Source organism: Quercus suber, unplaced genomic scaffold (genome assembly GCF_002906115.3).
Source record: "Quercus suber isolate HL8 unplaced genomic scaffold, Cork oak 2.0 scaffold_298, whole genome shotgun sequence".
NCBI lineage: Eukaryota > Viridiplantae > Streptophyta > Magnoliopsida > Fagales > Fagaceae > Quercus > Quercus suber.
The window spans coordinates 746,497-818,585 of record NW_027069754.1 but is presented as its reverse complement, the minus strand read 5'-3'; the positions used below and the strand labels follow the sequence as shown (position 1 = coordinate 818,585).

The following is a 72,089-nucleotide window of genomic DNA, read 5'->3' as shown; positions in this document are numbered from 1 at the left end:
CCTCATGCTTCTTAGTCATTGAATTAATGGTCCTCCATTTGGCTAACAAAAGTAAACTGTTAATCATTTTCCATGGTACATAGTAAAACTTTAAATGTTGGAAAATAATTAATCATTTTTCATATGTTACATGATAACAATTGAAATGTTGGATCAAGATTGGTTAGTATCAGACACGAAATCATGGAAATCATTTACCAATGAAAAAGCTGAGGAAAAGTTGGAAATCAAGATGAGTGGAAGATATTGATATGCACTTATGCAGAAGAGTAGTTGGACAGTTGTCACAATTCAAATAGACGAAATTTGCGGGCCTAATCTTTGCTATGTACGTTGTTTACGTATAAATTAAGTTTAAACATTTGCAGTTACTTCCTTGATTTCGAGTTAATAGGTTAACATGACATGAGCATGAGATTTGTCAAACTAGGAATACTTTGTTTAAACTTTAAACCTGAGAATAGTGAGTTAGTGTTAAATTATCGATTGTCTTAAAAGTTAAAGTTATTAAGATATAGTACATTTAATCATTTAACTAATACTTCTAACACTTTTCCTCACGTGTGGGTCGAAACTACCTTTTAATACATAAGGCTCAATATATAGGAATTTAAATGGAATGTAGAGTGAATGAGATAATGATTGAATTTAGGATTTCATGCTCTGATATCATATTAAATTATTGATTGTCCCAAAAATTTAAACTATTGAAATATAATAAATTTAATTATTTAACCAATACTTCTAATAATTAGAGCCGAGATTAGCTAATGTTAGTGCATTTCTATATGGACACCATTCGAGAAATGCAAACATTCAACACTTGAAGATTTTTACATTGTGTTTATATAAATAAGATGTTAGCTAGGAAGTACAGACACGGATGTGGGCACGATACAAACAATTTTTGAAAAATTATAATATGAAACGACCAGTATGACACAGGTACAACACAAGTACAGTACTCTAAATGAAAGATCCGAGCTTCCTAAGATGTCAAATAAGGGGGGTGAATAAACTCCTTGCATCTGATGGCAGCCAAAATTTTACATGGCTATTTGATTTAAGATTGAATTTCAAGCTTGACACAAGCAACACTTGAAGTTCAATTGACATAGTTACACTCTCAAATCTCAATGTAGACATGAAGTGCGTATATAAACTACAATTATTATTTGTTTAAACGTTCTAAAACAATAATCTGTTCATAAAATTGACTATGAGATAGATTACACTCACTTGTCATGAAAAACATCAAGGCAGAGTGGTCAATTTTATCTTAACAATTTACTTTTCTCTTTTTATATTTATTTTATAATTGGGAACAAATTTTATACGATAGGTCTATTTATTGCTTCTTCCCGACCCCACTTCCAAAACTAACGAAAGAGAAAAAATATATATCATTTCATTTCATTCACACAACAAAAGGGGGGAAAAAACAATCATTCGGGGATAAAATTTAGGAGTTCCCAAATTTGGGAAATGTATCCATTATTCCATTTTCAATAAATCCTTGTCTCTTTCATTTGTATCTATATGACTATGCCCTTCCATGTTATAAATCCATTTGCAGAGAACCTCCCAGTCATATATGATTTGGCTATTGTACCTATTGAGAAAAGTTATCATGACGTACATACGAAGGGTACAAATGGATACGCCCAAAAAACAAAAGGTCGAATAAACAGCTAGCAGATTATTATTTTTTTTTTTATTAAAAAAAAAAATGTTTGTGGTTGAAATTTTAAGAGAAAATTTAGGAACACAAAGAACCTAGATGTTTAAAGTTAATTCCCTTTGGTGAGCAGAACATAACCCTGGTGTAATATTCATCTGTTTGCATTGATCTGATGTATCATATTGCTTAAAACACAGGGAAAGTTTAGTGCACATAACAGAGACTCTTCCTCTCTTTTCCAAAACACACTTTTTTCGAATTACAGAACGAACTGATCAAATTAGATAAATCCCCAAATAATTGAATTGCATTTTGAGTTAGATGATACTAGATATATAGCCATCATTGAAAGATTGATTAAAGCATTACAAACCTGTCTTAGGTGGGAACATGCATTGCAGTCATATTAAGATGTGATTTTAGATTGGTGGCCGACCAATGGTACATTGTTTCATCTAAATCAGCCTTAGCCACTTAGTGGACTCTCATAGGACTAAGCATTTTTTTCCGTGACTGTCAAACCTTTTGGGTTCTTGTCTTCTTAGCATTGGGCCCATTTCGAATGTAGGAAGGTTTTTGTTTGACATTAATTTATTTAAAAAAAATCACCATGCCCCACTTAATATTATTATTGTTATCAATTTATCATGGAAAATTTAGGTACATTTCCATAATTATTACGGTAGGTTTTATATTTCTTAATTAAGTTTAATAATATTGTTGTATTACCTATGTAGCTCAAAGTGTCATCTTCCTCCTCGTTGGCCAATATGGTCACATATATGGTTGATTTAAATTAGAAAAGTTAAGATACAATGCATAAGGAATTGTATTTAGCTAGTGGAGTCGAGTTAACTGATAAATTAGTAAAGTCTTATCATCGAATAAGATATTTGAAATTCAAACCCTACTTAGTTACACCAAAAACCATTTAGTATTTTGGTCTAATGATGAAAAACAATCATCCTATATAGATTGGCTAAAAAGTTAAAATTCTATCTTATTTATAAAAAATTAAAAAAAAAAAATTTGAATTGTATCTAAAAAAACTTCATTATTATCTTATGCAACACAGTCTTAGAGAGGTAGATAGATGAAGGAAATATTAATTCAAGCAACCAATTAAGGACAAGTCTGTGAAATTATCGTACAGGTACAGCTAGAGAAGAAATTGTTTTTCCTTTAAGAGTTAGTTCATGATCAATTACAATAATGATGAAGAATAATCATCATGTATAGAGTGAACATCAAAAAGTTAAAATTTTATCTAATCTATGAAAAAAAAAAATTGAATTGTATCTAAAAATTTTCATTAATTATTATCTTATACAACTCGGTCTTATAGAACGGTATATAGATGAAGGAAATATTAATTCAAGCAACCAATTAAGGACAAGTCCATGAAATTGTCGTACAGGTACAGCTAGCAAAGAAATTGTTTTTCCTTTAAGACTTAGTTCATGATCAATTACAATAATTTTCAATGATGCTGAGACACTGTGCAAGACATCATCATCAGTTTTAGAAACTCTAAATGCCATTAGATTGAATCTGGCCTCCTTCAACAAGATTCTACTTCGAACTTCAACTCAATTAATCTTCAAAATACCATCTATGTGTTTAAAAAGTCATCATTTTTGGGTGTTACTGATATTGGCAGTCATGATCAATGAGATGGCAGTGGCAACCTGCTTGGCCAATTGTAAAGCAAGTTTTCGAAAGCTTCCCACCATATATATAATTTTCCATGTGGGAATTGTTTGATAGAATTGACAAATTACCGTACAGGAGAAAAAAAAACACCAAAATATTCCTTTGATCCCACACAATATTTGCTATATTTTTCCTTTTTCAGAGTTTGTTGTTTTTATTGTTTGTTTTGTTCCTTTTCTAAAGCATGTATGAAGAAGTGAGAGCTAGGTAGGGAGTAATCCAGGTGTTTTATTCAAAAGATAAAATGAAAAAAACAAAGCAACCAAGACTATCATTCAAATTTCAAGTCCATGACATAGCCAAGAAACAAAGGAATCTCATCATAGTCATTTCACTTTGCAGCTTGTTGCATTGCCTTTTATTCTTTTCTCTTCCATTTCCAAACACCAAATAAACATTAGTGGCATGCATTCTTATGTTGCATTTTTACTCACAAGTCACAATTCACAATCTCACCCAAAATAAAAAAATTAAAAACCCCCAAAAAAAAAATAAAACAAAACAAAACAAACTGTTTCGAAAGCCTGGATCATTTGAAAGCTCTTCCTAGAGAGAGAGACATTAGGGGTACGGTCGAGAAGGCAAATATGCAAAGTGGGGTTCAGTGATCACAATTATTGTTATCTCATAGAGATGAAGGAAAAGCAGTCAGTGTATTAGCTCCCACATTTGATGAAGCTGGTGCAATTTCTTCCCCACCGAGTGGTCCTTGATCATCAACATTGTCCCAGAAAAGAAAATTTGAACATTGTTGCTGGGATTCAACCCATTCATTCAACTCTTGCCTCTGCAAGCACTCCAACCCTATCTCTCCCTCGTCATCCATGCTACAAGATTGCACTTCAAGGGGTACCATGTTTTCCATGTTCTCTATCAATGGTGGCAAATAATTTGTATCCATACCCGATGTAAAAGCCGTTGGATGAGCAAGAATTTGAGCTTGAGCTTGAACTTGAATTTGAGCTTGATGATGATGATGATGTTGGTTCACATTCCATGTCTCCGTGTTCAAATTCATCGCGTCATGAAAATAATCTGAGCGTAAATTGTTTTCTTGAGCCCCATCAAGTGAACTAGTGTCGAACATAAATAAAGGGCATGGAGAAGAAAATAGGGTTTCATGAACTTGAGGCTTTGGCGTCAATTCATGATTCACAAAATCTAGTTGGTTCGCATTGTACACCATTTGGGAATGCTCCGTAGTACTTGTTGTGGTAGTGGTTGGAGATGTTGAAGGCTTTCGAATCTTTTTTTTGATCCATGAATTCCAATAGTTCTTTATCTCATTGTCAGTTCTACCAGGCAAATGACTTGCTATATGAGCCCATCTACAATTCCATGGTGCAATACATATATGTTAGAAAACAAAACTACTAATAAAAAAAGATGTAATAAATAACAATTAAGGGAGATACAAAACAACTAGTGCACGCAAGATTAACCTTAATGAGTGTTTCTGGAAGCCATTTATTCAGATATAGATGTTTTGAATATTTAAATATTCAATTAGTAATATTAAAACCTTTAGAGAAAGATGAAAGGAAACTATTGAATGAAGAAAAAGGTCCAAGTGTGTCAGGATATACAGTGCATAGACACGGAATTGTGGACTGAAAACTTCAGTTTCAACCACTGAAATTGGCTTCTTAACGACTCGCAATTTGTAGCTGATAGTTACTTTGGGAACTACTAATTTATACAGTGAGATTGCTTATGGCTGCTATTTAAGGCACATATATATAATCTGATTAAAACTTATTCAGAGACTTTTTGTTGAAGTTTGTTTAAAATATGAAGTTGAAGGACCATTTTTCAGTCAAGTTGTATTCATTAAAAAAATCCAAGCCCACAATAAACACACACACATTCATGTTTCACGCACTCGCAGCATGTTTCACCAAAAAAACACCAGGCAGAGGCGTAGTTTCAGTGCAACAAGTACTATACAAGAAAAAGTAATAAAAAAAATGAAAACAAAATTATTTAATTTTTTTTTTTAGGAGGAAAAAGAAAAGTGAAATGTATATGATATATAGATTATAGAGTGAGTTTAAAAATGAACCTGTTTCCTACAACTCCATGAAGGCTTATGATTAATTTCTCTTCCTCTGGAGTAAACCTTCCTCTTCTGATATCAGGCCTCAAATAATTTATCCATCTCAAACGACAGCTTTTTCCACACCTTTGAAGCCCTGATCAAAATGTTAATATATTTCATCAGCGACTATATAGTCTATATAAATTGGTGCATGTCTTTGTGAGATTGTTGTGTGTATATATGTGTGAGTGAGAGATAGAGAGAAAAAAATGACCAGCTTTTTCTGGGACTTCACTCCAACAGCCATAGCCATGAGTGTTAATGTATCTGATGAGCTTTTCATCTTCTTCTGGAGACCAAAGGCCACGCTTAACCTTTTGTTGATTACAGCAAGAATGGTGACCCATATTCCTCAAACACACACACAAAATCTCTAGCAAATATATATATATATATACTATAATTTATGATCTTAAAAAAAAAGTTCTTCTTGTGCTTTTGGCTTGGTTTGGTTTTTGTTCTTGCTGTAGTGAGTTTTGTTTTGGGGGAAAATGGGTGGCTATGTGTGCTAAGAGTTTGGCCTCTCTCTCTTCCTCTTTTAGGAGTATATGAAGAAGTACAACTCAGCCGACATTTACAACCGGATGTGGTCCCCATATTGATGGGACCCACATTTCCATCTAACCCTAAAACGACATTCCATCAACTTTATTCCAACGTCACCGTTTTCTACGTACATTTGTAGTATTACGTAACCAACTTGCACGTAGCTCAAAAAAACTGTGCCGGTGGTTTCAGTTTCACACTCTTTGTCTCTGTTTCTGCAACCAATTAACAATTAATTTATGTCTAAATCCCCAGTGAACTTGTGACACGTTATACCATACAGAAAATGATTTGGAGAAATGGACCGCTTTTCCCTTTTTTTTCTCTTCAATTATTATAACTCCCTCTTTGGCTTTCTTTTTTTTTTGGGTGCAGTTAAAGTTCAACTGTTTTTTTTTTTTTTTTTTGAAAGAAAAGTAAAATTCAACTTTTTAAATAAAGGAACTCGAACATATCATTTAATATATTAGCTGTTAAATAAGAAATATTCAAGTTTCTAAAAATACTATTTCTAATTTAAACTTAAATAAATTAACTAAAAGTTTATTGAATTTTCAAATAAAATAAAAAATTTATTTAAAACTATGATATGTTCGTTCAATTTTCATAAAGAACAATACTCCCTAAGCCAACTAAACTGAATGAAAAAAAAAAAAAAAAGGGGTGGAGGTAGTTTGGCATTAGCTTTTTTCATGAACATATTAATTTATAAATTATTTGTTCAAATATTTTTTTAGAGCCCTATTTTTCTTAAATACAACCATATTTTAATAAACTTTTAATCAGCAAAATATCAAACAAGTTGATGCCAAATGACCATTTAATGAATTTTATTTTTTAAATGGGTAATTTGATAACATCTCAATAATAATATCCACCATTTTAGGGAATATTTGAACCAGTAAGAGACAACTTTTTCTCTAGTTTGGAGAATTCATAAGCATTTTCAATCCAATAACCAAATATTCATCTTTTCTTTTTCTTTTTTTTTTTCTTTTTTGAGAAGAGTTCATCTTATTTGTTTAAATCACTTAATGAGTAACAGTGGCTAAATACAGTTATATAAACATTTAGGGCATGTGTGATACTCAATTTTAGATCTTATAATTTTTTTTAATGAGTTTCAACTTTCAACATATAGCATCCACTCTTGATAATAGGTCTTTATCATCAGACCAAGACACTAATAAGTTTTTGGTATAGATATTGATTGAACATCAGATCTCTTATACAACTATCAGAGATTTTACTAGTTAAGTTAACTAGAACCCACGTTTGTAATCCTATAATGGATTGTCTATTTTTATGTAATTACCATTCGGCTATTTGCTTATTTAGTTACTTTTCTTCTTCTTTTTATTTAATATGGCTTAGTTACATTTTCATTATAAAGAATAATTATTTCTTCCTTAGAATAAGAAATAGTTGTTTTTTTCTTTCTAAAAGGGCTATAATAATTAATTTTTTAATGTGCATAATTACTTTTAGAATTTATTACACTTCTAAAAATAAAATAAAAAATTCACAAAAAAATCACTTCCTTTCTCTCACTCTCACTCTCACTCTCTATGTGTGCATGTGCATGCTAGAGGGATGCAAAATTTCTTCATAATTTTTTAATTTAAATTTTGATATGTGTATTGATTTGAAAAAAAAAATGCAATATTAACTTTAATATATTCAATTTTTAGGATAATTTAATTTCACAAGTGTAAATATAATTGTATAAGTAAAGCCAAGACAAGAGTATAGTATATTTCAATTAATATTTTCTACTTTTATTTGTTTTTCAAATATTCAAGGTGTAAATCTTCCCTCACCTATTAATTGTAATACTGTATTATTAAAAATATATATAAATATAAATATATATATATATATAAGGTATTTTAGTGTACCAAACCTATCTTGTATCCTTAATTATCATATAAATATAAATGATTTGGACTTCAATCCACTTTGAAGAAAAATTAATTCTATCCCCAAAGTGGTGATTCCGTCAAACAATAAACTAACCAAGTTTCACACTCTTCTCAAAATTTATTAAAAATATATATAAATATAAATATATATATATATATAAGGTATTTTAGTGTACCAAACCTATCTTGTATCCTTAATTATCATATAAATATAAATGATTTGGACTTCAATCCACTTTGAAGAAAAATTAATTCTATCCCCAAAGTGGTGATTCCGTCAAACAATAAACTAACCAAGTTTCACACTCTTCTCAAAAAAAAAAAAAAAAAAAGTCACACATAAAACAAGCATCTTCAGATGCCTCTGGAACAAAAGTGTTCGATCACGTCATGAAATGATGGGTTCATGATAATTAATGGTATTTAGAAGTTAGAACAAGTGGCATCATCCTACTTATGATTAAAAAGTTTACGTTGTGATCATAAATCCAATTGCACAGGTTTATGGACAATTTAAAAAGAAATATATTTCCTCCGTCTCAAACTTTTTGTTCTGTTTAAAAAGTCAAACTTTTTAAAGGACTATTATTTATTGTCTTGTCTATCTTTTAAAAATGTATAAGTTTTCAAAATTACCCTTAAAAAAATTTATTAAAAAATTAAATTAGTAAATTAATAAGGGTATAATAAGAATATTAGTAAATTAATGACTTTTATTTTTAGAAACATGACAATATTTTGAGACATCTCAAAATAGAATAGATGACAAAAAAAATGGGACGGAGGGAGTAATTATCTTGATCTAATCAAGCAAATAGTAGTATTCAAATCCCGTACTCCTTCCGTTCCACTTTTTTCTTTTTCTTTTTTGTCCTCTATTTCATTTTGAGATGTCTCAAAATATTATCATGTTTCTAAAAATAAAAATCATTAATTTACTAATATTTCTATTATACCCCTATTAATTTACTAATTCAATTTTTTGATAAATTTTTTTAATAGTAGTTTTAGAAAATTATACATTTTTAAAAAGTAGACAAGACAATAAATGATGTTCCCTTAAAAAATTTGACTTTTCAAACAGGACAAAAAAACTATTAATGTAGTTGAGTATTAATGTAGTTGATTATCTTGTCAAAATATTTTTCATATCATTAATATTGTGTGTTCTTCTCCTATCATAGTTTGTTTTGAATAATTTAATAGTTAGAAATAAAGGATTTAAACCGTAAATATCTCTTCTAAAAAAACACTAAAAATTACTTATTGAGTTACAAGTCTCTCATCTCACATCATCCTAATTTACTAAGATCCACAATGATATGACCAGGAAAAAAAAGAGTAGAGTTTTATGTTTCTATATTTTCCCCAATGACTATTAATATTAAGAAAGTTACACGTTTCTTGTATCAGAATTACAACCAAAATCATTCAAGTTTTGACAATATACTATAAATATAGGAGAAAAGTCATATGGCTATGGTCTACATAGCATGTGGTGAATGAAAATTTATATGTAAAATAAATCAAGCTTAGGTTTAATAGTCCCATCATAACTTACTCTTTATAGAACACAATACGGAGTTTTTAGCAGGATTTTTTAATGTAACCACAAGGTATTCACATCTTATTAGGGGACATTTGGAGATCTCGATCAGTTGATCATTTTTCTTAATAATTCTTAAATGTCTTCATTCATACTATTCAAGACACCATACCATATTAAAATATTGATTACTATGAATTTGATATAGCAGTGGTGACGATTGCATAACGTAAATCATAAAATTAGCTTCATGTTTAGATCAATATTATGCCATTTCAGTTTTCTCATGGCTTTCAAAAGAATACTTGTTCGCGAGAAGGACCCCAAAAAATATCAGTTTGTTTGTTGCTGTATATGATTTAAGTAATACAGTGAGCCCAGTAGCCTTAATTAGTTTGACTAAAATAGGTTTTCGCTTAATTCACAAGGTATAGTTTGGGTTTATTGTGTAGGAATAACGTCTAAATACGTTGTAGCAGCATGTTTGATGTCATATCCAACGAATTGGTTGTTTAATCTACAAGGACTAATCCTCAATGAGACCACATACAAAACGTATATACCTTAGAAATCAATCAAAGATATGGTCTCGTTTTCCATATGAATATGAATCTTTTTTTTTCTTTTTTGGCAAAAAAAAGTTTAGCTTCAATTATTAGTGTACCATTTAAGTTTAACAACCTGGGCCGATTTTGAAGGACTTAGATAAGTTCATTGAACCTGGAATTGAATTTGAATTCGACATGATGAATTGGACTTCTTCTAGTAGCCACAATCTTTAATTCTAGATGAACTCAACCATGGAGATTGTTAAATGTTTTCTCATTAATACATCTCTCTTTTTTGTTTTGCTTTAAATTTATATATATATATATATATATATATCTTTCTTTCTTTTTTTAATATGATATATATTTTTTTCACCTCTAAATGGGCCACCCACTTATCCAAGAGGAAATTAAAATATAAAATTGTAAAACACACGTTTTTAATTTGGATATTTATTTTGGTACTTTTTTTGTTTGTTTGTTATTTCAGTCTTTAAACTTTAACATTTTGTGATTCTATCAAGTTGATTCCTATGTTCACTATTAGTTATAAAACTGTAATTAAATCCAATAATATAATATCGCATCACATGTTTGAAGAGTTGCAGTTTTATAGATAGCAATAGAAGGAAGAACCAATTTAACGACAATTAATGTTAAAGTTATAGAATTGAAATAATATATAAAATAAACGTTTTGAACAAAAAATGACAAAGCAACCAAAGTTAAAAGGTGAAATTTGGATATTCATATACCCAAATCTGTATCAGAAAGTGTTTATATTATTTAATTCATATATTGATTCACCACAGAATATATTTACCAGGCTTAAATTATACTCAGCTTTGGAGGGTCCCTCTTGTTGATTTTGTACAGGATATGTCGGCCTACAGATTAAAGTGTCAAATTATCATCTTTTTCTATTTGGCCCTCAGTTTGCATCACCACGTTAGCCAAGCACATTGAACAAAACAGTCGGCTGTATTAAGCCAATTTTAAAAAAAATGCCAAATTGCTCTTAAATCTCACTTATTGTTTGCTTGATTTTATATCATCAACTTTTAAAGGTTCTCTTATCATCTCTGACCTGCAAAAGCGGTTCCTTTTTTTAATTTCTTCTTGGCCCTTTGATTGTGCCAAGATTAGTGTTGTCTCTAGCTAGCACCCATGTCCAGTATTAATCATCCCAATAAGTACTTCATAAATGAATTTACACACAGAAAGTTGCAAGAAAACAAGGTCTTTGTCTTGCTTATAATTAATGAAGGATTAGTTAACCGAACATGGAACATTGTAACTAGCTATAGCCAGAGATATTACTATGTATCGTTTAAACTTGGGCATTTAACACGTTTGTATACGTAGAGAGCTAGGTTTATAAAAATGGAAAGAGATGTAGTGATCAAGTGAAAGCAACGGGGTCTGTTGATTGATGTGAATCATTTACCACATTCGATGTGAAGATTGGAAGTGATTTTTGCTTGGATGGATCGCAAGCTGAAACTTTGAAAGTAATATAGAAATCATTTTTAAAAAAGACCTTTGGGATGAACCGATGAAAAGGAGAAATGATTATACTTAGCTTTAAGGAGGAGCAATGGAGTACCATTTGGGCCTACCATTTGGGATTTTAAGTACTGATTAGCGAGAAATACTTGGCCTTAAAAAGAATTGGTTGGTTAAGTTATTAAGTCATGGATGAAATGTCCCTACCATAAGCTCTTTACTTAATTGTGGTCCCCTTTAGCAAAATATTTAATACTTAATTATGGTCCTCAAATCCTCACAAGTCATCTTTATAAATAAATAAATGAATTTGTGGCATGCAAGCACAATAATTTTCACAAATATTTTTACAACTATGAACTCAGTATATTATAATTAGCGCATGTTTGAGGTGGTACGGATACAGTATTAATTATACGATGTAAAAATTATGTTTTTAAATTACAATTTATCATCTAAACAATTTGTGAAAAATATTGCAAAAAGAACTATATCTTTTTGGATTACTTAAAAAAAGAAAAAGAAAAAAAACCCTATCCATCCCACTTTCCTCGAATCTTTATATGGATCCATTTTCCTTCTTTGGAGATCACTCACTCACTCTTACCCTATAAGGAATCCTCATATGGTCCATCCTTTCGTCCAATGAAAGCCTCGCTTATGGATCCCCGCACAAGCATTATTAGTGAGACAAAGTAGTTTTGATATGATAGAAAACAAGGTTTCAATTCTATTAAAGGCTTTAAGTTCATTTAGTTGAGCTAATTAATATTTGCTTAGGATTCCAACAAATCCAGATTGGAGTTGATGCCTACATCAAATTGTCGTAGGTTAGATACAAAAAATATGTAAACTTTTGTAAAAAATTGAGGAACTTTTTTATAAATAAATTAAAAAAATTATGAAGATTAGACAAGAGGGGAATATATAATCAAATCAAGGATCCCCCACTACTCACTACAAAGGTTTTATTCTAATTTGATGAATGTAAACTGATATCCAATGCTTGATTTAATAAACCCACTTGCGAGATGATAAATAAACATCTTAGCTAGGCCATATTATATATATATATATTTCCGCTAGTTCACAAGTATTTTGGTTTAGTCACTTAGTGTAAGTTATTAGGAAATAAATAAATAAATCTAAAGACACAATTTTTTTTTTTATCAAAACTATTATTATATGTGTCATATTATAATTAGCACATAATAAAATAGTGTCATAATAAGCTCATATGAACAATTTTGTATCTTTTAACATACCAAGTATTGCTTTGTTTTCCTATCAAAAAAAAAAAGTATTGCTTTGTTTTGCTCTGGTTATTCATTTTTGTGGAAATGGCATTGATGAAACTTTAGGGTAGGGGCCAGGGATAGGGTTTCAATTCTATATTGGGTTGGCCGGCCAACCCACTTACATTACAACTCACACTCGCATTAATGTTCTCCTCATAAAACCACCGTACCACAAGGCAGTGTAGCTTTTCTGAAGTGTCATTGTCCTTTGAGGCCCAAATCACTGTTTGAGAAAGCCAAGCCCATCCCCATTAAAGCTTTTATCAGTATCCCATGATTCCATGCAAATACAAATATATGAATTATTAAATAAATAAAAACCTAATAAACATACAAGAGCATTTGATGCATGCGGAAAGCCACAAAAATGTAAAATACGTTTGTCTCAAAGAAAATAACCATTGAATTCACGAGGAGATTGTTGAATCATAAAAAGAGTTCCTAAAATTCACTATAAAAGAAAATGAGAAAATCTGTGTAATTTTTTTTTTCAGCAAAATCTGAATGCCTAGTAGCTTTCAACCACTAATGTAAAGAAAGATGTCTTTTAGTAGCAAAGCCATAATTTTTTTTTCAAGGGCAATAAGAAAAATTACGCACCCACACTTTTTTTTTAGAAAGTTTTAACTTATGGCATCCACTCCTAGTGTTTTTATTTATCATCAGACCAAGACATCAATCGATTTATTGTGTAGGCGGTGACTAAATCCCAAATCTCTTATTCAACTATCAAAAATTTTACCAGTTAAGTTAACTAAAACTCACCACCCACACACATAAATACAGTTGTCTAAAACAACAGAAATGAACAACCAATGGATAAATGCCTTAAATTGAAATAATTTCACAATTTTATGATTTCAATGGACAAAATTAAAAATATGTGGCCTAATCCAAAATATTATCTAGATTTTGGCCATTCGTATATAATTTTTCAAGTAAAAAAACAATTTAAAACTTCTAGTTTCAAATCTAAGATGGTATTATAAGCTATAAGTCTGTACCCTTTTTTTTTTTTTATGAACTATGTTTTTATTTTATACTTTACCATAAGCTATATGTTTATAGTTTATAGGACATGCGAAGCAACTCAAGCAAATGACCAATTAAGCTCACGTCTTAGATGGAATCAATACACAGTTTGACGTTTGACTCAAAACATTTGGACCTTTCTGCACCATCAAGTCAATATTTTGTCAGTTAATCATGACAAAATACAAATTGACAATTCCTTAAACCTACCCTGCTAAGCTCCAAAGAAAAAGCCACACTTCTCTATTCTAATTGGTGGATGACCAATTCGTTGCAAACTTCTCGATGTATATATGCCTTATTTAATTGTTACGCATATAACATATATAGTGCATGTCTCAGTGAAATTGACCCCCAGCAAGAACAAGAATGGATTTAAGCAATTTAGTCGCTCTTCATTATTGTTTGGTATGACTTTGATCTGATCATCAACAACCCTGATTGTAAATCCAAGTGAAAATCGTGATACAGGGTTATCACTTATGTGATATGTCATTTGCTGAAAATGAAAACGCATTGTTGCACCTTTTTTTTGGTAGAATAATAACATTTAACTGCATCTTCATTTGGTGCTAATTGGTCGAGATTGGAAGTAGTTAAAACTTAGAAAGTGAGTACTTCACAAGCATAGAATAGTGTTTGGGGTTTCAAATTTTTTCAGCCCAATACAATAAGCCCAGATAAATGAGCTTCACACAGTTTGGACCTAAAGATCAATGAAGGCTCAATCGTCAGAGTTCGGTGAAACAGATACAAAGTCTCGAAATCTAAACTCATGCTTTTCAATCCACAAGGCCATTATCAAGGCCCAAACTCAAGCAATTTCTTTTACGCTTTTCCAAACTGTGGTCCAATTCCACAAAGAAATCCCAAGAAAAAAAAGTATGGGAATTGTGATTTGGAGGGTAAGTAAGAGAAAAAATGGGTTTGGGGTATTACAAAGCCCATAATCCTATGAATGGTGGAGGCCCAATACATAGGAAACACTTTGCACTTGCTAGAAGTATGTTCACACTTCCCTCTTGGTAACCTTAAATGCTAGCATAATCATAATTTTTTTTGCTAGCATAATCATAATTAATACTTGATGTCATGAACACACAAATTTAAACAGTTTCAAAAGAAATTAATCCCCCTTATATTAACAAACCAAACTGAACTAGGCTGATCAGATTACTCTACTCAGCACACTATTCACTACATTTAGCAAGAGCGAGACTAGTTTTCCTTTCAATTTGGCAGCACCAAGCAAGATGTTCTCTTCTCCCCAAGCTCTCACCCAACCTTTGCTTTTTTCTTATTCTTTTCTTTTTTTCAAATTAATAATGTAGATTAATATTCATGATTGGTTTTTTTTTATCCTCTCTTTGCTAACATTTTTAAAGTATTTGTATCAGCTCATGCAAAAAAATTTATATATTTTAGCATAAAAACCTATTTTTCTACTTACATAACTATTTCTAAAAACAACAATATCATAATTATTTATGTTACACTATATTTCACTAAAATATTATTTATAAATTAATTATTTATTATTATTATTCAATCATCTTTTTCTCTGAGTGAAGAAAATATTTAAAAAATAGACTTGCTTATGAATAGTAACTATATATTTATACAATTGCTATAATTTTACACAATTTATGTTAAATTGACGTAGATAATCTTTTAAGGTTGGTGGGCAAATTGTAGGACACAATACTATTTTAAATGGACTATAAGCTCACAAGGTTGAGTTAAGTAACACATTAATATCCGTCAATTCACGTCAGTAGTGAACTCGACCTCCCTGATTTGAAACCAATCCAAAGACAAGCCCATCAAATTCAAAAGACACATGGCAGAATAACAAAAAGAACCTCTACCAAAAAAGAGATAGAGAGAGAAGGTATTCATGGATTACACTAGCATTAATGAATTCAAACAAAAAAGGTGTCCCATTATCACTTCTTGTTAAAGCAAAAACAAAAAACCCAAAGAGCTAACTGCATATTATCGCCTTTGATTCAAAATTTGCTACTACGACGGAACTGGTGGTAATAAAAAAGTGAGCGCTTCACAAGCATATAATAGGCCTCCTATGTGGAGTAACACATGGATTAACAAATAGACTAAACACTTGTCCAAATTTTAATGTGTCCAGTGCATTAATACATTGAGCATAAGCTTAGCTCTTAACAAATTCATACAAAAAGTGTGATTCAATGTCTCATTATCACTTGTTAAAGCCAAATAGAGTAATGATCAAGGTGGTCAATACCGTACCGGTATATATCGTATTGGTACATGTACTGAGATCAAAATGCCAACGTTTAGTACCAGTTCAAATACCAGACATACCAACTTTGTACCGGGCGTATCGGCCAATTTTGGGTGTACCGGCCGATATAGAAAAAAGCTTCTTTTTTTTTTTTTGTAATTTTTGAATTTTTGTAAAGACAGAATAGTAACTTATTTGCATTAACTTGTTTGTATTATTTGTTTTCTTAATATGCAGTGAACAATTAAACTTTCTGTCTTTTATATTGTGTTTTTTCTTTTCTTTTTTGTTGATGTTAAAGTCTAAAATCATGAATAATTTATTATGAATTGAGGTAATGTTTTATGGTGAACTTTTATATTTATTATAATATATATATATAGCAGTAAACCTGAAACGGTACACCAATATTGATCGGTACAGAAATATATCATTCTACTGATCAACCGGTACGCTTCCGATACGAGATTGACTCCTTTAATAATGATAGACAACGTTTGAGTTGAAAATATATGGATATATACGCACAGATATAAAATACTATAAAAATACCCATCCTTATAAAAATGCCATCCCTATTGTTTTATTTGTTAATTTTTTGTTAAATCATTCCTATTGTTCTATTGCAAGACCTGTAATAGTCACCATTTAAATGACCATGCATGTTGCATTGGCTGGATGATTTATTCACATGGATTAATGGTCAGTATCAGTTGAATCAGACTTTTGCTTCCACATCTTACATCTTACACATTATAGACATTACTATGACATGCGTTTTCATGTGACATTTTTTTTTCTTTCTAATTTTTATAGTTGCCCATGTGACGCAATGAAAGTCAGACACACAACATCATAACATTAGTCCAATGCAATATTAGAAGTGTTGTAGTTTTCACGCTGCATATATATATATATATGATACTTATTCAACTCCTAGTTAGGGATCTTCATAGATCCGTAATTAGAAGCCACACCCTTCTTTTTTTTGGGGGGGGCTAAAAGGTATCTCTGTAATTAGAAAATTATTATAGCTAGCTTAAAAACAGACATAGATTCTTAATTGGAAAATTACAGTACTAATAGAACGAACCACTTTAGGTACTCAAGCAACTAAACTAATACTTTAATATTCTAGGATACAAGGAGATAGGGAAAGTCCATTGCTTTTGTTACTTTGTCTCTCTTTTTTTATTCCTCATTTTTCTTTATTTTTTACCCTTTCCTGTTAAGATGACTGTGATGGAAAGAGAAATGTTGCCAATATTAATTATCCTCGAATATTCTGGCTATGACGAAAATGGCATAAGAGTGAGACAACAGTTACTGGTCCCAGTTAGAACTTAGAACCAATCGATATGACAAGAAATTGGAAAAAAAAAATATATATATATATATATATTATTAAACACTGAAGGAAGACTTTACTTAAAGTTTAATTAAAGCTTTGCCCATCCACATCCAAAATTTATTATGCTTGACCTCACCAAAGCAAGTAAAGCTTGGATCAGCATCAACAAACAAGGTTTGGACCGAGCCTATTGTCAGTATATGCATCGTCATCATTTCATGTGGATAATACATGTTCCTTGTGTCTCAAGTCGTAACTACCTATTTTTTGATTCGTTTACAGTTTACTCTCATTTTATGCTACTTTTACGGCTCTAATGCACTGAATTATGGGTGACACTGTCACATGATGTAGATTAGACAGACACTATTTTAATCTACTTTTTTGGATTTTTTTTTCCGTAGACCATTTCAAGTTAGGCCGGCACAATCTCTTGTAATCAAAATTCTTTTCCAGATGGGTTTAGCTTTGACAACACTAGAACTTGCTTCTATATATATCTGTGTGTGTTGTTGACATTCTTAATTCAAAAACTTTAACACAAAAATATTTTACAATTAACAAGTTGTTAATAATAAATGGCTAAAGTGATTTCGGTAGTAGACCTAGAAGAGAATCAACAGAAGCCCACTAACTCAATTTTTGTGAAAAATATCATGAAATTTGTTGTGAATGGATTATCTAACACTACTTTTCTTAATATGTGTCTTATTTTTCTTTCATTATTGTATCATTTGATTATATATTTCCTTAATAAATTAAACTCAATACTCTTTTGTAACTTATCATTTATATTGTTAGATATACATATGTGAGTGAAGTTCTACATTGAATAATAATAAGAAAAATGAATCGTTAATATAACGTAATTAGGCTCAAACTCATTGGCTTAAACTTTTAAATTAAATTGTGTCTATGTATTTTATATTAACTATTCAATTGGAAATCTATTATTTATGTGAGAGAATGAAATACTACATCACCATTTTCTAACAAAACTTAAGTATAAACACTGAAAATAAGATAGTTTTATTTGATTCATACTATCAAACATATAACTAAAATATTTTACTAAAAATCAGAATATTCAACCGTTTTTTTTTTTTTAATTTTTAAGTAAGAAAACACTACTGCTCGCCAACAACGCTATTTGTTTTCTTGATCTCATTAAGATGGTTAAAACTCAAAATACCAAATAAAATCACATGGCCAAACAGACCATTATAGCTTGTTTTAAGGGGAGAGGAATACCGAGGAATAGAAATGGGGGGGGGGGGGGGGGGGAATCATCTTGTTTGGGAGTTTAATTGAGAAATTTTATTCCTTTCCCTCTTAAACTCTTTTTTATTTTATTTTATCACTATGAAATTAGGAGGAATTAGGATTTAGGGGAAGTTCTAGCTAACTTAACTAATTCACTAGTCTGAATTCGGCTAACACCAAGAATTGATTGGTGTCATTGTTTGATAGCAAAAACAGTTATCATGGAGTGAATGTTGTAGTTTACAAGTTCAAAACCTATCGTATCTAAAAATAATAATGAAATTAGTAAAGTATATTATCATCAAATAAATAAATTCTACCTAAAAAAATCATTGGTATTTTAGTCAAATGATAAAGAACAATTATCATAGCTATCAATATATATGTGAATTTTTATCTAAAACCTCCAATATTATTTATTAATTCCTATGCCTTATTTTTACTAATATAGTGACATAAAGAGATAATTGTACACTTTGATAGTATTTCTTAACTTCCCATATCAAATTATCAATCACTTTCAACTCATTTAATTCATTTATAAACTCTCTACTATAGTGTATTAAGTTTTTTTTTTTTTTTTTAAGAGAGAGTTTCAATCTATAGCGTCCGCTATTGATGATAGTTCTTTATTATTAAAGCAATAAACCAGTCGATTTTTGGTATAGACATGAATAAAATCTTAGATCTTTTATTCAACCATTAAAGAATTTATTAATTGAGTTAACTATAACCTATTAGGGTACTAAGATATAAGTATACCTATGCATGTGCTAATATAGCAATATTCTATGAATATAAAGAACTACTATCTTTCTTCTAAAAAAAAGAAAAAAGAAAAAGAAAGAGGTATAATACTATGAATTGTAACTCTGAACTCAAATTGTTAGTCTTGTGACTATTGTTTGCTCTTGTTCATCAGAAGAACCAAATCGAATGTGTAATAATTTATAGAAAACAAACAAACAAACAAAAAAAATCCAAGCCGTATTATTCTCCATATAAATAGTGGGGCCGACCATGATATCATAGGTAGACGGGCGTTGTCGCCGGCCTGAATGGCTAAACGAGCTTCTTGGGAGCTGTGGGACCATTGAAAGATCAGAAAATCGAGCGGTGGATCAGTGTGGATAATGCGGACGCGTCGCAGGGAATCAAGACAAGTACGAGGACCCCGGATAACTCTGAACTCAAATTGTTAGTCTTGTGACTATTGTTTGCTCTTGTTCATCAGAAGAACCAAATCGAATGTGTAATAATTTATAGAAAACAAACAAACAAACAAAAAAAATCCAAGCCGTATTATTCTCCATATAAATAGTGGGGCCGACCATGATATCATAGGTAGACGGGCGTTGTCGCCGGCCTGAATGGCTAAACGAGCTTCTTGGGAGCTGTGGGACCATTGAAAGATCAGAAAATCGAGCGGTGGATCAGTGTGGATAATGCGGACGCGTCGCAGGGAATCAAGACAAGTACGAGGACCCCGGAACCGGTCAAAGCGAGGCCTTAGTTTTTCTTTAGCTCTGACGATGGACCCCACTCGCGGGAGAGTGGGGTCTCTCTCTCTCTCTCTCTCTCTCTCTCTCTAGAGAAAAAGAGAACAGAACAACACAACTCAACAACAACGCGTGCAAAACCGCGATGAATTTCGTGTCTAGAGCTGACTCGGCAACACACCATTTTACTTTTACCAGCTCTACCCTTGTTCTTCTTTTAAACCACCTAATTGCCATTCTTTTTTCTTTTCTATTTTTAATCCCAATGTATCGTTTCTTTCTGTATTCACTAGTCAGAAAATAGAATTTAGTGCTCTATATTTTCACATAAATTTGCTGTCATATTATTATTCTTAATTTATTTTAGCATTTTTTATTTCGGGCTTGTTCTTAAATAAATTTGACAGGCTGTTGAATAGAGACGATAGAGAGAGAAAGCTTTCCATAAAGTTTTAAGTCAGTTAATTAGGGGGAATGCAAAATTTTATCAACGGTTTTTCTTTTTCTTTGCTTTGTTGATATCTAAATAATGAAAAAGAAAAGCAAAGATGGACAAAGAATTTTAAATTGAAATAGTTTGAGATTTTAATTGGAAAAATTATAAGCTCGATACCTAATATGAAAAAAAAAAAAATTTATCTGAGCTATTTTATGTAATTTATTGCGTAAAATATCATTTTCGTCCCTAAACTATCAAAAAAATTCGTTTTTCGTCCTTAAACTTTCAAAAGTTCGTTTTTCGTCCCTGAACTATCACAAAAGTTCGTTTTTCGTCCCTAAACTTTCAAAAGTTCTATTTTCGTCCCTAAACTTTTCCAAATGTATTGATTTTCGTCCCTCTGTCTGACGGAGTGCTGACGTGGCTTTGACAGTGTGCTGATGTGAGAGGGACAAAAATCAATACATTTGGAAAAGTTTAGGGACAAAAATAGAACTTTTGAAAGTTTAGGGACGAAAAACGAACTTTTGTGATAGTTCAGGGACGAAAAACGAACTTTTGAAAGTTTAGGGACGAAAAACGAACTTTTGTGATAGTTTAGGGACGAAAATGATATTTTACCCTAATTTATTCATTTTAGTACAAATTACATGAAAGGCTCAAGTTTATCTTTGCTATTACATAGAAAACAACTCCTTTGTGTTTGGATGAGTTTATTTTGTTTTAAAAAATAAGCAGTGTATAAATAAGATGTATTAAAAAATGTGAGTTTTAAAAATTTTTACATAAGTTATATAAGTTAGTTCAAACATTAATGTAGTAGAACAAAATAGGTTTAGGGACATAACTTATTTCACAATCTACTAAATTGGTTAGTTGAAAGTGGTGGATAATAAAAGTAGTATTAGTAATTGATTTTTTTTTTTTTTTTTATGAGAAGTGTTAGTAATTGATTTATGTAGAAATGATTGTATACCATTGACAACTTACCAACTTAATAAGTTATAAAATAAATAAATAAATAAAAGCTATAAAATAAGTTTTGTTCTTAACAAAATTGAGGGGAACAATATTGTGCGTGTGTGTGTGTGTGTGTTTTTTTTTTTTTTGGATATTGTATTTGTGAGGTCAAAGAATTTGACAACCCCGACCCATTTTATACTAACCCCAAGGTCCACGCTGAGAAGAAAGGAATGTCCATGGACGAACAAAGAAAGCCTAAATTGCCGAGGAATATCGCCGAGGACAATCCTGTCCTCTGTCAACCAAGATCACAGAAGGGAAGAGCGACATGCCATCAAAGGCAACCTCTCAGAGCATTCCAAAAAGAAGGACGAGTACAATGAACCAGTCATGGGAGCATGATGGAGGAGCAATTCAAGGAGAAACTATCACCTTCGCATTAAATGCCTACAACTAACATTCTGACTGCATTAATGAGGAAATGACCCCTGAACAATGCTACCTTGGTTGCTACAACTCACAGAAGGTTTGGGAAGACGTCTAATGGGACAAACACTTGAGTAGTGACCTTCATTGTTAACAAATGGAGGGACAAGATCAACTGAAATAGGATATATAATGTAAGAGATCTTCTAGGAAGGGGGGGAAATGAGAAACAGAAAACAAAGTAGTCATTTGTATGGTCTTTGAAGCCCTTGTAACCAAGGACCGAATAACTAATAAGAACTACAAGCTCCTTAAATGAGGGCCAAGGACAAAATTTCATACTTTAGCCCATGTTCTTGTTATTCATATCAACGCGTAACCATGCCTAGTTGTTGTATCCCTTACTAAGGCCTAGTTTTTAAACTCACTTTCTACAAATTTATTGTATTGGGCTAGTTAGGCTTTAATTCGCTCATCCAGTAGCAGAAGTGTTCAAACCCAGTCCTTACAGTATTTATTCCTAAAAAAACCTAATTTGTTTAATTCATGTAAAGCTGAGGTTTTATCTCCAATTAAAATTTCCCTCTCTTCTTCGGGAGGAAAGATGGCCTTATTTCAGTTGTTTGTTCTTATTTTTCCAACATTTTGTGAATAAATTCCAGCTTACCAAAAAAACATAAAAAAGGAACTAGGAATTAAGAATTCCAAATATAAATTTGTAAGTTTCTTTTACAAGGATTAAACATTAGTATCCTTCCTTAAAAAAAGAAAAAAAAATATATATATATATATATATATTCCTCTTGACTTCATAAGTTTTTGTGTAGATTATTTGGACACGGAATAGAGTAATTTAAATGCCGAATGCATATAATAATCAGCCATATATAAATACAATAATGCAAATTATTGTGGCATTAAGAGTATATGCAATAACATCTAAAAAAACCCCCCCAAAAAGAAAAACATAAACAGAGAAGAGGACATCCACTCTTTGTGAGATTAAAAACTAAACAAATTAAACAAATGCATGCATTCTTCGTTTTAGTGAGGGATGCAAGCCATTTTTAGAAGTCAAAATTTATTATAACAGATCAAAATCACCAAAAAAAAAAAAAAAAGTAAGAATTTTTTTTTGTAACAAAATTAAGAATCTGTAAGGTGTAGAGAGAAGACAAACCAAAATATGAAAATTTTCAGGGAAAATTATACTTTACCACCCTAAACTATATCTTAAATTACTCTTGTGTAATCAAGAGTATAATTTAGGGTGGTAAAGTGTAATTTCTTCTTTGTTTTTAATGGATTGAGAAGAGGGCAATTGAGTCATTTCACATGATATCATACTTTTCCATCCAAGTTAACAGCAAACTTAACATCAAGATGCAAAATGTAATAAGGTTATAGTTTAGGGTGCAAAATGTGCATTCGAAAAATTTAGGGTGCAAAGTGTAATATGAGGTATAGTTTAGGGTGGTAAAGTGTAATTCTTTCAAATTTTCTACCATTGATAATTTATTCCATGAAGGATTGTCACTGTAATTACTAAACAGGTTGGGTCGATTGTAATTCTCCCAAATTTTCAACCATTGATAATTTATTCCGTAAAAGATTGTCACTGTAATTACTAAACAGGTTGGGTCGCTTGTAATTGGTAAGACTCCACAAAAACATAAAACATTTGAAAATACAGTACATGATTGAGATCAAACGAATAAGGAATGTCTTATCCCTTTTTTTTTCTTTTTTTTTTTTGGTGGTAAGAATGCAGGACTATCTTATCCTAAAAAGCACAAAGAATATAGCATTTCGGGATAAAGATTCCCTTCAATTTTTTATTATTTTAAAAAAGAAGACCCCATTCCATTAATTCTCTCCAATTTATAGTTTATATATATATATATATATAAATAGCAATTTTTAGCTAGATATAAAACATACGTCATTTATTTGATTTGTTATAAAACATGTCATTTATTTGACATATGTCATTATTTTTTGTGTGGTTTAAACTTTAAATTGAAATGAATATTTTTAAGATTGTTAAAATTTTAAATAACACGTGTCTTACACCTTGATTAAAATTAAAAAAAAAAGGGTTAAAATGAAATGGGAACCTTTTCCTAAAATTTTTCCTCACTCAATTGCTCACTTTGAAAGTTATTTAGTAATAATATTGTACGTTCTTTAATGCATAAATAATAAATCTCACCAATAATCTAACTAGTAAATACTCCAATCATCATCATTACACTTGTGTGTAGATTGTATTTTAGTTTTGTGGTGGAGGGTAATATGGGAAGCAGGAGCCGAGCAGAAGCCGCGTCAGCGTCCACGAAATGAAGGAGAGAAGCGGTCTCGACACTGAGAAAGCCCTGACCATCTATCACGTGTCTTACACCTTGATTAAAATTTAAAAAAAAAAAGGGTTAAAATGAAATGGGAACCTTTTCCTAAAATTTTTCCTCACTCAATTGCTCACTTTGAAAGTTATTTAGTAATAATATTGTACGTTCTTTAATGCATAAATAATAAATCTCACCAATAATCTAACTAGTAAATACTCCAATCATCATCATTACACTTGTGTGTAGATTGTATTTTAGTTTTGTGGTGGAGGGTAATATGGGAAGCAGGAGCCGAGCAGAAGCGGAGTCAGCGTCCACGAAATGAAGGAGAGAAGCGGTCTCGACTCTGAGAAAGCCCTGACCATCTGTTTCGCTCGTATATATACCATATAAAACATTCATTCCAAGCCAACCCTTTATCCTTACACTGTTGTCTTCTACACCTCTCTTTCTGACTTGTTCTTCCTCAATCTCCGTTTCAGATTTTTTGCCTTCTTTCAGTTCCTCTTTTTTTTTCTCTTTCTCTCTCGCTTGTATGCCAAAGAAAACAATTCTATTATTCCACTCTGTCACTTTCTTCATCCAAAATTTGATTTTTCATCAGCAATGCCTGCAACAGACAATCAAGGTTCATTTCTGAATCGAATCAGTATCCGTCGAAACCAAGTGGTTTCGATGGATGGTAATCATGAGCAAGAGCTGGAGGACCTCGAGCTTTTTCAGAAACATGTGGCGGATAGGTTCGCCGATCTATTGTCTCAATCCGAGGACACTTTAGGCGATGGGCTCCTATCCATCTCGTGGCTACGCAAACTCCTCGACGTGTTTCTGTGCTGCGAGGCTGAGTACAAGGCCATTTTGTTATTGGGTCGGGACCCTTCTCAGATTTCGAAGCCCCCACTTGACAAACTCGTCCCTGAGTTCCACGATCGAGTGGTGAAAGCTCTCGATGTTTGTAATGCTGTGTCTCACGCCGTCGAGACCGTGAGGAATTACCAGAAACTGGCTGAGATTGCTGTGACCGCGTTGGAGCAGAGGCCAATTGGAGATGGACAGGTTCGTCGAGCGAAGAAGGCTTTGAATTCTCTGATGATATTGCTCGAGGAAAAAGAGGGCAGCAACCATAAATCGACGGAGCGAGCTTGGTCTTTTGGTCGAAGAAGTACAAACGCGACGACATCGAGTAGCAAAGACCGTGCGACCTCGGCGAGTCAATTCAGGTCCTTGTCGTGGAGCATGTCGAGGGGTTGGTCTGCCGCGAAGCAAATCCAAGCCATGTCCTCCAATCTCGTCGCGCCACGCGGCGGCGAGTCGTCGAGCCCGGCTCTGCCGGTTTACATAATGAGCACCATCACGGTGTTTGTGATGTGGGCTTTGGTGGCAGCGATACCTTGCCAAGAGAGAAACGGTTTGCTTACTCATTTCCCTGTGCCTAAGCAATTGGGTTGGGCCCAATCGATAATTGCTTTGCAAGAGAAGATCGGGGAGGAGTGGAAGAAAAAGAAAGAGAAGAATCGATTGGCTGGGCTATTAGAAGAGACACAAAGGATAGAGAAGTTGGGAGTGTCTTTGATCGTATTTGCTGATTCGTTTCAGTTTCCTCCGGAGGCTGATCGATTGGAGGAAGTGGCGGTTCAGGTGGCTGAATTGGGCGAGACTTGTAAGAAAATGGAAGAGGGATTGGTGCCTTTGCAGCAACAAATCAGAGAGGTGTTCCATAGGATTGTGAGGAGCAGGACAGAGGTGCTTGATTTACTCGATCAAGGTGGGAAAGTGACTGCACCCGTTATGTAAATTCGACACACACTCCTAATGTCCAAAAAAAAAAAAATTTAATCTTTTTTCTTTTTTGAGGTAATTTTGTTGATCCCAGGTTCAATTTGTTCATGGGTGTGTTTTAAATTTATGGTCTTGGCCTGTGAACAGAGAGGAAGATTTGAACCTAATAGTGTGGATCGGTATAGGAGTCCTTTTTCAAGGAGTATATAGCATTATAGCTTCAGCCCAGCTGAGGTTGTGTAGAGGTATTATTATGCATTGCTTAATGCGAAATGTACTCTTTTTAGTTTTTGTTTTAATTGGTAACTTTGTTGTTCTTTTTTGGGTACAGAAGCTTTTTGATTGGAAAGAAATGTATATACCCAATAATTTTTTTTTTTCTTTTTTGAGGTAATTTTGTTGATCCCAGGTTCAATTTGTTCATGGGTGTGTTTTAAATTTATGGTCTTGGCCTGTGAACAGAGAGGAAGATTTGAACCTAATAGTGTGGATCGGTATAGGAGTCCTTTTTCAAGGAGTATATAGCATTATAGCTTCAGCCCAGCTGAGGTTGTGTAGAGGTATTATTATGCATTGCTTAATGCGAAATGTACTCTTTTTAGTTTTTGTTTTAATTGGTAACTTTGTTGTTCTTTTTTGGGTACAGAAGCTTTTTGATTGGAAAGAAATGTATATACCCAATAATTTTTTCTTTTTTTTGGTATTAAAGGGGCTGTTCAGAATGGTTGGCTTATTTGCATGTTAACTGCTGAGAATTTGTTGAAGCATTCAAATTTTGATTTGTTTCTGTAGGTGTTTAATATTGTAACCCTCTGTAGGTGTTTGATATTGTTTCACATAAATGGAGTCAATTGACAATGCGAATGCAAATTTGGAAGTCTTTTTGGTGTTGCATAATTACATTTCCATGTAAATTGAGTGTCATAGTCTGCTGGAAATTATAGGGAGGTTTTAGTTTGTTCCATACTTGCAAATCCATGGAAATCGAGTGTCATAGTCTGCTGAAAATGTAGGAAAGTGGTTAGCATCGCTAGGTTCCACCAGGACTTCGTCCTTTTAAAGTTTTAATGACCAAAACGTGTTCATGTGAATCGAATTGATAACCCATGAATGTCTGAAGTTGGTGAATCGTGATGTCAGATTCATGATTGTTACTGACATAGTACACAACTTTAATCAGCAAGTGGCTGAAGAACCCAAATTACATTAACTTTTTTTTTTTCCCTTTCAAAACGGCAGAGAATTAGGGAACTTTTTGACTCTCTGATTAACACTTTGATGTTCTCTGAATTATTTTATCAATTTGTTCCATCTTGCTACTAGTAAGAAAAGATAGTTTAGGCGTGGTCTTTTAGAATTGACGGGTTGAATCGAAAAGCGAACGGTCCAAAAGAGAGCCAATGTGAACAACTCCCAACCATATTCTATTTATAGGCGTGCTAACCAAATTACGATCCACTGGTAAATAAACTTTTGGGTGATTTATAAATTACATTTTTAAAATTTTGGAGCGATTAGATTTTACATTTTCAAGTTTTAAAATTTAAATTTTACTCTTGATGTTTATAGGCGTTTGGATTTTATACATTGATGTTTCAGAATTTAGATTTTAGCTCCTATATTTTAAAAGTGTTTGAATTTTACTCTCTAAAATTTAAGGGTATTTGGGCTTTAACTTCTAAAGTTTGGATGTGTAAAATTCAAATACACACAAACTTTAAGAGTGAAATTCAAATTCTAAAACGTTAGGATGTAAAATTTAAATTTTGAAATTTTAAGTTATAAAATACATTCACCCCAAGTGTTAAGAGTGCAATTTAAGATTTTCCTTAAAATTTTATATCAAATTTTACCCTTTTTAAGTTAAAAGTAGTTTTGGGCGTTTATTTGACCAGTATTATGTGAGGCGTTACAAATAGATTTCTCAAAGTCGGTTGGGCCATTTGGCATTTGCTTGAGCCACAAATGCTGGTTTTAGATGACGCCGCCCCTAGTACGTACAAATGGGGCAACTTGCTGAGATCATGTAAAAAAATTGATAACTTTTTTCATTATTATAAGTTTTCACTGATTCCACAACTAAAATCTTTTTGTTTTAACCGCTAACAATATGCCACATCGACCTCTTCAAAAAAAAAAAAAAACAATATGCCACATCGACGCTAAGAAGGTTACAATTTTTTTTTTTTTTTTCCTTTCTGTTTATAGACTTTTTCCATCGTCAAATTCTAATGTGAATGATCATTGGGCCATGTTGCAGACGTGAGTCCCATCTTACCAACCATAAATATGCTCCAATGGTTTAGTGGGACCCTCGGAAGACATGTGTCAAGCAGTTACATACTTTAGTCTTTTCTCCTTTTCTGACTGAAAACACTACCATCCCACAAAGAAACAGGCCCAGTTGGGGGTACTTATTAAAGTAGTTTAATTGTGATATCTGGTGAAAAAGTGATCATCCAACCGAATTGTTAGCTTAAGGGGGCCGATTGAACGGGCCTGATTGAATGAACGAACTCATCATCTTGAAGTAAGGGGTGTTAGTGTAACTCGATTGAGAGAATAACTCAATAACCCTAATGACTGAACAAAATTGTTGGGAGAAGAAGGGATCTCATGACATTGTATCAAGGGAATATTATCTCACAATATGTGTGGATTCCACATGAGTTTTATATACCATAAGAGAGTGGTTTAATGAACTATCTCCTAAAATATTTTTCCTTTGAAAATATAGAACCCCCATAAAAGAGAGAATACGATATTTAGAATACATGAGCTATATTCACAAGAATTAACAATTAGAGGCTAAGATTCACGCCATAATTAAGGAAATTCCTCTAATCTTGCTGTGTGACAAAATCTACATCCATTCCAATCACGATCCAGATAATGACTGAAATTAAAGAGCAACATGTGTAACCATTAAACATATAAACCACCCTATAAAAAAAAAAATATATATATATATATATAAAAATCACATGTACTATCCACTAGGGAGAGGTATGAAAAAATTGCTATTATTGCATACTCCTTTCTATGAAAGAAGTTACTAACTTAATCATTAGAATACTTAGACTGGCACCACCTAAGTCATTAATTTTTTGTTTTAGGCATTTATAAATCTTCCTTTTGAGCTTACCAACACCAGGTTAGATGTGTAGTTACTGATTCAACACCATCATTGATTAGGGATAGCAATTTTTGCCCGACCCGCGGGTACCTGGCCCGGCCCAACCCTAATGGGCTGGGTTTTACCCGGTTCGATTAGGAATAGGGTCGGGTATGGGTTTTAAAAAAAAAAACCCGAGACTATATATATATATATATATATATATATATATATATATATATAAATCACATGTACTATCCACTAGGGAGAGGTATGAAAAAATTGCTATTATTGCATGCTCCTTTCTATGAAAGAAGTTACTAACTTAATCATTAGAATACTTAGACTGGCACCACCTAAGTCATTAATTTTTTGTTTTAGGCATTTATAAATCTTCCTTTTGAGCTTACCAACACCAAGTTAGATGTGTAGTTACTGATTCAACACCATCATTGATTAGGGATAGCAATTTTTGCCTGACCCGCGGGTACTCGGTCCGGCCCGACCCTAATGGGCTGGGTTTTACCCGGTTCGATTAGGAATAGGGTCGGGTATGGGTTTAAAAAAAAAAAAACCCGAAGCGGGTCCGGGTTTTATAAAAAAAAAACCCGAGACCTGGCCCGTTTAAAAACCCGGTTTCCCTAAATTACAAAAATACCCTTTCTCTCTATATATAAACCTATCTAACCCTAATCCGTAATCCCTCATTTCATTTTCTTCAGCCTCCCTCCCTCTCCCTTGCCTCCCTCCCTCATCATTTTAGCCTCCCTTTCCCTCGCATCCCTCCCTTATCATTTCAGCCTCCCTCCCACATCTCATCCTCACCCTCACTCTCATTCACTTACCGACCCACCTTCACCCTCGTGGAGGAGCACGGATCTCGTGGTGGTCGTCGTTTGTCGTGGAGGTGCATGGATCTCGTGGTGGTCGCCGTTTGTCACGGAGGAGCACGGATCTTGTGAGGTCAGGCGAAGATTGCTGAAGCTACTGTATGAGTTCTTCATTTTTTTTGGGTTCATTTCCTCTTAATAGTTTTTGTTTTTGGGTATTTGATGTTTGAGGATTCATGTAAGGATCGGTCCATAATGGAGTTTTGTTTCCTCTATTTTTTATGTTTATTTATTATTTATTGTCTAAAAATCTCATTTCAATAAGACTGATGCTTCAATGTTGATTGATTTGTATTTGTGTTGATGTTGCTGTATTTGTGTTGCCGTGTATTTATGTTGCTGTTGATGTTTGTGTTTGTGCTTGTATTTTTTTATTTATTATTTAAATTAGTAAGATTAGTCGAATTGGGCCACGAATTAGGCGGTGCAGGCTTAATGTAGGCAAAAATAAATTTGGGCTTAATTTTTTTTTTGGTTGGGCCACGAATTGGGCCTAATCCCTCCGCGGGGCCTGTGGAACCCGGCTGGGGCGGGTCTGGGCCCCGGAAAAAAGCCCGGTACCCTAAACGGGCTGGGTCTGGGCCACGGATCTTGCCTCACGGGTCGGGTCCGGGTATGGAAAAACCCAGCCCGAACCCGACCCGTTGCCATTCCTATCATTGATTCTTAGTGTAGGGACAAGGGCCCAAAATTGTATATTGAGCCTTGGGCTTTGTCCGAGGATGTTGATTGGTCCGAGGACCGATAAACAGTAGTAAGAATGTTAAGTTCAGAATCCCATGAGTAAGATACAAATGGATAGACTAGGAAAGGTAGTCTGAGGAGGGTTATCTCCTTAGATAAGCAAAGCAAAGATTAAATATATGTCCTATCATTCAAGGTGACCTTTCAAGATGTTCTACTGATAGAGACGTGTATTATGAACGCACAAGAGGGATGGAAGCTTAGAAATATCTAAGGAAAAGCTACTGCCACCGCATTGAATATTCTGTAGCTAACTTTTTAGCTGCATTTATGTGGAGAAGATCTCTGAACAGTGCTGTCTTGACTATCTCAAATCATAAAGAGCTAGAGAGGATGTCCAATGGGACAAGCACTCAAGTAGTGACTTGAATGATCAACAAATAGAGGGGCAAGATCATTAAGAGGGAGATATATAATGTAAGAGACCCTTGGAGGGAGAGGGATCGAGAAATCAAGAGAGAAACATTGTAGCAATCAGGAACCAAACTTGTAATCAAACTTAAGAGTAATATACAGTAACTAGTCTCCTCGGACTCTGCTGAGGACATTTTTATTCAATTTAAACTTGTCTAGCTTCAAATTTTTGTCATCAAGACCTACTTTATTTTTTATTTGACTTACTAAAGCCCAATTTTCCAACACACTCTTTACAAATTCATTGTTTTGAGCTTTTTGGGCCTAGGTCCGTCCACCTCTTAGGCTAAGAACTCAAATCTAGTCCTTACACTTAGTATCAAGAAGGTATGCATTGAATTACATGACCTACTTTATGAGTTCTAATGGGTCAATGATACCTACATGACTCGTAGTTACTGATATAATTTTTAAAAAAAATCTTGTTGTGTCTACATAAACAAAAATAACCTATTTATTTTATCATTGACCCATTTGATATAGTTTGTAATTGTTTTAGCTCCCTTTTGTCTTGCCATATGGTGCCTTTTCTAAGATTGGACATTGTTTCATTTTAGGTTTCAAAATTGCTAGAGGCAAAAGAATTAGGGCAAAGTTTTCCTCTAGTGTTTTAATGGGACATATAGTGTGCATCTATTTTGTGATTCTTGACTAGTATACAAAAACATTGGACATAAACCAAGTTCAAATTCTACAATGACTTTTAAGTCCTCCCAAAGGTATGCTAATTTAAATAAAGGTTTTGATTACACAATTAGACATTGACCTTGATTCCATGTTTCAAAATGGTTTTTATTGTTTTAAATGTTTCACTTTAATCCTTATACTTTCAAGTTTGTGTCAAAAATATATTTGCCCTTAATTCTTGATTTGACTTTGAGTTGAGATTGTTCAATAAAATCACAGGGATTTTGATTATTCAAATACTTTGTTCGATTCTTTTATGCTCGTTTGGAGATAGAGAACATAAAAAATAGTTAACGAGTAGACCTTTTAGACACAAACTTAGAACAAGGACTAAAAGGAAACATAAGAAAAGATTAGAGGACTAAGTGTGTAATTAAATTTTAAATAAATAAAAATAAATTTATATGAAAATTGTATTATGCAAAATTGTAGAGGGGAGTTGACTGTACAACATCAAACTTAGTCTTGTCAATTAACAAGTTTCTGATTTTTTTTTTCTTCTAAAAAAGAAAAAAGAAAAAGAAAAAAAAGAAGTTTCTGACTTTTTATTATACTTTAGACTAAATGAATTGAAATGGATTGCAAGGCCCAATAATGAGTTAACAACTTTTAATTTTGCACCAATCACAACCCAAAGCCGAAGCCCAATTCTGGCTACTTCCTCTCTTTTAACTCTTTCATTCAAACTTACACGGCACACGCCACGCGTCCTGACCCTCCGACCTCCTCTACTACACTACACCCATCACCACTACCTCACTACTCAGTCTTCAGACAAGTGCTCATAGTTTTACAAATGTCTTCAGGTTCTACTTTCTATCAACATCTCTATTTTGCTTCTTTATTTTTATTATTTTGTTTATTTTAACTCCTAATCTCCTCTATTTCTGTTTTTTTTTTTCAACAATCCACAGTTCGTAGATTAATGGTGACCCCATCGTTGCCACGTAAGCACGGGCTCTCTCTCTGGTCTCCACAGTCTTCTTCGATCGGATTCAGAAGCTTCCGGAGAAGCTACGTGGCCGCCTCCTCGTCTGCTTTCGCTAACGAGAACCGAGAGTCAGTTTCTGATTCCATTTTTCTTTGTTTGTTTAACTTTGAATTTGAGGTAGAAATTGATGATGTTTCTCAATTTTTGGTTATTTTTTTGTTTTTTTGGGTTTTGGTGAAGGTTTGTGATCGTTGGAGGTGGCAATGCCGCAGGCTATGCGGCTCGGACTTTCGTCGAACGTGACATGGCCAATGGACGCCTCTGTATTGTGTCTAAAGAGGTCCATTTATTTATTTTTAGCTTTTGCAAATTTAGTTTGCTTGGTCACTAATCACTATGTGTAAAACTACCACATATCCAAAAAGCTTAAGCTGATAGGATCATAGGATCAGACTGAATTTAATCAGTGAGGGACTGGAAGCTAAGGTTATTGCAAATTAATCGTGCTACAGTTACTACAAAATTTTACTATGTGTCAACTTTTAAAATACAAAACAAAACAAAAATGATTACGAAGTTTATTTATTGCATTATTCATTTTCATTGTCATGTCAGTTTGTAAATTTTATGTACTAAAATTGGTTCTAGCTTTAATTGGCCAATGTGGGCTAGACTCCTTATTAAGTGGAGTTTATATCATGGAATTTTTAACTTTTAAATGGGAGGCAGTGTATGAATTTAGGATTAGTTGCTTTGATTCCATGTTAAATTATTGATTATTCCAAAAAATAGTGAATATTATCACTTAATTATTCTAGCACTAAATGCACAAAATTTTTTTGAACGAAACCCTTTTGATCTGACATTTACTATTTTTTTGAGGTTATAAGCATGTTGTTTTTGCAGGCGTATGCACCTTATGAGCGTCCGGCTTTGACTAAAGGTTACTTGTTTCCTCTAGATAAGAAGCCAGCACGCTTGCCTGTAAGAATGATTTACTTCATATTGCATTACTTAATGTAACTCAAAATTTGTGATTCAGAGTGTTTATTTGCTTTTAATTCTTACTATATAGGTTTAATTAGTGTGTTTATCATAGTAGTATTTTTGGACTTGAGGAGCTCAAATGGATGCATATTGGCAACTATTATAAAGATGTGATTTTATTTATTTATTTTTCTAATGGTGTTGGTAATGGTGGGAACTGTTCTACTTTATTAAATTTCATGTAGGGATTTCATACCTGTGTTGGATCTGGTGGGGAAAGGCAAACTCCTGATTGGTATATAGAGAAAGGAATAGAGGTATTCTTTACATTGAAACCCCTTTTCTTACATTATAATGTTTTCATTAAATTTGGATTGAAAAATAAAATGTATGCTTAACAGATAACGCTTACCTATGATTGTGAAAGTTTGGAAGATACACACCTTATTTGACAGAGCAATTATGATTGTTTTCTCATCTATCTTGAGGTGTATATTCATGATTGTTTTGTGAAATGGTATCTTTAATTTTGTCCTTTCCATCTTTTTGCGTAGATGTTTTATGAAGATCCAGTAACGGGTATTGATATTGAGAAGCAAACATTGACAACAAATTCAGGCAAGCAACTTAAATATGGATCACTTATAATAGCTACAGGATGCACAGCCTCGAGGTATGCTTGGCTTTTGAATTAGTAATTAATAAGAGCTTTTAGGTTACGCATACAAATGGATCAAGCAAAGCTGCATTCTTAGTTATCTATTTCAGATTTCCTGATAAAATTGGAGGAAACCTATCTGGTGTTCACTACGTCCGGGATGTTGCAGATGCTGATTCACTAATATCATCGTTGGTAATTTAATTTTTATCTGGTCGTTGTCAACTTGCTTTCACTTTTTTTTTTTTTGTTTTAATATGCTAAGGAATGAGCTTATGCTCCTTAAATCTTTGTACCAGCTGTATAAATATTGCGTGAGATTTTTGGGAAATTCCATTTCATCTCCATGGGTGTTTACATTCTGAGTTATAAGGAGGTTTGAATAAAATAGCTTTCTATTAAAAAGCATTATCACATTCGACTTTAATGTTTTATGCTATTCTATATTGAGCGGAATGGTGAATACAACTAGTATGTCATATACCATCTTTCTTTAGTGTTCTTAATTTTGTTAAGTTTTTAAAATGAAAATTAGAAATTCTACAAAATTTGCCAGAACAAAGTATACTTTTAAGCCTTTTAAATATTTTATTATCTCAAAAGCTGCCTACAACAATTACGTGGACCTAGAGGAGAGAATTATTCTGCTCTAGGAAATTCAGATGTCAGCTCTGTTTCTAGATTATATGTGAGCCATTGGGCTTTGACAAGCTATAATTTTGATAAATCAATTTCCAGAGACAATCTTGTGACCTGCATATTCTCAAGGATTGCCTAATAGATTGAAGCTTCCAATTCATTGTTTTAAATGAACTTCCCCTTTGAATTGTTAGGAGAAGGCAAGGAAGGTGGTTGTTGTTGGTGGTGGTTATATTGGCATGGAGATTGCTGCAGCAGCCGTTGGTTGGAAACTTGATACAACAGTATGTGTTCTGTTCAATCTGTTTCTTCTACAATAGTTGAATGGACTTAATTAATGAAAGTGAAGAATGTTGGAATTTTCACCACTTTTTTTCATCTCTATATTTGTTGGGGCATATTGTTGTTTGGTGTATATGAGACTGCTCGAATAGCCCCTGGCACCTCTAGTGCATTACACTGTTTTTCAGAAGTTTTATTCTCTCATTCATAGGATCCTTAATACATGATTAAACTATGCTCATGGCAATGTTGTTGTTGTTGTTATTTTATTTTTTTACTGTCTGGTACACATATCATAAAGCAGTTTTATATGTAAGCAACTTGTAACGATTTTCCTTAAACATGAATGGGAAAACTTGATGACATGATGCTTAAGAAGAACCTTTACTTTGTCCATCTTACTTATAATTCTGTAACCAGAATTATTTAAATTTCTCCCACCTATTTTTAAGCAAAGCAAAGGCTATTTACTCTTTTGACATGGAGATAACTAACACCTTTTTCTCATAAAAAATAAAGATCATATTTCCAGAGAAGCATCTCTTGCCAAGACTATTTACTCCTTCTCTATCCAAGAGATATGAAGAACTGTATCAAGAGAATGGCGTCAAATTCTTAAAGGTAGTCTCCCTCTCTCTCTCTCTCTCCTCCCCCCCCCCCCCCCCCCCCCCCCCCAACACACACACACACACACACACACACACACACATCATTTGTGTAAACTTGGTATCTGTTTTGCTAGCAAACAGCTTCATTTAATTATAGCCATACAGGCTGACTTTCTTAACTAGTTTAATTCTTCTCCAGGGTGCCTCCATAAAAAACTTAGAAGCAGGTTCTGGTGGACGCATAGCTGCTGTCAAACTTGAGGACGGATCTGCCATAGAAGCAGACACAGTAATGTTCTTCTGATGCTTGTGCATTATATTTAACACTTATTCATATATAGGGACAAGTTTTCTCTTCTTGCACCATATGTTTTATAATTTAATGAAACTGAAATTATGGTCTGCATGTTTGAACATAAGAAGGCAAGATGGAGAAGTTGATGATACAGCAAATGCTTTTCTCCTTTTGCAGGTAATTATTGGTATTGGAGCAAAACCTGCAGTTGGTCCCTTTGAAAGGCTAGGTTTAAACACTAATGTTGGTGGAATACAGGTGCGCTTGATTGGAAACTAATTTTAGGTACATAAAAATGAATGGAAGCTTTGGCTTGAAACTCTGGTAATATTTGGTTCCAACCTAGAGCCATTGAAATAAAATCCATGTTCTTTTCACAGATCTTGATAAGAAGTTTTTTGTAGTAACTTTGGCAGTTGGAATATTAAGCCTACTTTAGGGAGAGGGGAAAAATAAAATAAAATAAAATATCGTCAAGACTTGACATATATGTAATACCAAATCCCAGGTTGATGGTCAGTTCCGGACAAGTGCTCCTGGAATCTTTGCAATTGGAGATGTTGCAGCTTTCCCATTAAAGGTATGTTTTTCTCTATTAAGCAGCAGGATTCTTGCTTAATCTGAATGTACAAGTGGTTCACACTGAACAGATGTATGACCGTGTAGCACGAGTTGAACATGTTGATCATGCTCGTCGGTCAGCACAGCATTGCATTAAAGCATTACTAAGTGCCCAAACTCTCACGTATGCTAGACTTTCTTTTCTTCTAATTAATTTCTAGAGATGTTAACATGATTATCACTGTATTTGTCTCCGTTCTTAGTGATCCTACATGTTGATTTGCATCACTTCATGTCTTCCAGGTATGATTATCTTCCATATTTTTATTCAAGGGTATTTGAGTATGAAGGTAGCCCAAGAAAAGTGTGGTGGCAATTTTTTGGGGATAATGGTAAGAATCTTTAATGCTGTTTTAGTTTCATCAAATTTTAGATATTTTTTCTTATACTAGGCAATAATTGAGATGAGTTTTTTGAACAGTTGGAGAGACTATTGAAATTGGCAATTTTGATCCTAAGATAGCTACTTTCTGGGTAGATTCTGGTACTGTAATCTGTTTGAAACACTCTCTCTCTCTCTCTCTCTCTCTCTCTCTCTCTCTCCATTTGTACATGCATCTTTAATTTTTTTTCATTGAAATAAAATGATTAGTTTATTCTTGGCTCGCAGGTAAATTAAAAGGTGTTCTTCTTGAAAGTGGAAGTACCGAGGTAACTTTTTATTCCCCAACTTCTAAATACCATTTATGGCAGAGTAGCCCACAAACCAAAATATAGAAATATTGATTTAGCTGCCAAATTGAAGTAAGATAAATTTGTGGCATTTTTGTGAATCTTGAAAAATTTCAGAAAATTTTGGGATGTTAGAATCTATAGGTCACTAATGCTAAAAATTGATTCTTTCGTCACAAGATAACTTGTGGCCAATGAGTTTGCTTTCATAGGTCTCATGTCATAAGTCTTGGTTTGTTATTTATTAAATATTTTTAAAATATCATCAAACTATAATTGTAAAATATAAAATGTGGACATAGTCCTCACCTATTCCCAATCCCTAGAAGATCTCTCCATTATTGAAGGGGAGAGAAAGTACCTGGCTACAAAGGTCAGTGGTCATAGAAATCTTAATTCACATTGGTATGTAATGCATCTACTAGCGTATGTCTTCACATGTTTCCAGTTCCCAAAGTATGCTATAGCATTAGCAATTTTCAAAAGCATAAGCTTTACATCTTGGTCAGACTTAAAAAGTTAATTATTGCGAATGCAGAAGTGGTAAATCCTCATTAGTGTTGGGAATAATTTCAGTCCTGAATGCCATCGACACTAGATTTCATTTTTTCTTTAAATTGCTTTCAGATTTACTTATATAAAGCAGACTTTAGAGTTATCAAGCTATCCTTTTTGCATTAGGCTCAGTAGGCTAAAAAACTGACGCCTTGTTATGTTGTTTAAGGAATTTGAACTCCTGCCTAAACTTGCGAGGAGCCAGCCTTCTGTTGATAAAGCCAAGCTTCGGAATGCATCTTCAGTAGAGGAGGCCCTAAACATTGCTCGAACATCCTCACAAGTATAGTACACTACAGAATAGTGCAGAAGACATGTTAATCATCAACTAAGATCGCTTCATTTATGGATTTTTTAATTAATAATCTTCATTAGGACTTAGTAAGAGAAATAATAATAATGATGATGATGATGTTTCTTTGGGGATTATTTTTCCTCATTGTCATGTTCGATAACTTGAATATTTTATTGATCTTATTGATGTTCCTCTATCGTTTTATTGATCTTATTGAAAGTATGCAGAGAGAGAGTGATGCTTTTGTATATATAATCTTATGGCACAAATGTTGACATACGTACGTATGGCTTTTGGTTCTTATGTGAAGTCAACTGATGCTTGTGGTTATTTAATGATAAATGTAGCAGTCCATTGTTTCTTTACAAAATCCTTGGGCTTGGCTAACTAGTTTCTGTTTTTAATATCTTAGAAAAGGTTATCTTTAATATCTTAGAAGGGTTTTCGATGATAACAATATATGACTATTTAATATATAGGACAAAACTTAAGTACAGTACTTTTAGGTGTTGTTCCTTAGGTTCCTCTCTTCAGATTCAGTCATGTGGTTATTTAACTAAAAAAATACACTCACAACTCATTAGAAAAAATTCACATGGCAGAATCTTAAAAAGATAACTTAAGAAAAACCATTTAAGTACTGTACCTAAGTTTTGTTTTAATATATATCTTATTTGATGCCTTATAATGCCATGTTGTTTATTATCATTATTATTGTTATTAATACTTTGGTTGGAGAGAGGGTAACATACATATAACCTCGAACAATAGAACCCGATAATAATAATTTCATCGCAAACAGTCAAGCATAGTAATCTACTTCTGTTTCATGTTCTACATCATATTTTTATAATATGTTTTTATGAAGTTCCAAGATGGTAGAGGAATGGAAGCGATAACAAAAATAAATTTCTCTCCGTACTCCCACTAGTACTTTCTCCCCTTCACCTTTACCCTAACCTAGCAACCCTGTCTGCTTCACCCATCCTCCCTCTTCCACCCGCCTCCTCCTTCAACAACCATATCCTACATATCCTACAATATCCTCCCCACACAAAGCTACCATCTCCATCCCAGGTCCATCATGGAGGTCTTCGACCTTATATCACACACAGAAAAAGTTACCTGTGAAGAAGCCAGAATAGAGCTCCCTCCAAGCCAAGCTTCCACAACCTCACCAAACCTCATCCTCCTTGCCAAACTTATCACCAACAAAGACATAGGACTTACCTACGTCAAGGACGTGGCCTTTAAAGCATGGAACCCGATCTATCCTTTGGAGGTGAAATGCATAGATAAAAACATTTTCATGTTTTCATTCCATCACGAAGTAGACGCGCACAGAGCCTATCACAGATGACCATGGTCTTGCAAGGGTGGACACCTTATCCTCAAAAAATGGAGCCTGGATATCACCTGGCAAGAGGTTGACTTTTCCTCATCAACCTTATGGGTTCAAGTCCACGGCCTCCCTGCCTTGTGAAATATAGAGGACAACCTGAGAAGGATAGGCTCGCGGCTGGGAGAAGTTACAGAAGTGGATCTAGTTGGTGAACCAGGCGGTGCATGGAAAAAATTTCTAAGAATTCATGTAGACATCCCAATAGAGAAGCCACTTCTCCCAAGTTTCTTCCTCCCCCACCTAAATAATAGTGATTCATGGATTGGATTAAAATACGAGAAACTCACAGACATCTGCTGTAAGTGTGGGGTTATCGAACATGACAAAAGGTCGTACAAAGGCACCCTTTTCTAGCTCTACAACCCCAACGGTGCTAGATTCAAGGCTACCGGACCATGGCTCCAACCCGAACATGACAACTTACCACCTGGAGTTTTTGAGCACCCAATCCAATGTGGTCATAGCTTCACCCGAAAATCCACTGGAGAATAGCAGTAGCTCCGTACATGACACTATACTTGGGGTGGCACCACTAACAACGTACAATACACATCCAGGGCACAGTACCAGGCCACTACCTACACAGAATACGTGGCACCCCCACGACATTCCCACCTCCACTACATCAGTAAGTATGGATAATACTGCCCCAACGACACACACCTAAGCCAAGCTAGAAACAGTACTGGGGACAGTTGTACCCCACCATGTCTCATCCATCGGGACCAACTCCCAAGTGGGCCCTACAGTCAAAGTATCATCCTAAGGCCTCCAAAACCTAATTCGTCTAACCCCAGTGCAAGTGGACTTAGGGCCCATAGAAGAGCAGGCATCCCTTTCATTAGCCCACGACCCAAACAACCCAGTCAACACTCTTATCCCAATCCATCCACAATCTCCTAAAGACACCTCTAATCCTTAATTATCCAATCTCTTATATACCCCACACCTCTGAGTTCCATCGCCGCTGAAGCCAACTAAGAGCTCCCAACCCAGCACCTTACCCCACCACACGCAATACCACCCCCACCAAATCATTTGAAAAGGAAACTTACAGAAAAAGAACTCAGCTTCTTTGCCAAACTCTAAGAAAGGTAGCTAGTAGACTAGAGCCAGTATATTTCAACCTGGAGACCATTGCTCTTTTCCCACAATCGAGCTTGGAATATTTTATTCTTAAGGAAAGACAGAAAGCAGAAGATGAAGCTCATAATTGTAAGTCTTTCTATCATTTACTATCTGAAGTTTGTTCACGCCCTAATGCTAACCCCAATTCATCTACTTCTACGGCTGAGGAGGTAGGCCTTATTAAGCCCCCACCTACCCCATGAACTACTCGGTTGGAATTGTCGGGGCATCTGCAACACCTCGATAGTTTGAGCCTTAAAGGCTCAAATAAATGGGACTAGGCCCGATTTAATTTTCCTGTCTGAAACTAAAGCTACTATTAATAGAACAGAGTTTGTTAAAAGCTCCATCAAGTTTGATCATCTGTTAGCTGTTGAAGCAAGAGGTAAAGCAGGTGGGCTCTATGTTCTGTGGAAAGCCAGGCTATTTGTCAAGGAGGTAGAATACAACAAAAATCTCATTGCAGTCAAAATCAGTGACCTTGCCTACAAATGGCTCATGGTTGGCTTTTATGGCCCCTCGTACTTCTCAAAAAAGAAAAAAGTATAGGAGAATCTTCTGGCTCTGCTTGAATCCCATCAAGGACCTTAGATGTGTTTTGGAGATTTCAATCCCATTAAGGACCTTGAATCTCATTGCAATCAAAATTAGCGACCTTGCTTACAAATGGCTTATGGTTGGCTTTTACGGCCCCTCGTACTTCTTAAAAGAGAAAAAAGCATAGGAGAATCTTTTGGCTTTGCTTGAATCCCATCAAGGACCCTGGATGTGTTTTGGAGATTTCAACTTTGTGCTGAATGAAGATGAAGCCTTAGGAGGTAAAAAAGGCAGCTCCTCAACCAACTATCTCAAAGAAGTGATGTTTGAAGTTGGAGCCATTGATCTTGGATACTCTGATGTTAAATATACTTGGGCAAAGGGTAAATGGGGAATCATTCAGCCTTAGGAGGTAAAAAAGGCAGCTTCTCAACCAACTATCTCAAAGAAGTGATGTTCGAAGTCAGAGCCATTAATCTTGGATACTCTGGTGTTCAATATACTTCGGCAAAGGGCAAATGGGAAAATGCCACAATCAAGAGAAGATTGGATAGAGGAATAGCCAATATATCATAGAGGTTAGCATACCCGAAAGCAACAATGACCCACTCGGGTGCCATTAGCTCTGATCACGCTCCAATCGTACTTGACACAAACCCTTTATCCTACTTGCTCACTGACCATTTAGATTTGAGGCTACCTGGCTAAGGGATGACCATTGCTACTCGGTTATTGACAACACCTAGAATAAGGAACCTCGTGGCTTAGACTTCATCAAGTTATGCAAAAAACAAGCTGCCACCAGGGATGTGCTCAAGAAGTGGAATAAGGAAGTGTTCGGATGGTGCCAAGACAAGATTAATTCCGTGATCCAACACATCAATGCTATCCAGAAAGAGCCTCCTACAAACCATTAAGGGGATTTAAAAGCATCCCTTCAAGCTGAACTCTCAGAATGGCTCCTCTAGAGTGAAACTTTGTGGTGCCAAAAATCACGAGAGCTCTAGCTGAAGCTAGGAGACAAAAACACCAAATTCTTCCATCTTTCCACAATAATCAGAAGGAAAAGAAACAATATCGATGCGATACAGGATGATAATGGCTTATGGATCACTGAGGGCAACTCCATTAGAACCGCGTTCCTTAAGCACTTCAAGAACCTTTTTCAGCAAAGCAAGACTGACTTTCCCCCTTATCTCGAGCATCTTGTCCTCCCATGTATCACAGAAGATGAAAATTCTGAGCTCTGCAGAATTCCCACGACTAATGAGATTTCTTTTCAGCATGCAAGACCTCAAGTCCCTGGTCCGGACGGCTTCCCTGCTGTCTTCTATAAGCAGTGATGGCCTACCGTCAGCGACGCTGTTACCTGTGCAGTCACTTCCTTCTTCATTAGAGGGACCATGCTAAAGGAGGTAAAATGTTCTCTCATTGTCCTTATTCCCAAAATTTCTAGTCGTTCTACTGTAAATCATTTTAGGCCCAAAAGCCTTTGCAACGTGGCATACAAGATTATCTCTAAGTTGTTAGTGGTGAAGCTTAAACCTCATCTTGACAAAATTATCTCCCTGGCGCAATCCGCATTCATCCTCAATAAGTAGATAGCCGAGAATCAAGTCATTGTTCAAGAGATCCTTCACAGCTTCAAGTCTTGAAAACCCAAACCAGGTCTCATGGCTATTAAAATTGATCTCCAAAAGGCATAAGACAGGGTTAGTTGGAATTTCATTCACGCGGTCCTTTTCCACCTTGGTTTCAACGAGGTTTTCTCAAATTGAACTCTTAACTGCATAACCTCGATGTCATTTGAAGTACTAGTCAATAGGGGTAAATCTGAAAGCTTCAAGCCAAACAAAGGGCTTAGGCAAGGAGACCCGCTCTCCTCCTATCTTTTCATTTTGGGGTAAGAAATACTCTTTAGAATGTTGGACCGGGAGCTGAAGCGAAAAAGCATCAGTGGAATCAGAAGTAGCAGAAGGGGCTCCATAATCACACATGTGATGTATGCGGACGACATCATACTGTTCTCCAAAGCCTCAAAAAAAGATGCCACAACAATTGCTCGAATCCTAAGTACTGCCTTTGGTCCAGTCAACAAGTTAACAGAGAGAAGTCTGGCATCATTTTCTCGAAACACACCCAAAGTGCTACATGTAGAACCTTAAAGAGCACTTTTTAGATGAAGTCCCTCAAAGAAGATGCTATCTACTTTGGTGCATCGCTCCTTTTGTCTAGAGCACCTGCAAAGGACTTCTCATACCTCCAATCCAAGCTTGATGCCAAACTCACAGAATGAAGGAGCAAATGCCTTTCATGGGCTGGAAGAAGAACACTCATATGCTCGGTTGCCCAGACCATTCCTAATTACACTATGTCCACTTTCAGCATCCCTAAAAAAGTGTGTGACAACCTTGACTCCCTAAGCAGAAGATTCTGGTGGAATGCCAAGAAACTAGAAGGTAACTTTCTCGCTTGGAGATCATGGGACAAACTTTGCCATCTAAAGAACCGAGGTGGCCCCGGCTTTAAAAAAGCTAAGGATATCAACAATCACTCCTTACCAAGCTTGCTTGGATGATTGCCTCCAAAAGGGATAGTCTATGCATGAATATTCTAAGAGCAAAATACAAAGTATCCAAGGACTGGTTGTACTTTGATCCTCCCAGCCATGCCTCCCCCATTTGGAAAGCTATTAAGCATGCAAAGGTCATTATTAAAGGAGTGTGCTGCACCATTGGCAATGGTACCTCCATTAATGTCTGGAAAGACCCTGGGGTTCCCTAGATAGAGGGTTTCATCCCTACCCCTAAAGAAGAGGAGTATACTCAGCTTCCTGTCCTTGCAAGTCAGCTGATCGACCCTAACCTCCATTGTTGGAAGCATCATTTAGTCAAGAAGCTGTTTAACCCCCCATCTGCACAAGCCATCCTCCCCATCCCTTCCAGACCTCTCCTTGATAGACTCATATGGATATCGGACTCTAAAGGGTGCTTCTCAGTCAAATCGTCATATCACACCTCCCGCACTCACCTCCCCTCCTTACCCCCCATTGGTATCAACTGGAATAAACTATGGAACTTAAACGCACTTGAGAGACTGAAAATGCTTCTTTGGAGGATTGGTGTCAACTCTCTCCCCACAAGGGAAAATATCTTGGCCCGCCTCCAAGTAAGTGACCCTTTCTGCCTCTTCTGTAAGGATAGCATCGAATCCTTTTGTCACCTCTTCTTCAATTACCCCGCCTCGAGATCCCTTTGGTTCTTAGTTTGTTGGGGCCTTAGAACTGAGCTCTTATCTATTTCTTAACCCGAGCACATTGTCAAGTTCGTGCTGAACCCCCCAAGTTTTCCTAATGATGTTGCTGATAAAAGTCAAACGTCCCTGCTATTGGTGTTAAAGTTAGAAGAGATTTGGAAGGCAAGGAATTTCTCCCTCCATCATAACTGCAATTGGGATGTCTCCTCATCCATTAGTCTGATCCAATCCAGATGTATTGAATGCTATGCAATCTCAGCCCCATTGATAGCTCCCCACCCACCTCCACTCATGCATTCATGGTCCCCACCGCCCACAGATAGCATTAAGATTAATGTAGATGCTGCCATTTCAGACTCTCAAGCAACTATTGTTGTGGTGGCTTGTGATCACCTTGGTGTACCCTTCCAAGTCTGGGTAATGTTGATAAAGAGAACATATCCTCTCCAAGTGGAAATTGAAGCTTTGCTATGGGCAGTTCAGCTTGCAAAAGTGGAAAAATGGAGCTAAGTGATTTTCAAAAAGGATGCCAAGATCTGCTTCGACGCCATCAACACCCCGAACCATCCTTACCCGTGGAGCATTCACACCCAATTGCTTAACATCCTTGCTTTAGTAGAGTGTTTTATTTCTTGTTCTTTTGTTTGGGCTAGTAGGACCTGTAATGGTGTGGCACACCATATAGCTAGATTTTCTTTAGAATCTCATTTGGCTTTCTTCTTCTTTTTGGATAACCTGCCCCCTGCATTGTGGATGTTTGTAAGGCAGATTATCCCCCTTGTTTTGTGTTTTTTTAGTAATGCATTGTAGATTATCCAAAAAAAAAAAAAAGATAATAGAGTATATTGTTGGATTCGGTTAGCTTAACTTGTAAATTTTTTTTTTTTGCTCGAATAAGATATTTAAATTAGCTCAACTAGTATAGTTTTTTTGTCATTGAATAAAAGATCTAATATTCAATCCTGACATATAATAAAAATTATTTGGTGTCTTAGTTTGATTGTAAAAAGCAATTATCAAGTTATCACTATATATTGAAATTCTATCTTATCTTGGTTCTCAAAAAAAAAAAAAAAAAAAAAAAAAAATTCTATCCTATCTTAAAAAAAAAATTAAAAAATTGTAGACTACACAAGGAAACCGAACCTTTCCTTTTCAAGTACAGGGATGATGCAATTCCAAAATGTAATAATAACAGATTTTATCAACTGGGTTGGTTTGGTGAAGTTTATTTTATTTATTTGGTTAGTTACAATTTTTTTTTTAATTGGACATTTTCTAAAGTGCAATTGTATATTTATTAATTTTTTGAGCTCTACAATTGTATTTTTATATAACTTATTTTTAAAACAAAATAAACATTTTTTAAGGGAACAAAACAAAATAAACTAATAACAAAAAAAAGCTCATCCAAATAGTACTGAATTATGGATTAAAGGATATCAACAATACCCTTAAACTAGTTGGAATCTATAATTTTTATTAGTTGAATTTAAATAAGTGTTTTGTTAACGAGTACTTTTAAACTATTTGTTAATGAATTATTTTTAAAAAATTTTAATACTTTTTTATAAAATATGTAAAACAATTATTTAAAAATCAATTATTTCGTCTTATTTTTTCAAATAAATATTTGTTTATCAATAAAAGAAAATAAAGATAAAAGAAGAATGCCAATGACATATGCAAAGATAATGATTGAGTTCGTCACCTGTGTGGACGTAAGCATGTTTGAAAAGTTGGCTTAAATGTGGACCGGTGAGGATGGTTGGCAGGCAAATTGAGAGCAATCCAATTCCGACACCATCAAGCTGGCAGAGGCGTACTTATTACGTAAGACATAACCATCAGTATTGGCGGTGCCATTAGTGATTTTATTTTAGAAATCAACATAATAAAATAATACATTTATAGTGTGAATATAATAAATAATCTAACCTAACAAAATAATTTTTTTTTTACATTTGAGCTGCAGTGCACAGCAAAAAAATTATTGCTTTAGCTCTATAATTACAGTCCTAATTTTATAGTTTATGGTTCTAAAAATAACAATATAACTTTTTGGCAACATCTAACCATTCAATAGAATTTCATATGCATGATATAAACTTTACAATATTTATAAAAAAAAAGAAAAAGAAAAAAAGAAATGACAATATTTAATTGTCATGTGATAAATAAAATTATTAGGTAGCTGTTATGTTCACCTAAATAGAATTGAATTACTTTAAGGACAATATTTAGCTACAAAATTGGTTGTAACTTTAGGCTACAAATTCAGTTAATAAAATAAATATAACTGCATATTTTAAAAATCTAACCGTTGAATTATATGTTCTTTACGCTCTTAATGCACATGTTAATTTTTGTGTCAATCGGATATTATTTACTATATAATCTATAATCTTATATTTTATGCATAATTTTAAATTACAAAAACTTGCAATTTAAAATTTTATTGATGACATAGCTATTGATCTTTAATTTTCTTGAAATTTTGCAAACATAGAGGATATAAGAAGAAGATGCAATCCAATTGCGGATTTGTCAAAATTTACCTCCAATAAAGAGATATTGAATGAGTTTATAGCCTAAGGTTACAATCAATTTTGTAACTAAACTTTGTCCTTACTTTAATATCTAAATTGCGTAACCTTTCACACAACCTTATTCACTCCTTTAGTTTAGGACCCAACACCTCTAGTCTCAGCCTCAGTAAAAATAAATAAATATAAAAATAGCTAGTCTCATCCACCTCTTGTTAATATGTTGATTTGTCTACTATGTAGAGTCAATATTTAGTATGTCCCTTGCCCTTGGGTTAAAGGGCACCCCCACCTATAATAGATGGGTAGCCCAAACATCTCAAAAAAGAAAAAAAAAGAAAAGAAAAAAAAGAAGCTAGTCTCATCCACTTCTATTTCTGCTCAAAACATTTATTTATCTCATTCATTCACTTAGCAAAATAGGACAAACAAAAAACCAAATACACATTTATTTATCTCTCTCTCTCCCCTTTTTTATTTTATTTTTTATTAACATTAAAATATTTTTTTATAATCATATTATCAAATTCAAAATAATATGATATTCTTCAATATTTAACCTAATGACTATTGCAAATTTGCAATTCTTAATGAGGAATCAAGAGGATCACATTCACCCCATAAAAAAAAAAAAAAAAAAAAAGGAGGATCACATTCACACTACGTTTAGAAAGTAGTAAAAGCAAACAAACAAATACACATTTAATTTTTTATTATTATTTATAATTTAATAGTTATAACGGGGTGAGAGATTAAAACATGAAAGCTGTATACCTCTATTCAAATTGAAAGCTGTATATCTCTATTCTTCTCCTCCCCCTTTCTCCAATTTAATGTAATATGAAAATTTTAAACAATATTAATTAATAAGTAATAAATATGCTCAATTAATATGAAAAATATATCTAGCTGAATTTGGACTTTAAATATCGGTTTTGCATAATTAATGAAATCACATTAGTCCAAGTTTAGAACGTAGCATCATTCTCCTATTTTCTTGTGATTTATTATTCTGTTTGAAATACAATTTCTTTTTATCTCAACCATCATATATAACTGACTATTATGTATTCTTCTATTTCATTATGTTTTTTCAAAAGCTTCTAAGCACAGTATAAACCACATTTATAGTCTTTTCTTAGCAATCAATCAAAATAAGCTAGAACTATGCATCATGCATGTATGGGAAAAAAAAAAAACTATACATCAATTTCAAGGTAAACAAACACCTTATTTGAAATGCATCCAAATTTACAATGATGTCTTCTGTTGTGAAATCATAAAACGTTCAAAACCAGAATTCTTTCTAAGCATCATTAACCTATAGATTTCCAACTTGATGCAAATGTAATCGACAAAAAAGTATACATAACCAAGTCAGATCGGCCAAAACAATACAATAATCGTGATATTTATCATGGCAGCAAAATTTCTAAAAAACTGTTTCTCATGAATTTATTTGGCTTAAGTCCAATACGTTGGGATAATGACACGTAATTAAAAGCGAACACGTGTCATTATCATGACGGGTTCATTGCAATTGAACACTAATCCAAACTTTGCTCCTCATGAATAACCATGAGAAACAATATTAAAAGGGGACTAAACAAGTCAAAACCTAAAAATGAACTTTCATTTTCCTAAAAAAAGAATTGATGTTACTAATTTAAGTACCGGAAAGTATTGGTGGTCGGCAATTGGAATCACAGTGATGTCCTTAACTTTTCTCATATTTACAGGAATTCGTTCTCATGTCAACCGAGCAATTAATTGTAACATACTAACATCACAACTCTTTAGGAAAAATAATTTGTGAATCCTACAATAATTGAAGCATTTAAGAAATAATATAAATAATAGGTAATGATTTCCATGAAGGTTATTTTAGTATTACAACTAATTCCACAATTATCAAACTGTGATTGGCAATTTGTTATTTTTACATGGATCTATTACTTTTCTTTCCATCACTTACAGTTGGCCATATAAGATAGTTGTAAAAATGTGCGTGAAATTAATTGTGGTGTTATAATTTTTCTCATTCTTTTCCTCCATTTCATCCAACTAAACATAGTAAATGTTTATCCTTCCCTTCTTTTTCTCCTTTTTCCCTTTATTAAATATGATATAAGGCTCTTAAATCTTAATTGTCAAAAACTAATTATAGACTGGGCTCAATTTATTTTTTTTTGAAAAAAATGTATCTGAATGAGTTTGGACTTTGAAAATCAGCGTAGCATAATTTATAAAAAGCCAATTAATACAAATTACAAATTGAAGATCATCCACATATTTCTCATGAAAAAGGCAACCTTTTGTTTTCAAAGCCACACTTCGTAGAGTTTTCCTAGCAATCAAAAATTTTTAGGACCACACAGCAGCGGTAGCCACAGGCACAGCTAGAGGCGTATAAAGTTTAAACTCCTTGGAAAAAACAAGGCACCCATTTTTCAAGTTATTGTCTACTTGGGAATGAAATGACTTTACTTGTGCATCGCAAATTACAAAGATGTCTCTAATTGGGAAATCATTAAAAGATTGATGTAATACTAGTAAGTACAAAAGAGCTTCAATTAAAGTAAGTTGAAATTTGCTGTTTGTTGATGCAGATTCTTGGAGTAATTTTTACCTAGACTTTGTACTGTTTAATTAATAATCTACCTTTTCACCAAATAAAAATAAAAGTAGGTTGAAGTCTCAAAATTATTTTAGTGGTACGTTTGGATGGCAATATTTAAGCATGTGAATTTGAATTTTGAAGATTAAAATTCAAATATCTTTGTTTGGATAGTTTAAAAAATGTCAAGGATTTTAATTTGATAAACACACAAATTATTTTAAACTTTAAAATTCTTAGATTTGAAATAACATATAAACCCATATTTTAGAAATCCTTAAGACATACTGCAGTAGATTTTAAATTTTATAATTTCAAATCATCATAGGTAAAAAATGCATCCAAACAAGGAATTTAAAATTTTAAACATTTGGAATCAAAACATTTCTAATCCATTACTGTAAAATTCAAATTTAAGAATCCAAACGCAACCTAGAAGCAATATTAGCATGTGGATTGCATTTCTTTATCAATTGGCAAAAATCTTGAAAATGTAAAAGCTCCAATGAAGTGAACCTTCCTTAGTCAACCTCTCATTTGGTCCATTCGTGCCCAAATACAACTTATACAAGTTTAGTAAATCTAGTTACAGGTCGTGGTGTGTAACTAGAAAGATCAGACTTCTACAATTTGATCAACCACAATGATGAAATATTGAATTTTGAGCTCTTAAGGTTGTTAATTTGTAAAATTTGTTCATCTAGCATTAGGTATTCATTGACTTATTAGTGGCCAAACGCGTAATACGTACGGAATGAAGACAAGTTCAATTGTAGGAAAGTAGTATTAATCAATAGTTGCTTAACTTTCCATAACTTCCCATTAAAAAAAAAAAAAAAAAGTTGCTTAAGCTTAACTAATTACTAGTAAAAGTTTGCCAACTCAATTTCTGAAAAATGTTGTGAATTTTTTTATGTATTGTTTTTTTTTTTTTAATATTTGAGAAGTACTATATTTACAATATTTTCACAACAAATCCTAAGTATTAAGTTGTTACTGATTTTAATTTGAATCACCATTGAAATTAATTTTTGTCATTAATAATAGCCTGTAATAACCTACCACTTAGGATTTATTATGAAATTACTGCAAAAAATATTGTGGACATAGTATTTCTTTTTCTTTTTTTAAAAATATTATTTTATTTATTGTCTAATATTTGAGCTTAATTAATACTATTATAATGGAAAAAAAAATATCACTATTGGTTAAAATTTGGGGGCATTTTTGTCTACTTGGGACCTTAGGCGATCCCAACATTTGCTTAAAAATCTAATTTATAAGTGGATAAAGCAATTTAAAAATTAATAGGAGATCCAATCAAAAAAATAAAATAAAATAATAGGAGAGTGGTCTTATTTTTAAGGCAATGTTTTAGTGAGAGTTAATGTTGCATTTTTACCAAATTGTTCTTTAGTTTTGTCTTTACTTAAACATAAGAGTGTAGAGACTTTTTTGAACTAAAAAATAAGGAATCCAAACAGGAAAAACCTCTTAAATAATAGTATAGATAATGATTGCCTAAAAAAGACACTAATAAGTCTGATTATCACAACATTATTAACTCTAAATTTCAAAGATTTTTTTTTAATTTATTTAATAATTTTGATAATCTGTCATATACAATAAAGAAGTATATATAGAATTTGCACCTGACTTCTCAGATGAATTAATGAAATTATCTTGATGGCACTTGGTGAATGATTGAGATTGAAGTAGGCATGAAAATTTTAATATTAATTGTTGTAACTTTTAAGAAGAACAAGATGAACTATCAGAAATATATATATATATATATATATATATTTACAAAAAGAACAAGAACAAGAGCCAAAAAAAATGCGGAAAATTTTTGACACGGCAAACTCGATTTAAGCATAATAACAATATTAAGTCAATGTAATACAAATAGAAATAACGACCAGTCAAGATATAGATTCCTTGAATTGAAATCACGACTAAGATAGATTTTTTTAAAAAAATCATGACTATGGTCCCATTATTCTATGATACATATTATGTATCACTAGTGATTTCTTAAAGTTATGTTTATTAGTGTCAACTAATTTCAAAATAAAGGTTTTATTCAAATATTTGGATTTGGGTGTATTTCGTTTATGGTAAAAGTTAGTCATGAGCTGCCTTGAAGATCTTAAGAGAATTGAAGACTAATGAATTTCGCTTAAGATAAATTGATTTTGTTTGAGCGAAATAATATAGAATACAGACTCAAATAATCAAATTGACACAATTTATGATATCATAATCTAGTTATATTGAGAATATTTGTTTATAGAGCCCAAATTAATCTAGTAAATGCTTGATGTGTGACCCAGCACACAACACTCGTTCAATCAATATCAAATCAATTTAAGGCATCACAAAGACCATAGACAATATTGGAGGTTTTATTATTTTGTTATAACGGTTTTATATATTAATTAATATGATGGTGGGTCTCAAACTTGTGAGGTCCACCTTCATGTGAGAGATATCTTGTATTCAACCCCTTACACAAAATACAACTATGAGAGACCCTAATTAATCTCTCACACTGAACTATAATTTAACCTTAGCCCTACAAATACAAGGATCCCAGTAACATAAGTGTGTAACCGACAATAATCCAGTGAACCAATCTCGATTACAACCTGCCCAAACTTTTTTTTTTTTTTTTTGGAGAATGACCGAACATAAATTTAGTTCTCCTACTAGTACATTTTTTTGGAGAAACTACTCCTTAGTACATTATGAGAAAGTAAACCTTCACACCAGGACTTGGTCCTTGGCTTTGGCGTTCAAAGACTGATTGGTTTTCCTCTAGAACCAGTAAACTACACACAGACTATATTTTATTTTTATTTTTTTTTTTGACTTGTTTTGGCATTACATTAGACCTGCCTATTATATTTAAAGGCCCCTCCGTTTTGCAAACATTGTAAAACAAAGGAAAAGTATTGGAATTTTCTCTTTCTTTGTACCTTCTTAGTTCTTCTTCTTCGAAGTCTCAATATCTTCTCTTTCTTTGCACCTTCTTATTCTTCTTCATCTTCTTATATAATCAGTGCCTTTGTTTGCATCTTAAATCATTTTTTATAAGGTATATCAGGTCAAAACTTATTTGGACCTAGGAAAATGAAGGTGAGGTTTCCCCTCCATGCCAATCTATAGGCTTAGATAAATTTTTTATTAGTGTAATCTCGGTATGCTTGAATTCTTTTTTATCTTTTTTAATGCTCATAGATGGACTTCTAGAGTTTTCATCTCTTTTGGGTTTTTCTCCAAATTTTAAATAAAATAAAACTTGCATGGCACCTGTTATACTGTAGATTTGTTGATGAAGTTTTGGTTTTGTTATTTCAGAATTCATTGTTTTAGGTGATCATTTCCTTCGTTGCTCTTTTCATGGCTCATAAAATTATTAATTCTATGAAGCTTCTCCGAACTATTTAAACTGACTGGAAATTGAAATTTGAAAGAATGAATTTTGCAAATTTTAATTGTGTTCGTTTTGGTCATGGTCATATTCAGTGTTTCCTATCTCTGACATACAAAGTTTCTATTTTTCTTGCAGAAAGTTGTGTTGAAGCTAAACTTACACGATGACAAAGATAAACAGAAGGCCATGAAAGCAGTTTCCACCATTTCAGGTATTGATTTTTTTCAAACCGGTTTACCACTATCTCTGGCAGGTCAATGGCAATGCCAAGAAAAACATACTAGACTATTAGTCAATTGGGTCATTTTTCTGTTTCAAGCTTTTTAAATTTTTGTGAAAAAGATCAGAGTGAATTACTTCATTCAACCATTTGAATTAGGCCCAATTGAATGAAACTTAAAAGTTTGTTTATAGTCCTAACCAACTTTTGCTCTGTTCTGCAATATTTGCAGGCATTGATTCAATCGAAGTGAACATGAAGGACCAAAAAATGACTGTAACAGGGGATATAGACCCTGTGGTTGTTTGTTGCAAACTAAGAAAAGGTTGGTACGCTGAAATTGTGTCTGTTGGGCCAGCAAAAGAGGAGAAGAAGAAAGAAGAGCCCAAGAAAGAAACCAAGGGAGAGACACCAAAAGTTTACTATCCTCCCATGGTCTATTACATGCCAGTTCATGAAGAATATCCAAATAGTTGTGTCATATGCTGAGAGTGAGATTTGAGAGAAACTAGTGAGAAATGAATGCTTAATTTGGTGATGAATTTGATATATTTGCTGAACCTATAGGAGATAATGCTGAGTATGGGGGGCTCTTGTGGATAATTGAACTTAATTGTATTAATTAATGGTCCATAAAACTTACTATTGTGGACTTGAGAGGAAACAATAAATGAATTTTGGAGTAGAAGAGCTTTCTTGTTTAGCAATTGATATGTTTTCATTTAAATTTTTTATTAAGTTTTTTTTTTTTTTTGAGAAACAAATTTTTTTTTTTTTTGTGGTTGTTTGTTGCAAACTAAGAAAAGGTTGGTACGCTGAAATTTTGTCTGTTGGGCCGGCAAAAGAGGAGAAGAAGAAAGAAGAGCCCAAGAAAGGAGAGACACCAAAAGTTTGCTATCCTCCCATGGTCTATTACATGCCAGTTCATGAAGAATATCCAAATAGTTGTGTCATATGCTGAGAGTGAGATTTGAGAGAAACTAGTGAGAAATGAATGCTTAATTTGGTGATGAATTTGATATATTTTCTGAACCTATAGGAGATAATGCTGAGTATGGGGGGCTCTTGTGGATAATTGAACTTAATTGTATTAATTAATGGTCCATAAAACTTACTATTGTGGACTTGAGAGGAAACAATAAATGAATTTTGGAGTAGAAGAGCTTTCTTGTTTAGCATTTGATATGTTTTCATTTAAATTTTTTATTAAGTTTTTTTTTTTTTTTGAGAAACAAATTTTTTTATTAAGTTGGAACTTTGATTTCGTATAACATTAGCTCAACAATAAAAGTGTGGGCGATAATGTAAAAAAAAAAAAAAAAATTGTTCTTTTTAGGTACTCATAGCAGCATCCTGAGCAAGAAAAGATAAAACAAAAGCAGGAGGGCTATCAAATACAACAAAATCAACCTCCATCTTCGCTCCACAACTAGCCATCGCATCAGCCACGCTATTAGCTGGCTGATGCGAAGCTGATAGATGCTGATAAACGCAGGAGGAAAAAGCATTTATTTGATGATGCTGATAGATAATATTATTTAACAGATTAACATATATACTATTTGAGATTAACAACCCCACTGGTACTACGTAGAAGTAATAAAAGAAACAGTGTAGTACGACCATTCTTGCAAGTTGCATTTGGGTATGCCATGGACTTGACTTGTGTAAAGTACAAGTTGGTGACCAATATGTTGGTCTAGAATGTAGATATACCTAAAACACTGAGCGACAGTTTAGAATGTTAGAGCTGTTTGGTAAGTCATTTTAAATATTTGTTTTTAATTTTTAAATAATATTATACGTGTTTTTACTTACTTTTTTTCTCATATATATTTTTAAAAAAATTAAAAATTATTTTTTAAATACACGTACCAAGCAGGTTTTAAACTTTCAAACTTCTTAAGTGAGACCGGTGGGTATAGTTTAAACCTTTGATATCATCTCTTCCATTTTTCATTTATCCTTAAATTCCCATATCCAAGAAAGGAACCCTAAGCCTCAAATTCTTCTTTTTCTTTATTTTGAAAGGAGGAATGAATGAAATAGAATGGATTGAAAATTATTTTCTAAGAATATTTTATCCATATTTTGGATTGAAAATATTGTATTCATATTTTGGGGAAAATAAATAAATAAAAGGTGAAGGTTTATAATTGTAACTCCTAAACACACTATAGAAAATACATCATATTCAATATTATTTCATCCATTTTTGATCTATCAATTCAATTCTATTATGTTATTTTAAACCTCTAAATTTTAGTGGATTTTAGTTAGTTCAACCGATAAAATGTTTTATCATCGAGTAATAAATTTATGATTCAATCTCACAGATGTGAGGTTTACATGTCAATGAAACATAAGTCTCATATGCCCAAGCATGAAATACCGTCTCATCCTAAAAACGCCCATTAACCAAACTCATAAATATTAGTTAGCATGCTTATAATTTATGAAAGAAAGTTGGGCCCTCAAAAAATTATTAATAATTAGAAATTAGTGTTACTTAAAATATGTTTATACCTCATACCGTGGAGTCTTCCATATTTTTTAAAATATAAATTTTTTTTTTTCTATTGGAGTTTGGGTTGAATTGACAATTGAAATTTGAAACTTGAACTTGAAGGAAAAGTCCGTAGTCCCAACGGTGAATCGATGAATAAAACGAAAATAAATGAAGACTTTTGGATGAATACAATCTCCAATGACTTGACTCATTCAGAGTCAACTAGGTGCCCATGTTCAATTAATTGAACGCCCCCACTTAATGAAAATTAATGAAAAGATAGGTTAAATAATATTTTAATCGAAAATGGTAAAAACTACCAATCTCCAACGAAATTGTTAAAAGTAAATATCAACTACGATGGAATTGTTTTTGACACATAATTTGGGTTGCTTGGTTGAACTGAATAGGATGAACTTAGAGATATATCTATTAGTATGCCTCACTCTATGAATCTTGAATTACGGCCCTTCCGCTCTCCAACACATTTAGTATATGGGAAGGTACTATCTGAACTAATGAGTTCGATGATAATTACGACATAAAGTTGATTAGGTGAGATGATTAATAAAATAAGAAAAAAAATTATTATTTTGACTTATATGTTGTGTATAAAAATTATTACTCTTGCTTGATTATCTAAAATTATTTACATTGGGTTATCTAAAATAGCATAAGATCTCAATATAGGGAATGAACCCGATAGAAACATCCATATTAACTTCTTTATACATTAGCCAAAATGCCATTTAGCCACAATATCCCACTCTCCCCCCCTCCCCAAAAAAAGGAAAAAAAAAATTTGTAGCCTTCAAATGAATATTTTATTCATTTTTCAAAAAGTGGATTTGGGTAGTTTGAAAAGTGGAGGAAATAATGAAAAATAAAATAAAATAAAGTTTATAATAGAAAACCAAACGTGGGTGTCTTAGAAAATAGTTAGAAAAAATAGATTATTTTTATAAAATAGAAAGAAAATTAATTTGAAAGCTATTAGTTCAGCACCTACTACAGCACCATTACTAAGCAAAAAAATGAAAAAATTAATAACCACACCAAAATCTCAACCCATCCTTTGCCAAAAACAGTCAACATCCAAGCAAGCGGACAATACTTTTATATGCAGTGCATCTGCCCAAATCAAACTGTCTTTCTCAATTAGTCATATACAGTTAACACTTTTAAACTCATGCTTGAACTAAGACAGGCCAAATGGCCCAGAAACTTTAATGGACCCTTGTTTGTTATTTTAATAAAGGCATAAAGCTTTTATTTTAAAGCTATTATTGGAAAAAAAAAAATCAATATCTCTTGCAATAAGATAAAAGGAAAAAACTAAGGGAAACCCAACAAAACAGCAGTGAATAAATTACAATGTTAATCTATTTAATGGACACTTGTTATTGTGATATAGGCATAAAGCTTTTAAATCTATTATTGGAAAAAAAAAAAAAAAAAAACTGTCTCTCTTGCAGTAAGATAAAAGGAAAAAACTAAGGGAAACCCAACAAAATAGCGGTGAATAAATTACAATGTTAATCCATGCATGTCCATTTCATGTCCAGTGCCACGGTTTTGCTTATTTACCGATGGAGTCATAGTCATTAGACAAACCAGGTCCCATGATGTCATCTCACGTTGGCTTTCATCCACCTATTTCTAACTAATCTTCGGTTGTTTAAGCAAACCTATCTGATTTCCTTCACCATTCTTATCCTTTGACGCCACGTAATAGAGCAAGAAAATGATTGATTATTAATTAATTTGCAAAAGGCTGTAAAGAGCGGAAAAAGAACGAAATATAAGTTTTAGTTAATTCAATTTGTAATATTTTTTTTTTTTATATTGTTAATAAGGAACTTTAGGATTGAATCCCGATTATATATATATATATATATATAGAAAAATCAATTGGTGGTCAAATAGTAGAGGCAATAATTATTGAGCAAATATTATATTTATAGGTTGAGAACTTGATATCTTGTCGAATCTCTAAAAGAAAAAGTTAATCTAACAAATATCTACCAAGTTGATAATTATTGCTACTAGCTCTCTTTACATCTTTACTGTGACAATGGCACTTTCTGCAATAAAGAAGTGGAAATTTTGAAATGCTAGTATGTGCCGCATGAACAACACAGATTTGAAATATATGATATAACTGTATATTATGAAATGGTCAAGAGTTTCTAACTCAACAAAATAGCAGTGAATAAGTTACAATGTTAATAGCAAGTTGTTAAAAATAAAGTACAATATTTTAAGATTATCTCTATTCTTTCAATTAAAAAACTCAAATTCTCTCTTATCCTTATTAATTATTTTAATGAGTTATTTATATTATTTTAAATGAAGTGGTAAAAAAATAAAACATTTGATATTGGGTGTGTAGGGACCCAATTTGAATTGAGTGCTGGGTTTTCAGCCCAATAAGCCCAAACAATAAATTTATAGAGTATGGGCTCAAGAACTAGTACTGTTTTGTAGGAAGGGTTCTACTCATCAAATAACAAGGGATACTATTGATTCGCTCTATAAGGAAAAACTCTCCTCGGCCCTCTTTCAATTGGTCTCTTCTTCTCTCTCTCTTTTTCCTTTTTCTTTTTCTTGGCAGAAGTCCCTTCTGTTTTCTTCGTTTCTACATTATATACTTAGTTTCTCTTCTTGTTTCCTTTGTACACGTGTAGTTCTTATCCTGTGAGCTCCTTTCTGTCCCATCTAGTCCCTACCGGAACCTTCAGCTTAGTGGTCATAAAGCTGCTTAGTTACTATTCAGGTATCACCTCCACATTAATGCGGCCAGAGTGTTAGGTGGACAGCATTTAATGAGGAGGTGATAGACTTTAGAAGATATTTTTTACCTTCTCCGACGCCTCTTTAAGCTATATCCAACTTCCAATTCAGCTACAACCTAGCGGAATCTTTCAGTCAGTACGAAGGTTACCTTCACCTCGGACTTTGGCGTCCTCGGACGTGTGCTATACCACCGTATATATAACACCTGTTTATACCTTTCATACCACCTATCTAACGTGAATAAAACTTCTTTAGGCTGTCCTCGGACATAAGCGTATCCTCGGATCGGGCCTTTGGGCCCTGGGCCCAATTCTGAGGGCTACTATACCTTTTTTAGGTAACAGGCCCCACAGGGTGTTTTGTAAAGTGGGGTAGTAAAAAATAGATAAAGTAGTTTTTTGAGGTGTTAAAAGCTAAATTTTTTAGCACTACTATTGTAAATGCTTCAACTTCAAAAAAAAAAAAAAAAAAAAAAAAAAAAAGGAGCTAGTCTAGTATTAAAAAAAAAAAAAATTTTTTTTTTTTTTTTGCCTTTATTGATAGATAATTGCATCTTGATGTATTAAGAAACAATGATTTTGTATATTTATAATTTGTTAATACTATATAGATGTCTATTTGAATGTTTTTTCTTTACTTATACTTTGGCTCTCTCTAACTTAAAATCTTGGGTTCGTCCCTTGTTAAAATGTTATGAATAAATTAAACGTTTGTTAATATACCTTCAGTTATATTTTCATATAAGAGCATTTGCATCAGGAAATGCAAAATAGAAAAAGAGTTTAATTTTACACATTTGGTTTTGTTTAAGATCCGCTTATTTTGCTAAAATTGAAAATTTTTTGCTGAAAGTACTGTAGATAAATGTAAAAGTTAGCTGAAATAGTATAGTGAGACCCATAAATAGTACCAAAAAGTGCAGTGGGACCCATGAATAGTAGCAAAAATAAGTTGAATAGTAAAATAAGTTAATAAAAATAATCTTTGCTAAATAGACACTTCCATTTGGGAACAGTTTATTTAACTGAAACTGAAAACTTTTTACTGAAAGTACTGTAGATAAAGATAAAAGTTAGTTGAAATAGTATCATGGGACCTATAAATAGTACCAAAAAGTATAGTGAGACCCAAAAATAGTAGCAAAAATAGTTAAATAGTAACAAAAATAAGCTAAATAGTAAAATAAACTAACTTTAAACTCACTTTTCAAACACAATCTAAACTTCAAAATTACCAGCATTAGTCAAGTTAAAGATATATAAATTTACTAGGTAACCATGAAAATTTACAAAGATAGTATTGGGTGATCTAAACCTTGAATTCTCTAACCCTACACAAGATGGCCCTGCCAATTCAATGCTAATACATCCCGCACAACTCACACTCAAGTAGTATTGTGGTAAGACAAAGTGGACAAGGTAGTTGACTATAAGACTTCCCCCACCCTGGGGTCACAAATACATTATTAGATCAACTTGTCATCTTTGCTAGCTTGTCATTAAGACTAAGAGTTGTCAAAGTAGGCTACTAACGCATTTGTCTTATCTCATCCATACATTAGGCTTCGTCTCTCTTAAAAAAAATTCCGAATACTTTCATTGTCTATTAATATGCAGGGAGCAGATTTGAACTTTGAAGTGTGAAATCAATTTTTTTTAAACCCTTAATTTACCATAATTATGGGATTTGTAAGAAAGGAGGAGGTTTGGTGTGTGAATTCGATTTACCAGAAGTATAGGATAAAGGGTTATTTCCTTTTAAAAGAAGAAGAAGGTAGTAACACTAGTCACTAGACCTCCAAATTCTTTGTTCTATAAATATAACGCTCTGCCCTACCATCATTGTGAGTGTATAGGCCTAAGTTTTAGTAGCTTTTACAAATATCATACTTCTATTTTGACATTAACGTGAATATCAATTTGGTTCTTAGACTTTTAATTTGAATAAAGAAACCCTACACTTTAGTTTTGTAACAAATTAGACATTTATTTTTATTTTTTCAGTTAAAATTAACAAAATTAATCACATATAAAATGTACATGATAATTATAAACTATGTGTATATCATGTCATTAAATGTGTTAGTCTTTAACAAAAAATATTAGTAAAAAATTTAAAAGGAAAAAGTTTTTTTTTCCCTCCTTTTATGTTTAGGGTAGTTTACAATTCCTTTATTTATTTTTTAAACCAATCAATTTCCCCCTCTATCTCTATGTTTAGGAAATGAGCAAATACTCCAAATTCGTTAATTTTTAGTTAAATCAATGAAATCAAAATAATTACAAATATAATATAAAAAAATAACAATACGATCCTCAAATTTTTTTTTTTTTTTTTGTGATATACAATGAATAATTTATTCAAAAAACTTATTGGATTTAATTGAAAAAGTAACAAATTAGGGGTATTTTCTTATTTCCCAAATATAAAGGGAGAAATTGATTGATCTAAAAAATTAAAGGATAAATTACAAACTACCCAAAAATAAAGGGGGAAATTGCTTTTCCCCCAAAATTTAATATATAACAAAACTATAAGAACAGCAAAAACCAAAAACTATCACATGAGCCCACTCAATGGGGCGGGCTTCTTACAAGCTTGTGGGTTCCACAAGCGTGGGATTTAGTGATTTACATGCTTGTGAGTCGGCAGCTCAATTGGACGGCCGCAAAAGATTCCTTCTCGAAGTGTAGGAGTCAATTATTGAAATCAAAACTTATGGGCTAATTATTGATACTCATATTAAAGTCCAACTGTGACAGTTGTAAAATGGCCCAAAAGTGTTTGGGCCTTTGGGGTTGGACTTAGGAGCATTAGAGCTTTTTTGTTGTTTAGCAAATTGCTCAATTCCATTCCTTTATGCAAGATTAGTCCACCAAAGGCAGCTAACTACTGTCTCTGTCTGGTATTAATATTCAAGTAGGCCCAGAACATTCAAGAACAAATTGAAGCTGGTGAGGCTTAATCAAAACGTGATACTTCTTAGAAATGCAACGCAGAATGAAACAACAACGTGATACTTTTTCATGCTCAAGGCGATTTTTCGTATTTATTGTCTTCCAAGGGGCAACTCAATTGACAAAGTACAGAGCTAGTCCACAAACATGTTTATCTTTATGAAAACGTTGGGAGTATTGTCCACAACTTTATAGGGGCTTTATCACTGAGCAATTACATAATTTTCAAGAGTTGTATGGTGCACAATTTTATTGGCAAGACATCTTTTTCATGACATTGATATACACCAATATGATCCAGCTTGTCCCGAAGAGGTTACAAATCCACATTATTCTAAAATTTGTAAAAAACTATAACAATATAACACACTATTGTAATCAAAAACTAAAATGAATTCTTTCAAAGCAATTGCATATAAATTACAGACCTTTTTTTAAGCACCATATGGTCTGTGAAAAAAAAATTAAAGAATGCACTCAAGAAAGAAAATTAAAGAATACATAACAATTTTCAGTTTTTAAATACATGTACCAAACGGACCCATATCTTAAGGAATAATTTTTTAAGTAATTAGCCTGAAATTAAGAAAATAAAGAATATATCGCCTTTGCTGTATTGCAGCATAGTTACTATTTTTCTTTTTTCCTAGTTCCTTGCTCGAACAAGTGGTGATTGAGGTAAAGGGGAGTGAGGTGACATTAAGCACTGTGCCATCATGATATCATCCATTCTTCTTGATTTGAAGCTGAGTCTCTGCGGCTTTTGCCAATACTGTCTCTTCATAGGCACTGTGGTACTGGTCTCATTGTTTTGAATCACAAAGCTTTCAATTCTTGTTAAAGCTACATTCATAGTCTGGTCATCCATATTGGCAAAGCAAACCCTGAACCACCCCGGTGCTGAGCAATGAAAAGAAGAACCAGGAGAAACATTGAGCTTAACTTTATTTATTATCACTTGCCATAGTTCCATCTCTGCTTCAAATGTCTGTTCTTTGAGGAGGTGATGCAAATCCATCCACACAAAGAGGCCAGCATTGCTTTGCAAACAACTAATGCCTACTTTAGCAAGACCTGTAGTGAACACCTTATGCCTAGTTGCCAACCTATCAGCACTTCCTTTAATAAATTTATTGACAAACTCATCGTCCGATAGCATTGATGCAATTAGATGTTGAGTTTGAGAGGAAACTAGTCCAAAACTTGACATTTTTCGACAACAGCTCACTACTGCATCATTGTAGGAATAGACAATGCCGACCCTAAAGCCAGGGAATCCCAAGTCTTTCGACAGACTATAAACAATGTGGATGAGATCATGATTGCATTCGATTTCTTTCTCCTGTATTATCTCAGCTATGCTAATGAAACCAGGCTGAGCAAAGACAGTGGCAGCATATATTTCATCACAGACTAAGTGGATGCTCTTTTCATTTATGAAGCTCACTACCATTCTTAGTGTATCTCTGTCTAAGATAGTGCCTAGCGGGTTTGATGGATTGGTAATGAGCAACCCCTTTACTCTAATGTTGGCCTCTTGAGCACTCTTATAGGCAGCTTCCAATGCTTCTCTTGTCACCTTGAAATCGTTAGAGCGTTCACATACAACTGGAACAAGTTGTGCTCCTGTTCTCCATCTCAAATCTCTATCAAAACTGCAATGAAAAGGCAAGATTGTGAGACAGTGTTTTGAATATTGCTAGAGGTCTTGCAAAAAAATCTATGAAAAAATACAAGTACTTTTCATCAATTTAAGGCCATGGGAATCATATAATTATTGGGTTCCACCTTCTTTATGATGTAATAAACCACGTAACCATCAGAGCATAATTAATTGCTTTCCTAAATGATTTGACAGTAACATTCATATATTAATATGGACTTTGAAAATTCAGCAAAAAAAAAAAATTCTTAACCTTCTGACCTCAAGCCAGAGGGCAGTCAACTGCGTGTTCTTATCTTGGACTGATGGAAAATTGGTAATTGACTGACAAATGGGAACAAGGGCAGGTCTTTGAGGAAGATGGGCCTCATTTTCCTAGACTATTTTTTTCCAATTTTGTCAAGATTCAAGATATGGACTTAAGTTTTTTTATATTAAAGAATCCTTTTACTTGAAAACTTCTTTCTTCCAAGTGTAATAAATTGGTTTGTATTAACTGATGCCCCCACCAATAATTTTATAAGTTGGTACTTGTGGTCGTGGCACTGACGTTGAAAACTTGGAATTAAGAGCTTGGGATGTTGACATTAGAGAAATCATTCTCAGCACTCAAGCAGGGTCGTGGACTAAATCAATCTTTTTTAAAGTGAATTCTCCATAATAGTATATCATGATCAAAGTAGATTTAATAGTCAATCTCTCTCTCTCTCTCTCAAGAATCATTATGTATGAGTAAAAAAACAGCTACAAAACCAAGTCAAATAGCCACACCAACATGCCTCTTAAGGTCTAACCTACATTATTACATCATTTTTTAACTTAATTTTCATTAAAAGAGAAATTTATGAAGCATAAAGAAGTAGAAAATTGAAATGGAAGAAGAGGTATCGATTATATTACCCTGGATAATAAGGAGTAGGTACTAGAAATGCATCCCCAGGGTCAGCCAAACAAAAGACGGTCATCTCATGTGCTCCGGTTGCTCCTCCACTCATAACAATGCGGTCTGGGTCGAATCTCACTCTATTTCCTCTTACTTTCTCCATAAAATTGGCCACAGCCTGTGGAATATACATAAGAAACTTCATTAATTAATCTTTTATGTGTGTGTGAGACATGAAATGGATAATAGAGTATGAGGAACTATATATATGAGATTAGTATGTTACTTACATTTCTGAACTTTGTCAAGCCATGATAATCCTGAAAGATAGCTATGTCCCTGAAGTCATTTACTCCTTCAGGTGTGCAAATGGAGGCTTCTGGGTTTTTCTTTAGCCACTCTTCAACCAAATCAAAAGAAAGCTGCAAATTGAACAAGACAATAAAAACCATGAATACAAATAATGCACTAAACTCTGTGACTCTTCGAGTGCACTTCAAATTAATAAAATGCACATTAAGAAAGTTATAAATTTAGTTACCTGATTTTCTGCTAGGCCCATTTGGATAACCCCATGAGGATTATCAGTAGGATGAAATGGATTATCCTCAAAAGCCTTCCATCCATCAAAGTATGGAGAATTTTCACCATGACCATTGCCAGTTGCTATCTTTGACAACAAGTTCTGTTGATTTTTGTTCATCAGTTCCCTTTCTTTTTTGAAATGCAGCTAGTTAATTGATATACGATAATATGTATGAAGAAGATGGGAACAGCTCTATAGTTTATAGGAACAAATCAAATAGGAACAGTCCTTGGGCAGTCGTAATTGCTTACGTTAGAACTTTTGGAGTTGGCACAGGCCTGAATAAACGCACTAAGTATATAATGTTTGTTTGGTTGAGTGAGTCGTTGAACTCTCAGGCCTTTATATAAGTTGTGTAGCAGTCGAGTTGGATACCTTTTCCAAGTTGGAATACAAATGTCAAATGAAGGTTCATATGAAGGAACAATTTTGAAAAGTTGTGAGACACGGCTTTGAAATTTATTTACCTATTATATATACTATTCTTTTCCCTTTTTTTTTTTTCTTTTTTTTTTTGTAGGAGATATGGATGTAATATTTGATTGGCTTAAAGTAAACTTACATAGCCAGCTCTTCAAGCAGGCAAAGAGGCAAACTTATTAACTGGCATACCTTGAGGTCAAAAAGTTTATTAGGTACCCTATGACCTATCAAATCTGGCCAGCTGCCTGGGTCCCATATGAAACACTATAAGTCTAGTACCACAATTAATTTTACAATTTTTTTATATGACGACTCATGAATAGTGAAATTATAGACATATATAGACTCACCATTTTATTTTAATCACTTACAACTCCTCACGTAAGCAAATTATGACAAAAATAGTGAAAATTATTGTGACACTAGACTTGCTCCACTTAAAAGTAGTGACATCCCCTTATATCATATCTTGGCAATATTGATGTCATAAGAATCAAACACTTTATTAAAAGAATTACAAATACACCACATTTATTCCTTGTCAAAAAAACATGGTTGATTTCCACACAAATCTTATGTGGAAATCAAAAATTCAAAATTGTGACTGATTATAAGTAATTGTTTATCATTTTTGCATAAACTTCCTATATTTTTTCACCACTCGGTCTATGGCATCAAAAATTAGAAATTGTGACAAAGACATATGTAAAAACATGGAAATTTACCCAATTATTTCTAGTTTTCTTGATTCGCACTATCTTAGAAAGTAACCAGAACTTTAATTGTATATGTGTACAATTTGACAGACCGCGTAATTTGCGCATTGAATTCTTTGCTTCTATGTACTATGTGACTAACCACGTAATGTACGGTTTATCCTATAGTTTCAGCGTTTCACTTCAAATTTTTATTTGCAAGAATCTGTAGCCGATTGTCACTTTTCCGACAATTTGATTACTGTGAAAGTTCATAGTCAAGGAAAGGCCAAGAATGCACCGAACGGTACAGAGAAGTGTAAAATATTTTACATGTAAAATATTTTACTCATTGAAAACATTTTCAAGTGTTTGGCAAGATTTGACCTTTGAAAATGTAAACAGCCACCTGCCTCCAAATACAAGCACACCACCACTCCGCTGCCACCAAAATCCAGTGACTACACACCACCACTCACACGGCCACACCAGCACAAAAACAACAACAACCACCAACAGGAAGCAAAAATCCCAAATGAAACAAAAATTCCAAAACAAAAGATCAATGAAACCCACTCTTATTCAGCCACCATCAAAACCCACGAACCACCACAACTATAGCAGTTCCGGCCACCAACCTCAAAACCAAACCTGAAAACACCAAACCCAGCCAACCAAAACCCAACACCAATGACCCAGCCCACTGAAACCCATCACCGACGACCCACCCCACCACCGAGAGGGACACCGGCACTCAGATCTGACGACGACCCGCCCCACTGTCGACCTTATCACCGACCTGCACCACCACAAAAGAGGTAGTGGTCGTCGATCTGTACCGTCCTTGCGCTCGATATTCACGTCGGGAGCTTTGATGCCGAGAGTCAAAGTCCCAAGGGTGGCGCCGCTGGTGGGTAGCACCGGTCGGTGTGTGGCTCCAGTCGGTGGGTGGCAACGCTGTTGGGTTGCACCGGTCAGTGGGTGGCGCCACTAGGTTTTGGGAGAGAAGGTTTAGGTTGAGAAGGAGAGAAGAGATAGCAGGAAAGGGAGAGAATAGATAGCCTGAGAGTTGTCGGGTGTGAGTTAGAGAGAAATGGAAAAATATTTTACCAAAATTTTAAGCTTAAAATATTTTACAAGAATTTGCTTGGGTTGATTTAATTAACTGAAAATATTTCACTTCTAATTAAATATTTCACTGCAAAATAAATATCATAAAATAAGAAAATATTTTTCTACAGATATTTTACGTCAAAACAACCAAATATGAAATTATTAAGATATATGAGTAAGAATTAGAGAGTTCAAAAGATGAAATTATAAAAGAGATATAATTCAAGCAGTTTAGAAAAGGTGGGAATATATGTTATTCCATGTAGAATATTTTGATAATCTTAATTACCTTGAATTCATCCTAGAAATTGAAGGGACAATTACGGATATGTACAACAACAATAAAGTCTTAGTCCAAAAATTTGTGAGGTTGGGCTAATCCTCAACATATTAGTTAAGTCAATATCATTATCAATTGTTCATAAGTCCTCTCAATGACACCTAAATTTGGGTGATAAATTCAAATGGACTTGAAGAACATGCTATAAATATGAAGGTCCTAAGTTTTATCTGACATGGAGTGAATAGTGTTGGGCATTAAGTTCACAATTAATTTGCATCCCCATTAAAAGGATAACTAATAGATATTATGATATTTTTTTTTTGAGAAGAAGATATTATGATAAAGAATAATGCTAGAGATAGAAACTATTTTACAAAAAAATTTACAAATAGTTAATGTGGTGAGTAATTATTAGTAAATGAAAAAGTGATATTAATGGTGAATCCAAATGAAAAGTAATAAGAGATTGGTCACATCAACATTTTATAAAATAGTTTGTGGCTGTATCATTACTCTATGATAAATTGATAATGCTATAAACTATGGTGTGGTGATATCAAAATCATATGCAGTTAACCCCAATTGATAAAGTATCTTGTTATTGAACAAAAGTTTTGAGTTCTAAACCCTACTTATAACGAAAATTAATTGGGTGTCTTTGTATGATAATAAATAGTAATAATTTGAGAGCAAACACTATAAATTTGAAGTTCTATTATATTTAATAAAAAAATTAAAAAATAAAAATAAAACCAATATCCTAAGAATCTGTTGTTAGGGTCACGTTGTCAATGTCATATACTCCTCTGATCAAAATATCACATGAAAACTTTATGCATTGATGTTGAAAGTTGAAACATTGTTTTAGGTCAAAGGCAAAGCATAAACATTCTAATTCTCATTTTAAGGAGCATGACACATGAGAAAAACTCATAAATTGAGTTCCTACTTTTTCTTTCTTTTTCTTCAATAAATTTCTTTTATACATTTCAATTCCATTCAAAAGAGAGTGGCTATATACCTTACAAGCAGATTCAATGAACTACTATTTGATTACCTTTATTGAAACAAAAGCACTCATTAGAATTGCAGGACCTTTCAACCCAAAGAAAAACATCAGGAGAGAAACATTTTAGCCATTTTTTTGAGTTCCTACTTTTGTATACGTAGAAATATGTGGTTTACATTGAGGTTTGGCCATTTTTCATATAATTGGGAGGGTGACTATGTCAAGGGTATTGAAGCTCGTACATTTACAGCAATTCTTAAACAATTCTGAACCCCAAAATTCACAACATTCTGGACAAAGACATGTTATCCATAATCCATTTTGGACTCAAAATGGAAATCAATAACTTCTTGTAAAAAAAAAAAAAATACACAAAGAAAAATACTCAAGAAGCAAGGTGCATTGTATAACCATGAAAGATTTGTGGTGGCCTAGACAGCTATAGTTGTGGTCCTATTCAATAAATCAATGGACTCCATAATATTAATAAACACAAACACACACAAATGCTTTTTGTTTTTGTTTTTTCTTTTTTTGGCTTAAAAAAATAATAAGCGGCCCTCAATTTACTTGCAGTCTTTGTCCATCCAGAACATTCAACCACTGTTGTGTGCCCCATATTTTAATTATAATATATAATCCATCCAATTAAGAGTTACACCAGAAATTAATTAATTGGTTTGGTCATAAATGGGCAAGAAAACAGGCACTGAATACAAAACCCTTTATCTTTTGCATTTATCGCTGTTGGCAGCTCCAAGAAGCCTCCAACCCACTTTCTCTTTGACCCTAATTAGAAAAAGAATAATTCCCTGAAATATGAACTCATTTTGGCCATATAGTTTAGCTGGTTTAGGTACACCGTCACATAATATGTGGCTATTTTATATGGCTTTTGGTGACATTGATCCTTGCAAATGAATGATGCGGATCTTCTTGCACATGGGTTCGGTCCGTATTTCCAAACTAGTATAGAAAAAAGAATAAAAATTTTCACCAAACTAGTTTGAAGAGAAATTTTTCAAACTTGTCATATATTTTTATTTTGAGTGTAAAATTTGAAAATTTAACCATTGGATTGTATGTTCTTATTATATCCTTCATGCTTGTAAAATTTCAAGAAAATCAAAGATCAATTGCTATATCATCAAATAAATGTTAAAATTTTAAATTTTTGTAATCTAAAATTGTGTATAAAAAATAAGTTCATTGATCACATAGTAAATAAAATCCGATTTGAACGAAATTTGATATGCATATTAAGAACATAAAGAACATGAAATTCAATGATTAGATTTTCAAAATTCACACCCAAAAAAGAGATATATGATAAGTTTGAAGGGTTTCTTTGTTCTTTATCACAAAAATTTAAAATTTAAACGTGTCATTGATGACATAGTTATTGATCTTTTATCTTCCTGAAATTTTGTAAACATGTAATATGCAATCTAGTAGTTAGGTTTTTAAAATTTACACTCAATAAAAAGATATATAAAGCGTTTAAAGGATTTCTCTATAAACTAGTTTAGAGATAAACTTTTTCCAAATTATAAAGCTCTAGTGTCTGGTGTTGAGTTAAGGTAGGTTTTATATTTTTATGATTAAATCTAAAGATTATCTCTCTCATTCTGATTCAAATATTTTTAAGCCAAGGTTACAATTTTGGAAACTTGTTTAAAGAGAAACATTTACCAAATTATAAAGGAATGGAGTTTGAGTTAAGGTAGGTTTTAGATTTTTATAATTAAATGTAAAGATTTTCTCTCTCATTTTGATTCAAATATCATTAAGCCAAGGTTGTGATTTTAGAAACTTGTTTAGAGAGAAACATTTTCCAAATTATGAAGAACTGGTGTCTGGTGTTGAATTGAGGTAGGTTTTAGATTTTTATAATTAAATCTAAAGATTATCTTTCTCATTCTGATTCAAATATCATTAAGCCAAGGTTACAATTTCAGAAACTTGTTTAGAGAGAAACATTTTCCAAATTATAAAGGAATGGTGTCGGTGTTGAGTTGAGGTAGGTTTTAGATTTTTATAATTGAATCTAAAGATTATCTCTCTCATTCTGATTCAAATATCGTTAAGTCAATGTTCCAATTTTGGAAACTTGTTTAGAGAGAAACATTCTCCAAATTATAAAGGATTGGTGTCTGGCGTTGAATTGAGGTAGGTTTTAGATTTTTATAATTAAATTTAAAGATTATCTCTCTCATTCTGATTCAAATATCCATTAAGCCAAGATTACAATTTTGGAAACTTGTTTAGAGAGAAACATTTTCCAACTAATAAAGGATTGGTGTCTGGTGTTGAATTAAGGTAGGTTTTAGATTTTTATAATTAAATCTAAAGATTATCTCTCTCATTTTGATTCAAATATCATTAAGCCAAGGTTACAATTTGGGAAACTTGTTTAGAGAGAAACATTTTCCAAATTATAAAGGAATGGTGTCGGTGTTGAGTTGAGGTAGGTTTTAGATTTTTATAATTGAATCTAAAGATTATCTCTCTTATTCTGATTCAAATATCATTAAGCCAATGTTACAATTTTGAAAGCTTGTTTAGAGAGAAACATTTTCCAAATTATAAAGAACTAGTGTTTGGTGTTGAATTGATGTAGGTTTTAGAATTTTATAGTTAAATCTAAAGATTATCTCTCTCATTCTGATTCAAATATCGTTAAGCCAGTGTTCCAATTTTGGAAACTTGTTTAGTGAGAAACATTCTCCAAATTATAAAGGATTGGTGTTTGGTGTTGAATTGAGGTAGGTTTTAGATTTTTATAATTAAATTTAAAGATTATCTCTCTCATTCTGATTCAAATATCCATTAAGCCAAGTTTACAATTTTGGAAACTTGTTTAGATAGAAGCATTTTCCAACTAATAAAGGATTCGTGTCTGGTGTTGAATTAAGCTAGGTTTTAGATTTTTATAATTAAATCTAAAGATTATCTCTCTCATTCTGATTCAAATATCCGTTAAGCCAAGGTTACAATTTTGGAAACTTGTTTAAAGAGAAAGATTTTCCAAATTATAAAGGATTGGTATGTGGTGTTGAATTGAGGTAGGTTTTAGATTTTTATAATTGAATCTAAAGATTATCTCTCTCATTCTAATTCAAATATCCATTAAGCCAAGGTTCCAATTTTGGAAACTTGTTTAGAGAGAAACATTTTCCAAATTATAAAGGAATGGTGTCGGTGTTGAGTTGAGGTATTTATAATTGAATCTAAAGATTATCTCTCTCATTCTAATTCAAATATCCATTAAGCCAAGGTTACAATTTTGGAAACTTGTTTAGAGAGAAACATTTTCCAACTAATAAAGGATTGGTGTCTGGTGTTGAATTAAGGTAGGTTTTAGAATTTTATAATTAAATCTAAAGATTATCTCTCTCATTCCGATTCAAATAT

The 72,089-nt window shown here is 33.1% G+C and overlaps 5 protein-coding genes across 5 annotated transcripts; 3 read left to right on the top strand and 2 right to left on the bottom strand.

Annotated features, from left to right (window-relative positions):
• Nucleotides 1-3,639: 3,639 nt before the first annotated feature.
• Nucleotides 3,640-6,018, bottom strand: LOC112002235 (transcription factor MYB26). The gene is made up of 3 exons (XM_024034390.2): nt 5,707-6,018; nt 5,457-5,586; nt 3,640-4,722 (listed from the first exon to the last, which is right to left on the bottom strand). Exons 1-3 carry the CDS (start codon nt 5,837-5,839, stop codon nt 4,020-4,022), a joined length of 966 nt encoding a protein of 321 aa, XP_023890158.1. The 5' UTR covers nt 5,840-6,018; the 3' UTR covers nt 3,640-4,019.
• An 18,786-nt stretch (nt 6,019-24,804) lies between these two features.
• On the top strand, nt 24,805-26,835 carry LOC111989148 (protein ROH1A). The gene has a single exon (XM_024020934.2). It carries the CDS (start codon nt 25,049-25,051, stop codon nt 26,234-26,236), a length of 1,188 nt encoding a protein of 395 aa, XP_023876702.2. The 5' UTR covers nt 24,805-25,048; the 3' UTR covers nt 26,237-26,835.
• Nucleotides 26,836-32,745: 5,910 nt separating this feature from the next.
• On the top strand, nt 32,746-38,956 carry LOC111997187 (monodehydroascorbate reductase, chloroplastic/mitochondrial). Its single transcript, XM_024029250.2, has 17 exons — nt 32,746-32,877; nt 32,986-33,130; nt 33,243-33,342; nt 33,909-33,986; nt 34,235-34,306; nt 34,544-34,662; nt 34,758-34,842; nt 35,481-35,570; nt 36,088-36,189; nt 36,376-36,465; nt 36,649-36,729; nt 36,980-37,051; nt 37,122-37,216; nt 37,336-37,424; nt 37,514-37,576; nt 37,703-37,743; nt 38,489-38,956. The coding sequence occupies exons 1-17, from the start codon at nt 32,868-32,870 to the stop codon at nt 38,606-38,608; spliced, it is 1,452 nt and encodes a 483-aa protein (XP_023885018.2). The 5' UTR covers nt 32,746-32,867; the 3' UTR covers nt 38,609-38,956.
• A 14,079-nt stretch (nt 38,957-53,035) lies between these two features.
• On the top strand, nt 53,036-54,461 carry LOC111997190 (heavy metal-associated isoprenylated plant protein 39). Its single transcript, XM_024029252.2, has 3 exons — nt 53,036-53,240; nt 53,674-53,749; nt 53,991-54,461. The coding sequence occupies exons 1-3, from the start codon at nt 53,235-53,237 to the stop codon at nt 54,245-54,247; spliced, it is 339 nt and encodes a 112-aa protein (XP_023885020.1). The 5' UTR covers nt 53,036-53,234; the 3' UTR covers nt 54,248-54,461.
• Nucleotides 54,462-62,502: 8,041 nt separating this feature from the next.
• On the bottom strand, nt 62,503-65,474 carry LOC111997192 (1-aminocyclopropane-1-carboxylate synthase). Its single transcript, XM_024029254.2, has 4 exons — nt 65,108-65,474; nt 64,857-64,988; nt 64,584-64,744; nt 62,503-63,675 (listed from the first exon to the last, which is right to left on the bottom strand). Exons 1-4 carry the CDS (start codon nt 65,267-65,269, stop codon nt 62,667-62,669), a joined length of 1,464 nt encoding a protein of 487 aa, XP_023885022.1. The 5' UTR covers nt 65,270-65,474; the 3' UTR covers nt 62,503-62,666.
• Nucleotides 65,475-72,089: the final 6,615 nt, after the last annotated feature.

Coding starts and splice junctions, on each gene's coding strand:
- LOC112002235 (XM_024034390.2), bottom strand. CDS start 5,839: ATGGGTCACCATTCTTGCTGTAATCAACAAAAGGTTAAGCGTGGCCTT. Junction 5,587..5,706: donor TGAAGTCCCAGAAAAAGCTG/GTCATTTTTTTC, acceptor CATTTTGATCAG/GGCTTCAAAGGTGTGGAAAA. Junction 4,723..5,456: donor CATGGAGTTGTAGGAAACAG/GTTCATTTTTAA, acceptor ATGGAATTGTAG/ATGGGCTCATATAGCAAGTC.
- LOC111989148 (XM_024020934.2), top strand. CDS start 25,049: ATGCCTGCAACAGACAATCAAGGTTCATTTCTGAATCGAATCAGTATC.
- LOC111997187 (XM_024029250.2), top strand. Junction 34,663..34,757: donor ACAGGATGCACAGCCTCGAG/GTATGCTTGGCT, acceptor TATCTATTTCAG/ATTTCCTGATAAAATTGGAG. Junction 36,190..36,375: donor ATGGCGTCAAATTCTTAAAG/GTAGTCTCCCTC, acceptor ATTCTTCTCCAG/GGTGCCTCCATAAAAAACTT.
- LOC111997190 (XM_024029252.2), top strand. Junction 53,750..53,990: donor AGCAGTTTCCACCATTTCAG/GTATTGATTTTT, acceptor CAATATTTGCAG/GCATTGATTCAATCGAAGTG.
- LOC111997192 (XM_024029254.2), bottom strand. CDS start 65,269: ATGAACAAAAATCAACAGAACTTGTTGTCAAAGATAGCAACTGGCAAT. Junction 64,989..65,107: donor TGGGCCTAGCAGAAAATCAG/GTAACTAAATTT, acceptor TTCAATTTGCAG/CTTTCTTTTGATTTGGTTGA. Junction 63,676..64,583: donor CCTACTCCTTATTATCCAGG/GTAATATAATCG, acceptor TTTTCATTGCAG/TTTTGATAGAGATTTGAGAT.